This window comes from Orycteropus afer, unplaced genomic scaffold (assembly GCF_000298275.1).
Source record: "Orycteropus afer afer isolate SDZICR_OR568_19922 unplaced genomic scaffold, OryAfe1.0 scaffold00290, whole genome shotgun sequence".
Classification (NCBI taxonomy): domain Eukaryota; kingdom Metazoa; phylum Chordata; class Mammalia; order Tubulidentata; family Orycteropodidae; genus Orycteropus; species Orycteropus afer.
In genome coordinates, this window is record NW_006921877.1 from 2,295,703 (window position 1) to 2,364,582 (window position 68,880).

At 44.4% G+C, this 68,880-nt stretch overlaps 6 protein-coding genes across 6 annotated transcripts in view; 2 read left to right on the plus strand and 4 right to left on the minus strand.

Moving 5' to 3' along the window:
* The window catches only part of CDC42SE1 (CDC42 small effector 1), a 1,647-nt gene extending 934 nt beyond the window's left edge, over positions 1-713 (plus strand). Inside the window, exon 3 of the mRNA XM_007950912.2 lies at positions 639-713. Within this exon, the coding sequence (XP_007949103.1) occupies positions 639-713 (75 nt within the window). The remainder of the gene's footprint in view (positions 1-638) is intronic.
* A 2,976-nt stretch (positions 714-3,689) lies between these two features.
* CUNH1orf56 (chromosome unknown C1orf56 homolog) lies at positions 3,690-5,827 on the minus strand. The gene is made up of 2 exons (XM_007950913.1): positions 5,044-5,827; positions 3,690-3,814 (listed from the first exon to the last, which is right to left on the minus strand). Exons 1-2 carry the CDS (start codon positions 5,825-5,827, stop codon positions 3,690-3,692), a joined length of 909 nt encoding a protein of 302 aa, XP_007949104.1.
* Positions 5,828-6,749: 922 nt separating this feature from the next.
* Positions 6,750-12,734, minus strand: BNIPL (BCL2 interacting protein like). Its single transcript, XM_007950914.2, has 10 exons — positions 12,691-12,734; positions 11,759-11,854; positions 11,505-11,569; positions 11,056-11,280; positions 9,207-9,389; positions 8,908-9,010; positions 8,613-8,744; positions 7,555-7,641; positions 7,279-7,377; positions 6,750-6,786 (listed from the first exon to the last, which is right to left on the minus strand). The coding sequence occupies exons 1-10, from the start codon at positions 12,732-12,734 to the stop codon at positions 6,750-6,752; spliced, it is 1,071 nt and encodes a 356-aa protein (XP_007949105.1).
* Positions 12,735-14,904: 2,170 nt separating this feature from the next.
* PRUNE1 (prune exopolyphosphatase 1) lies at positions 14,905-35,173 on the minus strand. The gene is made up of 8 exons (XM_007950915.2): positions 35,135-35,173; positions 26,476-26,568; positions 25,460-25,662; positions 23,385-23,569; positions 22,731-22,889; positions 18,683-18,777; positions 16,011-16,169; positions 14,905-15,333 (listed from the first exon to the last, which is right to left on the minus strand). The coding sequence occupies exons 1-8, from the start codon at positions 35,171-35,173 to the stop codon at positions 14,905-14,907; spliced, it is 1,362 nt and encodes a 453-aa protein (XP_007949106.1).
* A 6,303-nt stretch (positions 35,174-41,476) lies between these two features.
* On the plus strand, positions 41,477-47,578 carry MINDY1 (MINDY lysine 48 deubiquitinase 1). Its single transcript, XM_007950916.2, has 9 exons — positions 41,477-41,935; positions 42,317-42,374; positions 43,192-43,256; positions 43,773-43,931; positions 44,296-44,398; positions 45,268-45,410; positions 46,530-46,721; positions 47,069-47,215; positions 47,498-47,578. Exons 1-9 carry the CDS (start codon positions 41,483-41,485, stop codon positions 47,576-47,578), a joined length of 1,401 nt encoding a protein of 466 aa, XP_007949107.1. The 5' UTR covers positions 41,477-41,482.
* Positions 47,579-50,828: 3,250 nt separating this feature from the next.
* Positions 50,829-60,118, minus strand: ANXA9 (annexin A9). Its single transcript, XM_007950919.1, has 12 exons — positions 60,044-60,118; positions 59,768-59,864; positions 58,905-58,999; positions 58,577-58,690; positions 58,281-58,371; positions 56,658-56,737; positions 56,438-56,497; positions 55,090-55,174; positions 54,855-54,950; positions 54,700-54,758; positions 51,169-51,291; positions 50,829-50,891 (listed from the first exon to the last, which is right to left on the minus strand). Exons 1-12 carry the CDS (start codon positions 60,116-60,118, stop codon positions 50,829-50,831), a joined length of 1,038 nt encoding a protein of 345 aa, XP_007949110.1.
* Between the last annotated feature and the right edge of the window lie 8,762 nt (positions 60,119-68,880).

Here is a 68,880-nt window from a genome sequence, read left to right on the forward strand (position 1 = left end):
CCTCTCTTCTCGCAATTAAGAACTGCTGTCTCAGTGCCATGGGAGCTCTGGTGGCATAGTGCATTTGACTGCTAACAAGAAGGCTGGCGGTTCAAACCCACCAGCCACTCCTCGGAAGGAAGAATGGGCAATCTACTATCGTAGAGATACCGGCTTGGAAACCCAAGGAGGGGTTGCTATGAGTTGGAACTGACTTGATGGCAGTGAATTTGGTTTTTTGTTTGAGTCTCAGTGCCACAGTAAGTCATGTTGTGATAGGGAATGTTGGGATAGGAAGGGGCTGAGCACTTCTGTCCTAAATAATGGCCAAGATGCATTTCTACTCTCAAGGGAAATCAGAGTGAAGAAGGAATCTTTTTTTTTTTTTTTTAACATTTATGAAGCTCAGGTAAATACACGAGAATCCTTTATGAAGGCTTTTAATAATAGAAGGCCTGTTTTAGCTCATCCTAATAAAGGCCAGTGTGTGAAGGGAGACATTCCTCCCACCTTCCGTGGGAGGAATGGTGATTAGTTTTAATCTTTTCAAGTTGATTTTATTGTAAAAGAGATGGGGGTCAACCCTTTTCCTGGAGGGCAAAAGGAGACCTCTGACTGTGGGATATGGAATATAAAGTCTCACATGTGCTTTTTCACAGACAGGTGCAGTTCAGGAGCAGATGAGATCCAAGGGAAACCGAGACAGGCCGTGGAGCAATTCTAGGGGCTTGTAGCTCCAGTAGAAACGGTGAGTGATTAGAGAGACCCACTCAACACATCCAGCCCCTGGTGCTCTGGTGCAAGAATGGCAGGTGAAGAGGAAAAGAGAATTAGAGTGGAGAATTTAAAAATGTAGGCTCCAGAAAGGCAGAAAGAGGGAGTTGTGCAGATAGAAAAGAGCACACTGTGGAAAGAGTTCAGAGTCTGTACTAGGTGATACCTTCTTTATAAGGCCTCTGTTTTGAGGCTTATCTTTCTTTTTTTTTTTTTCATCCAGGTTCTGCCGTCTCGAAGTCCCCACTCTTGTGTCCAGCCCAGAAGATATGCTGCCCCTTCCAGATCCCTCCTAGAACCAGTGACTCCAGGGTCCCTTTTTTTCCCTATATGTGTAACAGTGCCTCAGAACGCTTGGGGGCTGGACTCCCTCAATTCCCTCTGGCGATAGCCCCTCCTGGAGATGGGGTCAAGGCAGCAGGACTGACCAAGTGACTACTGGTTGGCCAGAGGATCTCAGCTAAAGCCCTGGACACCCTCAGATCTGAGATAGGAGTTCTCTGAGAACCTGGGATGAGTTCTAGTCTCCTGGATGATGGTCTTGGGTGCCAGCTGTTTTTAAACTCTTAACCTGGAACTCCTTAAATGGGGATAGGGGGTTGAGATTAACAAAGCTGAGGGCAGCTTTGCTAAGAAGCCCCTACCTCTCTACACTTCCCTTTTTCCCTCCTGTAGTGAACTGAAGCAGATACCAGGCAGAGACTGAAAGGGTGACTGCTGTTCAGTCTGTTTTTCCTCTTCAGATTTCAGACCTTAAGCTCACAGTCCCTCAATATCTCTCTGCCAATACCAGGGTCTTTCTCTAGTTAGGCCTCTAACCTTGTATTTCTGTAGCATTACTAGCTCCCCAGCAACTCTTTTTAATTAATTAAGAAATTAATTTAAGATGCATTTTCTTAATTACCCCATGCTACTGCTACCTCTGTCGTTAACCCCAGCTCTGTTAGGAGTCTTAGTTTTCCACTGAATAAGAGTTAAGAGATGAGTCTTAGTCTCATGACATTCCTTTCACCTATTTAAGTCCTGGGTATCTGGCAGCCTCCTCTGCCAACCTCCCTGCTGGCCCAGGTGAGGGGAGGAAGAGTGTGGAGAGAAACCCAGAATACAGCAAAACTGGGATTTATATCTCAGGGAGGATTTCCTGGCCATTGAGGATAGGAGGGGTGGTGAGAGAAACAGGTTGAAAACAAGCACCTGTGAATTTAGTTGTCTGAAGATTCTCACAGCATGGGAACAGGGAGAGGCTCTAGAGCAAGGTTTCTCAATCTAGGCACTTTGGACATTGTGGGCAAGATAATTCCTTGTAGTGGGGGCTGTCATCTGTCATGTGCATGGTAACGTTTCTGGTCCACTGTCATTTTGACAAGCAAAAATGTCTCCAGGCATTTCCAAGTTCCCTTGGGGGCAAAAACCGCCCCCAATTGAGAACTGCAGCTCTAGAGTCTTGATGTTTTTCTCTTGGTTTCTACAGTACCACCCCATCCACATCCCCTTACCCATCCTAAGGCTGAGCCATGGATGAGCTAGGACCTCTTGTAAAGCAGGGCCAATAGTGGTGCACATATCTCCAAATAATTTTTTATTCAGTATCTTGTGTGTGCTTGCATGAGTTTGTGTCTCTGTTACAGACATGTTCTCCATCTTGCTTTCTGGAGGAGAAGTTTCTGTAGTGTGGACATGGGAACAGGGTATGGTGGAATTGGAGAAGAAATAAGCAATAGTACTGGAGACATCACAGCTTGTCCTCCCCAAATTTAAGCTCTATTTCTGTACCTTAGTCCTAGAGCCAGACATGGATAAGACTCAGGGAGTTTTGTCTGAAGACCAGGTCCCAGTCCTCACCCGGTTGAAGAGTCTCCTTTAGGTGAGAAAGCAGTGTAGAAGCAGGGTATTTAGGCTGCTGCTTTCAGTTTTATCAAGGGTTACTTGTTCTGGCTCCTTCCTTGCAGAGTGATTAGGAAGGCAGAACAAGACAAATGAGCTGTTTACTAAGACAAGGTGGGTCTCATTAGCTCTGTAATAGGAAACACCTTGTTTTGTAAGTAGGTGGGAGTCAGGAACATAGAAACTGGGGTCCACTTTGCTGATTCCATCATCTATCCAGTTTTCCCTCACACTGGTTGAGGTTTTAATTTTTCCAAATTTCAATGTACTTTTTCAGGGTCTAAAATTGGTAATGCAGATACATCCCCAGTTTACTCCCAGTTCCTGTCAAGAGAGTTGCTCTGAGAGCATCTGACTACTGCCCTAAGTGGCTCAGTAGCTTGAGAGTTATATCTGAAGGATTAACAGGACAGAGTAGGCCTTCTAGGATTCTCTGGTCATTCTGATCTTCCCTCTAATACCTGTTCTTTGGACACAATCTTCTCTTTCCCTTGGTGCGCTCTTGCCTTTAGCTGCCTTCTCTGATGTGTATGCTACCATCACTGCAACAACTTAAGGGTGATGGGAATGGGTTTGAGAGTCATAATTTATATTAAAAATTGTTGGACTTTTAAATACATTTTTCAAATAAAAAATTTTTAAGCAAAGGACTTGCAGAATGATCACTACAGGTGTATAAAGAACAGATACAACTGATAAACATAATTCCTTAAAAGTGGCAGAGATGGAATTTTGTACCAACATTGCCTTTCCTGAGGAGGGTCAAGCACTGCAAAGGCAAGGAGAAGACCACTATCTTTGAAAGACTCCTTGTTTTTCTTATTATCTTTTCTTGGTGTTTTTCTGAGATTTTTTCATCTTTAAAGAAGTACTTGTTTAAAAACAACTTTGGAAATGTGGGAAATGACCAACATCACTTTATCCTAGGGAAGGAAGTAGGGGACCAAGTGAGATATTACTAGCTACCCAGTTCAGTTTTGAAGTTCAAGAGATTTACGGTCTCTTCCCTCTGATACCTCGGTAAAAAGACATGAGACCAAACAATGCATTTTTCAGTTTTGTTTTTCTGTACTGAAAATATCTATGGGTGCTGGGGTTGAAAGGGGAGGAGAAGCTGAAATGCTGACACCTCCTCTTCCTGTGGGTGAAGTAGCGTTTACCTCCGGTTTCTCTCTGTCTACGTGAGGAAGAAAAATAGAGAAAAGGGACAAATTACAACACATCTACATTCTTTCCCTTTCTTGCTTTGTTCCCCTCTCCCACATACCCCTGTTCCCTCAACCCTACTTCCCTTCTTGGGCACAAGGAGAAAGGCGGAAACCAGCAAAATGACCAAGGATGCCACATTTTATTGCTCTTTCCCCTCCCCAAAGATCCTATCATCCCTGTCAATGGAGAATGTTTTATCAGGTCAATCAGAACCTTCAGGAACTCTTGGTAAAGTAGAGGACTGCCCTTCCGAGTCGATGGCACACAACAACAACAAAGCCCTTCACTGAGAATTCTTAAGTTGCTGGGAAGAATCCCAGAATAGTTACTTGGGATGCATAGATTGGTGTTAAAAGCATAGGCTTTAGTATTGAACAAACTTGGGTTTGAATCCCACTTGGGCTCTGTTACTTCCTGGCTTTGTAAATGTATTCCTTTTAACCCTCAGTTTTCATCTATAAAGGGATAATGCCTCATCCAGTTGTTACGTAGGTTGATTCAGGTAAAGTTCACCTAGTAAGACCTCAGATATTGGCTTACTGTTGTTATGTGCCATCGAGTCAGACCTGACTCATAGCGACCCCTCCCTTGGGTTTCCGAGGCAGTATCTCTACGGAAGTAGATTGCTCAACCTTCCTTCAGAGGAGTGGTCAGTGGGTTTGAACTGCCAGCCTTCTGGTTAGCAGTCAAGTGCCTTAATTTACTATTAAGCTATACTAATTAGCTGAAAACGAACTGATTAATGAAATAATCTTTTCATATCCACTAATTACGCATTAAGAAGTCTTTATATATCTACAGTCTTAACTCTTTGGTCAGTTATCATCTAATGACCAATAACACATGTTGACTAATAACCAAGCAGCAGTTAAGAAATAGGATGAAATTAGTCCACAACAATGTGAATAACCAGTGCCAAGTAAGTTAGAATAACCAGGTACTGCAAATAAGTTAGAAATTCATGCAAGCACACTGGCTGGCAACAGGGTGTTAGATACAAACTTCAGATCCATCAATGAATACTTACTGGTTGCATCTCTGTGAACACTGAGGAGAGGCTGTTCCAAATATCCTCCAGCCCAATCCTGACCCGTTTCCAAAAAGCAAGAGCGGGGCTGGGGCTGGGGCTGAAGCTGGGCACGCGGCTGGTGGGCATGCGGCTGGTGCTGGACTGAGAGAGGCAGTTCTCACAGAGACCTGTGTCCAGGGGGCACTCTTCCCGATCCCGATCGCAGGGACATTGCTGGTAGGTGCAAGGTCGGTGCTCCGAGCGGATTTGACTAAGTGCCCCAGCTCGGAGGCGCCCCGACAGGCCCTGTAGTTTCCCCGACCGGGTCCGGCTCATGGTGCCCGACTTGCAGTGGCAGTGCCACGGGCCCCAGGGCATCAGCACTAGCCGCAGATCTTCCGCAGGCGGCATGGCTGTAGGAGAGGGTGGCGGCCACCGGTTCGGGGTGGACCCAGGTGTCGACCACTGGCTCAGGGTGAGCTCCGAGTCCTGTGGCTCTATAGTAGACTTAAAGGTGGAAGGCATCATGTCTGTAGTCAACCTGATTTCCCTCTCCTGGGTATTCGCTGGAAATCTTGTGCTGGGAACCGTATTGTGAGTCTCCAGGTTGATGCCATTCTTTCTGGCATTAATCGAAACTTCCTCTTCCAAAACTCCTTCCTCCTCCCCGGTTCCGCGGGGATGGCTGACGCCTGTGGCCACCGAAGAGGCCAAGAGCTCGGCGGCGGCAGGGCCTGCCAGGTGGTCGGCGGTGGCCACTGCGTCTTCCTCATCCTCCAGAGTTACCGTCATCTTTCGCGGTCTGCCGGTCTGGCTGGTGGTCCGGTAGGTGCTGGTCATAGGGCCCCCAAAGCGGAAACTGACCTTCTGTAGCCCTGTCGGAGTTTGAGTCTGGTCTTGGGCCCCCGCCGCCCGGGACCCCAGACTCAGCAGCAGGGCGCAGAGCAGCGCGCCAGCGGCGGCGGGGACCATGGGGTTAGGCGGTTCAGGTTTGGGAGGGAGACCAGTGAAGGAAGCGCGGGTCCTATCTTTTCTTCCTCCCTTCAGCTCTCGACCCACTGGGTCGTTTGAACCGGAACCGCGGCCCGCGGGAGGGGGGGGGCGTGCCTCAAACGCGCGCGCCACGCTCCTTCCCCCCTCCCACCTCCGCGTGGACGCTCCCGCAGAGGCACGGGTCGAGCTGAAAATCTTAGGTGGCTTCTCCAAGATCTAGGTGGCAGAACTAGGGATGGATTGTGGTATACGGGGTTGGAGAAAGAGTCGTTCACTTCAAATCTCCTATCGCAGTTTATTAAAACATTACACATTTGAATTTACTAAAGGGCAAAAATACACCTTTGAAAGCACTCGTTCCCAGGTTTACAGGCGGCAGACGTGCCTAAGTAAAGCATGGTATACACCAGTTCTTCAAGAATGAGTGAACATTGCTATGGAGGGGCTCAGTACGGTGTTTCTTGCTGCGGACTGCAGGCAGGCTGGCTGGGGTCAGTTAAGCCCTGCTCTTCCTGTCCACCTCTCACCTCACCGGCTTGCTACAATTGCCAAGGTGGAAAGGATCTCAGCCCCTTCATTTACAGGAGGAAAATGAAAGCCAAAGAGGTGAAGTTACTTGCCCAAGTTTCCACAACTAAAGCAGGACCAAAACCGAGAGCTCTACAACTTTCCCAAATGCTTCTGTCACTACACTCACTGTACTACCCTAAAGCCAGCAGATGAGGTTCCAGAACTCAAAGCCCTGTTGTAGGGGGAGGGTCATGGGAGGGATGACACCCCATGGAGATGTGAAGATCCTGTAGCACTTTGGTTGAGGTTGAGACAATTTACAAAAGCTCAGATGTTTCAGGAGTAGGCAGATCACTCTGCTTGGTTCTAAGGTCCTTTATCCAGACCTGTGCTAGGTCCCTCTTGAACCATGGAGGCTTTGGTCCAGCCTAGGACAGAGAGAAAGAGAGAGAAGTGGTACAGGGGTAGGATGGCTTGGATCTACTCACTGGCTTTCCAAGAGAAGCTCGGTGAACTCCAAGACTCTTGGAAGACTGATGCTTGCAGTCATCACTTAGGATCTTTTGCTCCCTAACACCCCTCCCCCACCAAACACACTCCCCTATTCATTGCCAACACGGCCTGTCCTAATTTCTAGGGCTGGTCTGAATCTCCTCTAACCCTTGTGTTGTGATCATTCCTTTATTCCTTGACACTTCAGGACTTATATATATATAAGTTTTTGTATTTGTTCTTGTTAGATACACTAACATCTCATTTCTTCTCTGGGTGTGTGTAGTTTTCCCAGATACACTAAAGCATCTGGAAGCAGGGCTTCCTCCATCTTTTAGTTCTTTTGTTTCTCCCCTAAGGCATTAAGAAAGTGGGGACTGGCTTTACACATCCCACCCCTAACCTTCATCTTTAAGCTCAGGACTCACTGTTTGACAGCTTCGGGGATGTGGACCTGATCCAGGGAAAAGAGTTGGGCCAGTTCTCCCAGGCTGTCCAAAAACCGTATCTTTCGTGTGAATTTGGAACTGAAAAAAGAGGGTAAATTAATTGTGTTCTGTACTGGAGATTCTTTGCAAAGGAAAATGTAGGGAGTAGAGAGTAGTTAAGACTAGAAAGGATCAGGGTGGGGAAACATCTTCTTCATACTGATTTTTAAATTGGAAAAATAGTTGGAAGGAAGTCCTTGTCCCGAGAGCTAGTACCTGATGAAGGGCCGAAGCAGCGCCAGAAATGCCTTCACGTACCACGTAGCGTGGACAACCACCAGAGCTCGCAGATTTTTCCGGAGCCTAAAGAAGAATATCAGATTATCTTATTTCTTCCTCCCCCTCTTGCCTGAAGAACAAGTGAAGCATCTTCTGTACTGTAACTTCCTTTACATTCTCATTTCTAGATTTCTCTGGCAGCTTCCTTTAATCCCTATTCCTTTAGCTGTAATCTCAGCCCTACCCATCTTGTTTAACCCTCCATGCTCCACATTCTTTAAAAAAAACTCTTCTCCCAGGGTCCCTCAGCCGGGGCTTCTGTACCCCATTCACCATCTTGCCCTTCCCTCACATAATCTCCTTATTTCCTCCCCCATTCGTGTGCCTTTCTTTTCTTTTTTACTTTCTTTTGCACACTTTCCCATTCCTCTATGACAGGACTCTTTACAAACTCCAGATGGAAGAAGACCAATGAGGAGGAAAAAAGGAAAAAGGGCAGGAATAAAGAGAAAAGTGAGCGAAAGGAAGATGGGAAAACAAAGAAAAACAATGAATGTTAGTGGGGGGAAAAGGCATTATGGATCAGGGATGAAGGCAGAGAAGAAAAGAAGACAATGGAGATGTAGAAAGAGCAATCAATGGCAAGACTGGGAGAAAAGAAGAGTGCTTTTTGTGTGCAAGCAATGTACCACAGTGGTTTATTTGATTCTGTCAGGTGCTCAATGGCAAAGGTATTATCATGTCCATTATTGTTGTATGCTGTTGAGTTGATTTTGATTCACAGTGACTCTATAGGACAGAGTAGAACTGGACCATTTTACAGCTAAGGAAACTGTACCAGAGAAGTTAAGTGACTTGTCCATATAGTTAGTGGTAAAGGCAAGATTTGAAACCAGATTTCCCTGACTCTGAGAGAGAACAGAAGACAGAAGAGGGTTAGAAAGAGATGTAGAGGGACAGAGAAACAGAAAAAGGGACTAGACAGAAGAAGATAGAATGGAACAGTGGAAAAGAAAAAGGTGGAGAGTTGTGGCTCTCTCCTCTTAGGGTCTCACCGTCGATCCAGGGTATGGTAACACTGGCGTATCCAGCTCAGAGGTGGAACTTGGGCCCTACTAGTGCCTCCAGTTAAGTGAACAAGTAGGTAATTTTCAGCTACCAGTAGCTCCAGAGTTCCCACCATATACCTGGAAGGGATGAAATTGCCAGAGAAGATGTGTGTTTGAAGTTGCACAGAGTGAGAGAGATCGATTATTGTAGACTGATCTTGGAAGGCTTGAAAGGATTTTTTTGTGTGTGCTTTTCCCTCCCTAAAGTACTCCCTGTATCTCTTCAGGCCTTTCACGTCACCTAAATAAGTGTTCCATGATATAGGTGTAGTTGGGAATGCTGCTTCTGGGTAGATAACAGGAAGCAAAGAGAATGACAGCATTGAGGCCATCACCATGGTAACCTGGGGAGGATGAGGGAAAAATTCATTCAGTCAACAAATATATATTGATAGATAGATAGTATATTTGCATAGGTTGAGGGTCTTAAGGTCCCTGGAAGTTACAGGGAGGATTTTGAACTCAATAACTGAGTCTCAAGCTTAGGCATCTTATTTAAGAAGCCATAGTTCCCACTCTTTCATTTATGCCAGTGATTACCTCCATGAGACAGGACTTTCTTATAGGGTTCGATGACAGTCATGTCCACTCGCTGCTCCCACTGGCCTGTTCGGAACACCCTCCAGCGACGACCATCTTCTCCAGCCACATCCCACATGCAACCCCGACCCAGCCTTTCAGCTGCCTCACTGGCCCCTAGACCCTCTGACCGAGGCAGCTCGTCTGAAAAAGAGGGATAGAGAAGGTTCAACAAGGCAGAATTCCCACTTTTTGTATCTTGCATCTTACCCAGACTCCTCAAGTTTATTACTCCAGTCTCTCATTCCTCAATTTCTTCCTTGACCCTTTAGCCCTAGTTTGTCCAATTAACCTAGTGCTTTGCTGGGTTCTCTCACTTGCGTCTCATTATCCCTACTTTTCCACTAGACCATGGCCCTGGCACAACCTTGCACTATGGCTAGTATCAGTTTTTTCAGGATTTTCTATTTCTCTTTTTACACACTTTTCCTTGGGCAAGCTCATCTATTTCCATGTCTTCAGTTACCACCAACCAATAAGGTGATGACTACCAAATTTGCCTCTCTAATCCACACTTCCCTACCCAGACCTATATCCATCCCTAAATGCCCAGAATGGACACCTCTATTTTGTATCTCTCTGTAATCTCCAATTCACCACCAGGTCCAAAATAAAACTCATATTCGTTCTCTTCCTCCTCTCTCCTATAATTCCTGTCTTGATGAATGACCTCATTGTCCATCCAGCTACCACTGAGAGAAACTGTTTGTCACCGGAGATTTCTTCATCTTTGTCAGCCCTGAAATCAACTTGACCTCAGATCCTCTTTCATTTACTTCCACAATATTCACCATCTTCTCCACTACTACTGAGCTGGTTTGAATTCTTACCATTTCTTACCTGGCCTTACTACTCACTTCCTAACTGGTCTCCCTGCCTCTAATCTCCTCCAATTCACAGAGCAAGATTTCTTTTCTCCCTTACTTTTTTTTTTTTTTACTCAAATGATAATATTCTATAACCACTATTCTGCATGATATCTCCATAATAGAAAGAGCTTCTTCATTAAAAAAAAAAGTTCCATAGTATTCCATTGTATGGATACACCATAATAGCATTAATGCTCTAATGATGGGCCTTCAGGTTGTTTTCAGTCTTTACAGAAGCATCAAATTTGATTGTTATTCTTTTGATGAAAATTTTTAGTGACTCCCCATTGCCTACAGGACAAAATCTAAACTCTTTAGCATGGTAACAAGGGCCTCCATGATTTGACCCTGTCTACTTATCTCAATGCTATCTTTTGTCATTCTCTCTTCACCTTCCGCTTCATATCTAGAGTCATGGTTAACACTTTGAATTCCCCAACATGCCATGCTATTAATTGAGTTGCTTCTTCTACCCAGAATGCCCTTTGATAAACATCAGCTTTTAATTTCTCCTCTGTGAAGCTTCTCCTGACACCTCTCAGACAGAACAGACCATTTCCTTCTCCACGGCTACACGTAGATAGTAACTCTTAACTGCACTTATTTGCATATGTGTTTATTATTCACTTCTAAACAGAGAATTCACTGAGGGTAGAGACTATCTTACTCTTTTTTATAACTCCAGTCCTAGATCAATGATAACATGTTAATAGTAATACAATAAAGTTTTCCTCAATAAGCAAAAGATCCACCTTTCTCTACCAACTACTCTCACATTGGATCTATGAGCTCTATCTTTTTATTCTGAGGAAACTGATTTTGCTGGCCTTATCCCTTGGTCCCCACCTTGTTAATTCTAATTTCAGTCCCATTAAATCTATCCTGGGCTTCAACACTGGCCTCTACTTTCTACCAGCTCAATCCTCAGGTTTGTTTCCCACCTTCCCATTCAAACTCATGTCCACTGTCCAGCTGCTCCGAGTCTGAAGGTGTCTCTAATTCATCTATTGCCAGGTCAGAACTGCTAGCAGAAGAAGGTGCAGAATGCGTGGGAGAAGTTCCATTATCTCCAGGCCCTTCAGTCAGATTCAGCCGCAACTCTGGAGCAGAAAGACGCTTACGCATGGGACGCTGGCCGCACAGGGCTAAAGTGCTGGGGTACGCACCTGGGAATGGAGGGGGGGGGGAAACGTGTGGGAGTTAGAGGTGGGTGAGAGTGGACTTGATTAGAATTCCTGTATATGAAAGTAATAATATATGGTGAACTCTGAAAAAGAATTGACATGGGATATTTAGGAAAGAGGAAATAGAACTGCAAAGGAATAGGGTTGGCACATCCCTTCACTGGACCAGGATCAGGAACTTAAGGCTTAGTTTCTACTTTACCCACCTGCCTGTGAGTCACTGTTGGGATCTTCAGGATCTTCAGAAGGGCCAGCCTCCTCAGAAAGCAATCTAGAGGGGAAGCGTATAAAGAGGGTAGAGATATAGGCTGCAGGCATCAAGCCAGATGTTAATTTATCAATTCTTTCTCCTCACCATGACTTTATCATCTTTCTTTTTCCTTCAAGTCCTAATCTACCATCCCTGTTCTCCATTTGCGGCCATCCCTCCCTTTTCCCAGCCTCCCTCACATTTCCTCACCGAGGGAATTCTTCATCTTGCCATTCCTCCTTCAGCTCCAGTTCCCCAAGTCTCAGGGCTGCTCCTACTTCTGCTGTTTCTGCATTCTCCCTGACCCTAAGATAGTCCCCCAGAAGAAAGGATTATCATAAGACAACCCAGGTAGTTGTCTTAATGGAATTGAATAGTAGATAGGGGAATTGGAATGAGGAAAGTAATTAAAGTACAAAGCTGAAAGCAGGCCTTAAAAAAACCCAAACTCAGATCTCATTTTCTAGACAGATAATTCTCTCATCACTTGCTGAAAGCAGATTATCCCTACTGTTGGGTGTAGGAGCAGAGGAAATAAAAGAGTATGAAGCTAATCACATTTACTTCCATGGCAGCTGCTCCACCTACAAAGTAAGGGTGAGAGGTGTTCCACATTACAACTGGCTAGAACCCAGACAGACCCGCCCAGCCGTCACTGGGCAAAGTTGGGGAAGATGGCACCTCGTCAGGCCTGCCTTTCCTCCACCATGCTGGGGAGTGGCTAGGGGAAACCATGGCATAGGTGGAGGGGTGGAAAAAGGAAAATTAGTTGGAAGGGGACCTTAGACTTAAACTCCGTTTTGGGTCAGCTTTCCTGATGGTCATTCTGGAAGGCAGGGAGTGGGAAATGAAAAGTATGGGTAGATTTAGCAGACAAAATATAGAACCTTCCCTTTTTTTGACGAGGGAATTGATCTGAAATCCCCAGTCCCCCAGATCCCATACCAAAAGACACACAGCTCATGGCAGTTAGTATTACATTTCCTACATAAAGCCACCTCCATCCCTTCCTGCATATTAATTCTCTATGGTCTCATCTCCTTCAGGAACCCATAAGATTTGGCTTGGTAAAAGCTGAACAGTAGGAAAGTTCCTCACACTATGTATTAATTTCCTATTTCCAATTAAGTAACAATACTTACCCAAGATCTAGTGCCTTTTCTCCAGCCTCCTGTATAGTTCCCATCTTCACAAGTCTTCCTGTCTCCTTTAAACACTCGGAGTTGTCAGGGAGCTGGCCGTCCCAGCTCCCCAACACTTCTTTACCTCTTTTCTCTGTCTAGGCTGCTGTTTCTCTTGCCTCCAAGGAGGAGGGAGGTGTGGAAGGGAGGTAAACTCATCTTCAAACAGGTTTTGCCACCTCCCCTCCCAAGAAGCAGGCTTGCCCAAAAGAGAAACCCTGCCTCCAGTGTGAGGGCGGGTTTTGGGGAGGAGAGTGCATTTCCTAGGATGGCTAGTCTTGAGTAAGTCTAGGAAGGCAATTTGTTCTCCTTTCCAGATCCCTTACAACCTTCTGGAAGCTGTTTTCTTTAAGAAAAAAAAAAAAAAGGAAAAATAGAAACCATTTTGGTTGTAAGACAATCTTAGGCCTATTTTTCAAGCACAAGCAAAACTAAGGAGAAAGGACCATGTTATAAAGAGAGCTCTGGCAGAAGAAACAAATCAAAGGCTGAGGATGAGAGGACATAGAAGCCTCCTGTTCCTTATTTCCAAAAGGGTTGTCAAAAGGAAGACATGAAGTGTTATCAGGAAGAAAGGGTATGAATCTTTAGGGGGCTGAAACAATTATCAGAGGGAAAGGCCTCATTATAGCTATAGAAAGAGACAATAAGACCTCAAACAGGAAAAGAATATTTAATACTTTAACAAAATACAAAATAAAGTACCCAAGTTACAAAACATAAATTCCTTTGGTTCAGCGGTTACACCGCTATTTTTACCTTCCAAATGACTACAGACATCATCCCCTCAAAGTGAACTCAGACTGTCCCCCTCATAATGGAAGACATCATGCCAAAACCGTCATATATGCCAAGGTTCAGTGAAGTTGTTGGCAACCTACATGGAATAGAGCTGTGAGGTAAGAACAGTGGGAATGACTTGGTCTGAAGAAATGAGGGAGACTTTACACATGCTGAACCAGTCAGTAGGGGGGATCTCTTTGCTGGGTCACTACGGTATGAGTCATAACACTGTACATGCTACATGAGGCCAAGTCCCTTGGTACAATCCAATATAAATACAGACAATCCAGTAACCCTGACCATTCCCAGGGAAGACAGAATTAAAGTACAGAGAAGCAGAAGAGAGAAAGGGTGGCAACAAGAGGCACATCACAGAATACCAGAGACATCTAATCCAAACCCTTCATTTTACAGATGGGAAAAGTGAGATCCAAAGATATGAACAGTCCTGCCAAAAGACACACAGTTCACGGCAGTTAGTATTAGAATCCAGTTACTCCATGCTTTCTTTTAATATGAGCAAGAAGAGAAAAAGATGTGACAAGAAAATCATAGACCTGCTAAGGTAAGAGAGAGAGTCAGGGCTCTCATTCCAGTTCTGTAGTCTTTTGGGAAGAGTGCCTATGAGGTCTAATGGCCTTCTGGGGTGTCTGTTGGACTCTCGAGAACCAGGGGTGTTCAGAGTCTCTTCAGGGTTCCTGTGGCTCTGGGGCAGAGTGATCCAAAGAACCTGAGAGTCAGACCACCTGATCAGGATGGAAAAGAATGGCCTCCAATCTGCTACCAAATAAGACCTGAAACAGTCACAGGAAGCTCGGAAATGGAAACCCAGCCATCTCTGAATCAAACACTGTTACCTAACTGAGGGCACAAAGAGGAGTCATGGAACTGGAAATCCACTAAAGGCTGAAAACCAGAGCGAGAGTCTTCAAAGCTCACTCAACTTTCTATCTAGCTTCAAGTAGGTAGTTAGTAAATATCTGAATGAATAAATGAATAAAACGGAGATAATCAATGATTGTATGGTTCTATGACATTGGTTCCCTTCAATATCCTTGCTGAGGCACATTTAGGGTACACATTCTTTTTGTCCCACTTTGTTAGCACTGTATGTGTATCACATTGTGCTCCTGGCAAATGAAACAGAGAAAAATCAGTGCAGATTTAAAGAATAAAATTAAATAAAACATCTGTCTGATTGGTAGAGATTGGGGGAAAGGTGGAAAGCCATTCTTAAAGCAGCTGCTTTCTTTTATTTCTTCCTCCTCCCGTCTCTATGAGAACAGTACATTCGATCCTGGAGCAATGAAGACACAGAAACCTCCAAATATCTCAACACATGCATTTGAAGTAGGTTAAGCAACCTTTCCCACTCCCCGACTTCCCCAACAGTCACTTCTTTGACAGGGAGGCACTGGTCGACCGTGACAGTGAGATTTGGCTGCATTTCTCAAAGATGGCTTCAGCTGAGAGCTTAGGCAGCCCCTGGTCAAGAGGGCACTCATCCACCAAACTGTTCATGGGTGTGGGGGGCAGTGGAGGATCCTCATCATCTTGACTCATTTCAGAAACCAGGGAGTTATCTGCCCTGTTCATTTCCTTGTCCACCTGCTCCCTCGACACACCCACTATTTCAGGCTGCTCGGCAGGGATATTCATGGAGTCCAAATACGCTGACAGGGCTTCCTGAAGCAGAGGCAGAAGTTTCTTTCGAGAGACCTGGGTATTGCCTTGAAGATAGGCTTGGAGGTTAGGATGGGTGCTTGGGATAGGAGATAACTTCAGGCATGGAGAGTGGGAGTGTTCCAGCACTCCACAAATCTAAAACAGAGGCAAGAACAGGTGAGTGATACATAAATAAGTTGGAGTAACAAAGCGCTGAAGCTTCTAAATTAAAGGCTCCCTTAGGAGCTGTGGTGGTGTAGTGCCTAAGGCATTTGACTGCTAACCAGAAAGTTGGTGGTTTAAACCCCCCAGCCAGCCACTCCACAGAAGGAAAACTGGACAATCTACTTGTGTAAAGATTTACAGCTTAGGAAACCAAAGGGGGTCGCTATGAGTTGGAATTGACTCAATGGCAATGAGTTTTGTTTTTTTTTAAATTGTGATCTGGGTGAGAGTTTACAGAGCAAATTCGTTTTCCATTCAAAACTTCATATATATTTTGTTTCAGGACACTGATTGCAATCCCCATAATGTAAACAAAGGTCAGTGTTTTGAACATACTCTGTGGGAGAAAGATAAAGAAGTCTGCTTCCACAAAGATTTACAGCTTTGAAAACCCTATGGGGCAGTTCCACTCTGTCCTATAGGGTTGTTATGAGTCTGAATTGACTCAACGGCAGTGGGTTTTTGTTTGGTAAAGGGGTGATTCTGGAAATAGGTCAAGAGACCTCTGTATAAATCTAAGCATGAAGGAGAGGTCCTTACAGAAAAAAGCAGTGCTTAGAGGCAGAATTCTACAGGGTCCTCAGGTTGGAGAAGGGACAGAAACTCACTGTCATTCGGAGTGCCACGTGGGGACAGAAAATAGCCAACTGCCGCACTGGCTCGTTGTTCATGTTGAAAAAGATAGTCATGGCGACCAGAACGTCATAGCTGTGAGCTTGGCAGAAAGCATGGAGATCGGTGATGAGGCCAGGCCTCTGCAGAAAGGCCTGAAAGAGAGGAAATGAAGAGAGGGCTGAGGGAGAGCGGTGGCTGGACCCTCCTCGTCACCACCAACAAAAAATCCCTATGATGGATTTCTTCCTATGTTAACCAGCAGGACATACACTTTATTTAAAAAAAAATGTATCTTGTATTTACTTGTTTAAAACTAGCACCATTATCTATTAACTATATGATCAAGGTTTCTATTATTAATCTCCCTGGACCTGTAAAATAAGGATAAAATACTTACTAAACAATGATTGTTTTAAGAATTAAAAATGGTAATTATATAAAGTGGCTGGCACATAGAAGGCTCCCCAACTCTTGCAATCAAACAGGCAAGGTCTTTGTATTGGGGGTATTTTTATTTTGAAACACAACAATAGTGCATACAAGTTAGAAGAGACCTGGGACCAATGCATCCTTGGCTCTTCCTTCTTTGCCAATCTATACTCTTCTTCAAAACCTAAGGCAGTATTTTCTCCAATGAATAATACCACTAACCCTTCCAGATCATGACTTTTCTTTGTCCTTCGCAGTTCTAATGTATCATTTTGTACTGTGGTTATGGTACTTGGCAAGACTTTTATGTTCATATGTTTGTGTTGTTTATGAAACTAGGTAATAAGAGTCTTAAGGGAAGAGGCCATGCTTTTTTTTTTCCTTCTATAGTATTTAGTGGAAAGCTGTGCAAAGTATGACATTACATGCTCAGATCAGGTTTGCTGAATGACATAAACCACTATAACATGAAACCAGGTATTAAAACACCATTATCAGTGGAAAAGGTGAGCTACCAATAAATACCAACTCCCTATAAAGCATCAAGCAGTGTGTCTGGTACACGGTGTTCAATAATAGCAGCAACTACAATAATTATGATTATTTTTACATTGTGCTAGTGTTGTCTCATGATATTCCAAACTTCTACCCTCCAGTTTCTGGTTCAGCAGAAGGCAAATATGCTATTTTTGTTGTTGTTGAAAATTCTAAAAAATAAGCTCTTCTTTTTTTTTTTTTTTGGTGATAAAATATAAATAACAAAACCTTTGCTATTTCAACTGTTTTTATCTGCACAATTCAGTGACATTAATATCTCACCGTTCCCACTGACTTAGCTATTGTACTCTAACTCCTTTGGTTAGAAATAATAACAAAATCAATTTTACAGGGTTGTTGGAAGGACTGAATTAGATAATGCAGTTAAAGCATCTTACACAGTGCCTAGCATATAGAAAATGCTCAATAAATATGAGGTGACATCATCATCGTAAGTACTGATGTGCATGTAATTATGGAATGTGCATGTAGAGTTTATAAGATGTTAATTTCAATATACTTTATAATTAAATGTTGCTCTTGATGGTATTAAACAGGGAAGCACAATTTTCCAAGTTATATTCATACACCCATCCAACAAAACTCTTTAGTATCCACTATGTGGAAGCACTGTCAAAGGTGGAGGAGATAAATACAGTAGAATCAAAAGAGACAGACAGGGTCTCTGCTCTGGTGGAGAAACTAGTGCAAAGAGATAGACAAGACACAAGGTAATTTCCGCGTGTTAAGTGCTACAAAGAAAACAAAACAGAATTAAGTGCCAGAGATTTTTGAGCAAGAGGGACTTTATTCTAGTTAGCATAGTCAGGAAAAACCTCTCAAGAGAAGAGACATCTGAGCTGAGACCTGAATGATAAGAAGGAAGAGCTTTTTTTTTTTTAATTGTGATTTGGGTGAAAGTTTACAGAACAAATTCACTTTCCATACAGCAGTTCACATACACTTTGTCTCATGACATTGACTACAATTTACCAGAATGCAACTGCTCCCCTCCCACATCCTCCCCATAGTTACCTCTTTCCTGTGTCCTTCCCTCCCAAGCACTCCTGTCCCCTGAGCTGTCTCCCTATACGTACACAGCCCTTCTATTTTCCCATGACTGTTCTCTCCAAGGAGTGTATCTACCTAGTGTAAATGAAGAAGGAAAGCTTTGCAAAGGGAAAAAAGAAGTACAAAGGCCCTGAGTTGGGAATGAATTCAGTGGTTCTGAGAACAGAGAGAAGATGAATGTAGCTGCAGTATTGTGAGTCCAGAAGTGGGGCTGAAATGAAATAAGGTCACAAAGACAAGGGCAGGATCAAATAGGACCTGTGAACCACAGTAAGGTATTTAGATTCTATTAGAAGTACAATGAAAAGGCAATGAAGGGAGGGGGCTGATATGATCTGATTTACATCTTAAAAACATCACTCTGGCCACTGTGGGGAATACTGTCTACAGGGGTGCAAGAGGAGGTAGGGAAACCAATATGAAGGCTTCTGCAATAGTGCAGGTGAGAGATGACAAACTATGGTGGTTAAAGTGAAGATGGAGAAAAGTAGATAGGTACAAGATCTATTTTGCAGGTGAGCCAGCAGGATTTGTTACTAGATTGGGTATAATTTGGAATGAGGGGCAAGGTTACCTATATAATTGGATGATTTCTCTATCTAAACACACACCCACTTCTTACTCTTACCTCCAAATCCATGTATATTGCACTAATGGCCATTTTGGTGCCTTGTTTGTGGATGGTCTTCTGGTCCTTTCTCAGCATCTGCTCGGTGGTCAGTCCTAGAGAGTAGATTTGATATAAGACTTAAGAATCAAATAGGAGAGCCCATGGCCCTAAGACTCGAAAGCTGAGGATACCAAGATGGGTCAAAGAAGAGGAAAAACAACAGGGAATGAATAGTACGGAGATAACTGAAAATGTAACTACATAATAAAAAATTACTCTAGATAATTGAGTCATAACAGTTACCTTTGGAGAAAGGAACTTTGGAGAGAAGCGCAGAAGAAGAGAGGTTTTTACTTTTGCCCCTTTCTGTATTATTTTAACGTCTATCTCTATACATGAGGTACTTTTTCTTTCTTCCTATTTTCTTTTTAAACTCTTTATTGTGATTTGCATGAAAGTTTACAGAGCAAATTCATTTACCACTCAATAGTTCACACACATTAAGTTTTCTTTCTCTCTTTTAATGTCAACAGGTAGTAGGTGGGTAGAAATTTATGGAAGATTTTTTGTTCTCTTCTTTTATCCTTTGTAAGTTCATCCTACAGGTTCCTTCTGCCTCCCTGACCACCTAGATCTCACCCTGATGATTTAGTACGCCCTCAATATGTTTTCCCCCACTTGTCTGTCAGTTTGCCATACTGTGGTGGCTTGCATGTTGTGAGGCTAGAGACTATGCCACTGGTGTTTAAATACCAGCAGGGTCACCGTGGTGGACAGGTGTCAGCGAAGCTTCCAGAAAAATACAGACTGGGAAGAAGAAAGGGGCCATCCACTTCTCAAAGAATTGGCCAGTGAAAACCTTATGAATGGCAGTGAAACACTGCCTGATACATTACTGAAAACTTCATGAATAGCCCTGAAACATTGTCTAATCTAGTGCCAGAAGATGAGAGTCCCTCAGGCCGGAAGACATTCAAATTACAACTGGGGAAGAGCTGCCTCCTCAAAGTAGAGTTGACCTTAATGATGTGGATAGAGTAAAGCTTTCGGGATTTCCATTTGCTGATGGGGCATTATTCAAATTGGGAAGAAACAGCTGCAAATATTCATTTAAATCAGAACATGGAATGTACGAAGTATGAATCTAGGAAAATTGGAAGCTGTCAAAAATGAAAATGGAATGCATAAAGATCGATATCCTAGGCATTAGTGAGCTGAGCTGTTCTGGTATTGGCCATTTCAAATCAGACAACCATATGATCTACTATGCCAGGAATGACAAATTGAAGAGGAATGGTGTTCCATTCATCATCACAAAGAATGTTTCAAGATCTATCCTGAAGTACAATACTGTCAGTGATAGGATAATATCCAAATGCCTCCAAGGAAGACCAGTTAATGCAACCATTTTTCAAACTTACACACCAACCACTAAAGCAAAAAATGAGAAAATTGAAGATTTTTACCAACTTCTGCAGTCTGAAATTGACCAAACATAAAATCAAGATGTACTAATTATTACAGGTGATTAAAATGTAAAAATTGGAAACAAAGAAGAATAACCAGTAGTTGAAAAATATGGGCTTGGTGATAGAAATGACGCTGGAGATTGCATGATAGAATTTTGCACCAATGACTTACTCATTGCAAATACCTTTCTTCAACAACACAAATGGTGGGTATACACGTGGACCTTACCAGATGGAATACACAGGAATTAGATTGACTACATCTGTGGCAAGAGGCAATGGAGAAGCTCAATATCTTCAGCCAAAATAAGGCCAGGACTTGACTATGGAACAGACCATCAACTGCTCATATGCCAAGTTCAAGTTGAAGCTGAAGACAATTAAAAGAAGTCCATGAGAGCCAAAATATAACTTTGATTATATCCTTCCTAAATTTAAAGGCCATCTAAAGAGTAGATTTGATGTACTGAACACCAATAACTGAAAATCAGAGGAACTGTGGGATGACATCAAGAACATCATCCATGAAGAAAGCAAAAGGTCATTAAAAAGACAGGAAAGGAAGAAAAGACCAATTTGGATGTCAGAAGAGACTCTGAAACTTGCCTTTGAACAGAGAGTAGCTAAAACAAATGGAAGAAATGACAAGATAAAAGAGTTGAACAGAAGATTTCAAAGAGCAGCTCAAGAAGACAAAGTCAATTATTATAATGAAATGTGCAAAGACCTGGAGTTAGAAAACCAAAAGGGAAGAACACACTTGGCATCTGTTCAACTATTTCAGGAGTTGGCATATGGTCAAGAACCAATATTACTGAAGAAAGAAGTCGAAGTTGCACTGAAGGAATTGGCAAAAAACAAGGCTCCAAAAATTGACGGAATACCCATTGAGATGTTTCAATAAACAGATGCTGCACTGGAGGCACTCCCTTGTCTATGCCAAGAGATCTGGAAGGCAGCCACCTGACCAAATGCCTGGAAGAGATCTGTGTCTGTACCCATTCCAAACACAGGTGATCCCACAGGATGTGGAAATTATCAAACAATATCATTAATATCACATGCAAGTGAAATTCTGATGATAATTAAAAAATGGTTGTAGCAGTATATTGACAGGGAACTTCCAGAAATGCAAGCTAGATTCAGAAGAGGATGTGGAACAAGAAATATCATTACTGATGTCAGATAGATCTTGACTGAAAGCAAAGAATATCACAAAGATGTTTACTTGTGTTTTAGTGATTATACAAAAGCATTTGAATGTGTGGATCATAACAAATTATGGATAACATTGAGAAGATTGGAATTTCAGAACACTTAATTGTGCTCATGAGGAACCTGTACACAGACCAGGAAGCTGTCATTCAAATAAAACAAGGGGATACTGCATGGTTTAAAATAGGAAGGGTATGAGACAGGTTTGTATCCTTTCACTATACTTATTCAATCTGTATGCTGAGCAAATGATCTGAGAAGCTGGACTATATGAAGAAGAATGCAGCATCAGGATTGGAAGAAGATTCATTAACAACTTGCGATATGTAGATGACACGACCTTTCTTGCTGAAAGTGAAGATAACTTGAGGCACTTAATGATAAAGATTAAAGACTACAGTATGCAGTATGGATTACACCTCAACATAAAGAAAACTAAAATCCTCATCACTGAATCAATAAGTGGCATCAGGATAAATGGAGAAAAGATCAAAGTTGTCAAAGATTTTATATTACTTGAATCTACAATCAACACCCAAGGAAGCAGCAGTCAGAAAATCAGATGACAAGTCGCACTGGGCAAATCTGCTGCAAAAGACCTCTTTAAAGTGCTGAAGAGCAAAGATGTGAAGACTTTGAAGACTAAAGTGTGCCTAACCCAAGCCATGGTATTTTCAATTGCTTCATGTGCATATGAAAGCTGGACAATAAGTAAGGAAGACCATAGAAGAGTTGATGCTTTTGAGTTGTGGTGTTGGTGAAGAATACTGAAAGTACCATGGACTGCCAGAAGAACTAATAAATCTGTCCTGGAAGAAGTGCAGCCAGAATGCTCCTTGGAAGTGAGAACGGCCAGATTTCATCTCACCTACTTGTCATGTTGTCAGAAGGGACCATTCCCTGGAGAAGGATATCATGCTTGGTAAAGTGGAGGGTCAGCGAAAGAGGGGAAGACTGTCAATGAGATGGATTGACACAGTGGCTGCAATGATGGGCTCAAGTGTAGCAAGGACTGAGGATGGTGTGTGACCAAGCAGTGTTTTGTTCTGTTGTACAAGAGGTGATAATGAGTCGGAGCCAACTTGATGGCACTTAACAACAACAATATATTTTATTTATATGTCCAGTATTCTCTGATTGACTAGACCCTCTGAGACTCTTAATTCCTTCTTCTTCATCCTTTCCAAGAGCCTGGATAGAACAATCCAGTAAATAATAGATAAGTTTATGATCAGACTCACATGCTACCTACTTTCTCTCTGGCTTATAAAGCACCTCACACACTCTGAAATTGTTTTGATGGTGTTCAAGAATATAAGGAACAAGGCTTGCCCACCTGTTTTCTCATGTGATGGGTAAGGACATCATTTTAACACCCATACCTGATACATCAAACTTTGCCTTCTGTAGGGAATCAAAGATGTCATTTCTACTGGGCAGATCTGGGAAGAGAGCCTCCAGTTTCTCCACGTATTTGCTGTCCTTTAGGGTTGCTTTTCCAATTTTAAGATCCATATTGACACAGTCCAGGATGATGGTTCCTGTAGAGAAGGGAGATGGGAGAACTCAAATCCTGTGGCCCTCCACTCACAACCACCACAACACATACAACCCTCAAAACAAACAGACACAGTGCAAAGGAGACTGTACGGCAAACTCACTGAAAACAAAACAAAAAACTGAGACTGACTGTGTCCTGTATAAAACCTCCCAAATTCAAAGTAGAATGTAGGCAGGAAATGGGGGAAAGGAAGAAAGGAAGTCTGAGCATCTCATTCCTTGGAGATTTTGCAAGCCAGCCAGAGAGATGGCCTCTCTTCAGTAGACCAATTTCCCTCAAAGAACCTTAAGGAGATGGAGGAGATAGTCTGGTCCAACTCTACTCCAATGCCTAATTGCTCTCTGAAGGAATCCCTTCCTTTGGTATAGACTGAATGACTCTGAGAGGGTATGCTCAGGCTGGAAGAGCCTACTGTCCCTTCTCTGAAATAAGAATTAAGGAACTAGTCATGTCCCAACCCCAAAGCCACCCTCACCATGCAGAAGGGCTGCAGTTTGCCTGTCCAAGATCTCTGGTGCCCCCTGCAGGATTCTCTCAGTCACCAGGGTAGTGCAAGACCCCACGAGCTCAACTGAAATATGGCAGGGAGGACAGTGTTTCTGCTCGATGGGCCGATGATCTAGCACCTCTGCTACTGCCTCCTCTAGGGCTGCATCGCTTCTGTTGGGAGGAAAGGGAAGGGTGGGGGAAAAAGAGAAAGAAAGATAGGTCTAGGCTTCTAACCAATCTCCACCTCATACATGAAGGGAAATGCAAATGTCTTAGGGAAACACTTATACCTTTGGTCACTTCTACCTCTCAATTCTTTAATGTTACAACTGAAGTCACTTTTAAGTAGTATATAATTGACTTTGGTAAAATATCTACTGCAAATATTATTCCAAACTGCATTCTCTTGACACCCAACATCCTAAATCTCTTCTGTTCCCTCAATCCACAGAATTCCCAAACTCCATGCAAGTCACCAGGTTCTCTGGCTTCTCTCTCATTATCAATTCCCATAAATCCCCTCCCTTTACAACCTTCTGCTATGACCTTATTCCAACCCTCATTCTACTTTATCTGGACAATCCTAATAGTCTCTTAACAAACCACCTGCTTCCAGTCTTGGGCCCTCTGAAGCTATCCTCCACAAAGCTACCCCAGTTATCATTTGAAAATGCAAATTTGATTCTGTTAGGACCCTGAACAAATAATAATTAATTGTAGCTTCCCAATGTCATAGAATAAAGTACAAACTCCTTAACAGGGCCTGCAATTGAATGTAAAACAAACTTGCTCTGTAAATTTGCACCCAAAGCACAATATTTTAAAACAAAAAAACAGGGCCTGCAAGGCCTCTGTGATCTCCCCTTGGCTACCTCTCTAGTCTTATCTTTTTTCCTATGTTCTACTTCTCTCTCACATTTTATGCTCCAGCCATGCAAAACAAATTCCAGTTCCCCTAAGTCACCAGGCTATTTCATGCCTGCCTGGCTGTACTTATATTAATCACTCTGTCTGCCTGGAATGCCTTTCTTAATTCCCTTCCCCCCACCCAATTCACTGAGCAAATACCTAGATCTCTTGCAGGACTTAGTACAAGGGTCAATTCTGCTAGGAAACCTTTCCTGATACCTTCTCCTTCCCACTGGTATAATTAACCACTCTGTCCTTTGTGCACTTACTACTATCTGTCCCTTAGTGTGACAGTTCTCATTCACTTCAATCATCTAGCTCACTCTTGGGGACAGGGACTCTGTCTCTAAATAAAATAATAAATAAATTCATCCTCTAAATAAAAGTTTATCACTGAATGAATGGATAGATGAGTTAATGTGCTTAGGCGACCCTCTGTTCTGTCAATGTTCTGCTACAACCATAGTTTACTATTTTACAGGAAAAAACATACATTTTAACATTAGCAGGAGCCAGACAGACTTAGGAAGGTATATACTAGTATTGTTTTTTTGCCAGTTTTTTTTAGTCCTCAATTAGGGATGTAATTAATATAAGTGTGCACATATGTTAAACAGACACCGGTGAGATACTTTAGACTCTCCATAACACTTTATACTTAATTCTAAAGTCACCAAAAGTTTATACAGAAAATGCTTGTTAACTTTTTTAAAAGTAACTCTTATGCAAAGTTTCTAATACAATAAATTTGCCACAAAATTTTAAAACAATGATACCAAAGGTAGATTTAAATGATTTCTGAATTCTCCATGTTTCTATTTCTTTTATCATGTACATAATTGGAGAACTGACAATATTTTCTATATGATATGACTCATCAATTATAATCAGCCTGTAAGATCCCTAAAAGCAAAATTTTTCTATCCTCCTGAGTGAGAAGAGTGCTGCTACATTGTAGGGATTGCAACAAGTGCCACAAAACAAAATGTATGTAAATTGTTGAATGGAAAACTATTTTGCTCTGTAAACTTTCACCCACACCACAATAAACAGTTCAAAAAAAAACCGTATCACCCTTCCTCCCTCTGTATCTGACTCATTAGAGCCCAGCATGACATATGACAAATATCAACTTAACTTCCCTCTACTTACTTCGGTAAGACATGATGGTCAACAAGGATGAGGGTGAGCTGGCCAGCCTGGTGCAGCGCATGGAGGTCAATCTCATCCCGGAAAATCAAGATGGACTCTGGAATGTGAACTTTCTGAAGAAATAAGACGTTGTCACCTCGAAGAGGTAGCTCAGAACGTTTTATATTTAAAACTGGTACAAAGACCTCGTCGGCCTCAGTTGTCTGGATAAGAAAAAGAAAGAACAGTGATGTTTTGGAAAAAGTAAACAGACTGTTGGGACCAAGGGAGCCATACATCTTGGGCAATTTACTGCCTTTTTCAAAGTCACAGTTACTTAACTCTAACTCTAACTCACTGGCGTGGAGTCAAACTCGACTCACAGAGACTCCTCCTTGGGTTTCCAAGGCGGTATCACTATGGAAGTAGATTGCCCCATCTTCCTTCCAAGGAGTGGCTAGTGGTTTGAACTGCCAGCCTTCTGGTTAGCAGTCAAATGCCTTAGGCACTACGCCACCAGAGCTCCCATGAAAAATATCACTCTTGCTCTCCATCATGAAGGTCAACAAGATAACAGATGGAAAAGACCTAGTTCTAGATGCTGCAGAGAAAACAAAAAACCAAACTCACTGTGTTGAGTTGGTTCCAACTCATAGCGACCCCTCCTTGGGTGTCTGAGGTGGTATCTCTACAGAAATAGATTGACCAATCTTCCTTCCAAGGAGTGGTTTGAACCTCCAGCCTTCTGGTTAGCAGTCAAATTGCCTTAGGCACTCTGCCACCAGAGCTCCCACAAGGAACTCAACAATAAACTGAATACTGCTTTATGATTTGCAGATCCTTCAAGATACATTTATTCATTTGATCCTCATAGTAATACTATAAAATATTGTCATTTTAGATTTGATAGATGGTGCCATGACACTCAGCAAAGTTAAGGGATTTAACTTACCCAAGGCTAAATGCTGATAAATGGCAGAGTTGGGTTTTGAATCCAAATCTTTTCATTCTAAGAGACTCTCTTCCTAGGTACTCACCTTTGCCAGGTAAAAAGCTAGAGTGAGAGCAGACACCATGGAGTCCAGGTCACAGGCTTCATTTCCCAATACAACATGTAGAGGTCGGGATTCCTGGGGAGAAAGAACAGTGGGAAACAAACAAAAGCATCTCTAATCATTTCATTTCTGTACTCATGCAGGGGCTTCACAAACATCCTCTCATTGATCTTCCCACAGGAGATGGGTCAGAGATTCTCATGGGTCCTCATCTTATGGATGAGGATATTAGTAAAGAGGACACAAGCAGTTTTGCTAAGTCACATACCCAGTTAGTAGAAAAGTATTCTTTCCCCTTTATTACAGTCTCTTTAAATGGTAACTCATAGAAGAACAGTTATAAATAACTCTATGGTTTCTTATGCTTCTTTGGACACTTGAAGAGAAGTCAAAGGTACAGTTGGGGTAGCTGAGTTGTTAAAGCCACAGTCTTGGGCATATGAACTCTGGTTTTTCCCATTTTCAAAACAGAGAAAAGAATACTTATACTTCTAAATCATATGTGTAGGCAAAGAGACTTTTAATGAAAATAAGATCTAGTCAATTATCCAGTTGTCCATGAAAACTCTCCCTACCCTGAGAAGCCCCAGCAATAACCAGAAATAACCAATACCTCCCCATATGCCAAGAAACTTTCCCTAACAGGTTTAGATTAAAGGGTAGAGACAAGACTAGCTGCTGCTGCTGCTGGAACTTTTATTTTGAAATCTTGGAAAAGTCCAGCTGCAGATAACTCAGAGGAGGGAGGGGTACCTACTGTTATTATTAGACTTGTTCCCTTATATCTTTCTGGCTTTCAGAGTATTAAAAAATAAAATACATTAAAACTTTCAGTGTCCACAGTAGCAGATACAGAATTTGTTTTTGTTTTGCTTTTAAACATTTACCGAATGTAAAATTATTAAACATTGCTTTTATACTTTTACATGCCATTAGCTAGTTACTTAATCTCTCAAAACAATTCCATAGGGTAGGCACTTTAAGAATTACTATTTCACTCCAGGTAGAAGCATTCTGCTGGGTAGAAAGAGTTCATAAAGCCTATGACTTGGCTTAGTATACAAGCATTCTCTCTCTCTTTACCATCCTTCATGTGTACAATTCAATGACACCAATTACACCCATCATGTTGTGCAACCATCACCAATATCCATTCCCAAACCTTTCATCACCATAAACAGAAACTCCAGCCTCCCTTCCTCCTGCCCCTGGTAACAATAATAAACTTTGGTCTCTGTATATCTGCCTATTCTAGGTATTCCACATAAGTGGGATCCTTTTGTGATTGGCTTTGCTTTACTCAGCGTAATGTTTTCTAGGTCCATCCATGTTAAAACATGTATCAGGACTTCATTTCTCTTTATGATTGAGCAATATTCCACTGGAAATGTATATCACACTTTATTTATCCAATCATGTGTTGATGACACTGAGGTTGTTCCCACCCTTTGGCTATTGTAGACATTGCTGCAGTGAACACTGGTGTGCATGTATCTGCTTGTATCACTGTCTCTTATTAGTTTACTTTTGAACTTCTATCTCAGCTTGCTTCTGAGAGAAGACGGGTGAGGAGAAACAAAATGACACACTAGTTATAGCAGGGTTCTCAATCTCAGCACTACTGGCTTTTTGGACTGGATAATTCTTTGTTATAAGGGTTGTCCTGTGCATTGCAGGATGTTTAACACCATCTCTGGCCTCTACTCACTAGATGCCAGTAGCACCCCCAACTGTGACAAGCAAAAATATCTCCAGACTTCCCAAATGTCCCCTAGGGGGCTGCCAAAGAGGCAAGGAGGCCGCATCCTCTGACCTCCTCTAACCCTAAGAGGAAGACAGAATCACCATAGCCCAAGGTCTATTCCTGCGAGGCCAGACATGCTGCCTCCCTCCAGCCTTTCACCAACCCTGACACCAACTGTTCCTCTGCAGCAACCACCACCTCTCTGCTGGGTTCAACAATTTGCTGCAGTGGCCACACAGAACTCACAGATTATGTATGGGGTTTATTAGGGAAGCAACAGGCTACAATCAAGTTCAGGAGCACACTCAGTCTCTCAGCCCACTGTCTCTCAGCCAACAGTCTCTCTCACTCTCCTAGCAGTGCATATCTCTCACATTGCTCAGCTGGCAGTGAGATTCCTTCTATCTCTAGGAGGGCTCCTCTTGAGCCTGGCAGAGTGGCCAAACTAACCAATCCCAACATCAGAATTCTATACACCTGAGAGAGAGAAAACTTCCCAGAAGATTGCTTCATGGCACTAGCAACAGAAATCCACCCCAGGTGGATAACATTAACAATCAGGAGCTACTCAGTTGCTCACAGCAAATTCCACCACAGCGTTTACAAAGACTCTGGCTAGAAAAGCCACACTATGTAATTTACTACACCACAGGGACAAAATTGTCCCTGGCTGAGAACTACTGGTTACACAGGAAGGTAAAAACACTGGTTTTTTCAAAAAGGGAAAATTTGCTATCTGAAAGAGTTTAGAAAGTAGAAAGGTAGTTCAGGAGTAAAACACAGCAAGGTGATGTAACTGTGGGGAAAAAAAGAATCTAGAGAAACCCAGAATCTTCTTCCTATGTAGGCTATGCCTCCTTCCCCAAACTGGATAACTACAGCCAGAAAGAAGCAATTTTAGAAGACTTCTAGTGGTATAAATTCCCCTATCTAGTTACTAGGCAGGTTTTTGTTTTTAAACCACCCTTTACCCATCTCCTATTACCACCCATAAAGAGAAGTATAAAAGGCAGAGGTTATCTGTTAGGGTTTTAGGCAAAGGGCCCCTGGGGGAAGTTTGCCCTTCGATTCTCTCCTGTATCTATTTCTCTAAGCCTATTTCAAGAGTGGGGCAGTCAAAATGTTTCTACATGTGTATTTGTATGTGTTGTAAGAATGCCCAGGTGCAGCCAGCTACCCAGAGGGAGCGAATAGTTGGATCTGTGAGCTTGGGACCATAGTCACAGGGGACATCAAGCTCAATTGGCCTAACACACTACACAAAACATTGTTCCACATCCTACTTTGGTGAATAGTGACTGGGATCTTAAAAGCTTGCAAGCGGCCATCTAGATGCAATGATGGACCTCTGCTCATCCAGAGCAAAGAAGAATGAAGAAAACCAAAGACATATGGAAACAATTAGTCCAAGTGATTGGTACACCATGTGATCCTCAGCCTATGTGACTATGAGACCAGAAGAACTAGATGGTGCCTGGTGTCAACCACTTGGAGGGGGATCTCTGTAGGAGATCCTGGATAGAGTGGAAGAACAATGTGGAACAAAAGTCAAAAATCATTAAAAAAAAAAAAAAAAAAAGACCAAGTTTGCTGATAGAGCCTGGTGTAACCCCTCAGACCATGGTCCCTAGCTGCCCTTCAGGTCTGGAATTGAACCCACTCCTGTGACTGCCAGCCAAACAAAAGACAGGCATATGAACTGAACATTTACAATAGGTAGATACACTCCTTGGAGAGATCAATCATGGGAGAATAGAAGGGCTGTGTATGCAAAGGGAGACAGCTCAGGGGGCAGGAGTGCATGGAGGGATGGACACAGGAAGAGGTAACTATTGGGAGGAAGTGGGAGGGAAGCTGTTGCATTGTGGGAAATTGTAGTCAATGTCATGAGACAAAGTGTATGTAAGCTGCTGTATGGAAAGTGAATTTGTTCTGTAAACTTTGACCCAAATCACAATAAAATTAAAAAGAAAATAAAAGAATGCCCAGGTGTATAGTAGAGCTGACATGGGTCAAGGTTGTGGTGGCTCCATGGCCATAGCCAGCTACCCAGAGGGAGTGAGTAGTTGGACCTGTGGGCTCGGGACCATGGTCACAGGGGATATCAAGGTCAACTGGCATAATGTACTACACAAAATAATTGTTCCACATCCTACTTTGGCAAGTAGCAACTGGGGTATTAAAAGCTTCCAAACAGCCATCTAGATGCAACATGGGTCTCTCCTCATCCAATGCAAAGAAGAATGAAGAGCAAAGGTGCATGGAAACAATTAGTCCAAGGGACTGGTATGCCATGCGATCCTCAGCCTATATGACAATGAGACCAGAAGAACTAGATGGTGCCTGGCTACCATTGTCAATCATTCAGAGGGGGATTGGTGCAGGAGATCCTGGATAGAGTGGGAGAACAATGTTGAACAAAACTCAAAATTAAGAAAAAAAAAAAAAAAAAATACTAGGTTTGCTGGCTGATTGAGCCTGGTAGAACCCCTGAGACTATGGCCCCTAGCTACCCTTCGGGTCTGGAACTGAACTTACTCCTGTGGCTTCCAGCCAAACAATAGACAGGCATATGGGGTGGACATTTACATCAGGTAAATATACTCCTTAGAGTGATCAATCATGGGAGAGAATAGGAGGGCAGTGTTTGTACAGGGAGACAGCTTAGGGGTCAGGAGTGCATGGGAGGGAAGGACATCGGGAAGAGGTAACTACTGGGAGGAAGTGGAAGAGAGCTGTTACACTGTGGGGAATTGCAGTCAATGTCATGAGACAAAATGTGTATGAACTGCTGTATGGAAAATGAATTTGCTCTGTAAACTTTCACTAAAACCACAATAAAAATTTAAAAAAAAAAAAAGTCGACTAGTTAAGACTCATTCACACTGAATAGCATAGGCAAGGGGAGATTTGTTTTCAATATTGAACTCTTTTTTTCTAACATAATAAAAGAATTCTGTACCCTAGACCCCAGTCCTACAGTAATCCCTTTCACTTGTAATTCCTCCTCCCTATACCAGAGAGGGCCCCTCTCTTGTTTCCTAGATACCAAGAACTGTCCAGATGGCTGTGGACCAAAGTGACAGCAAAGCACTTGAGATAAGTGGCTGCAGGGATAACTCGCTTGCTGAAGCAGCAAGGGGCGGAGACACTACGTTCTGTAAAGAAGTTAAGTATAGAAACAGGAGAAGCTGTATGGCCCTAACTCTGGAGAAAGAAGGTAAGACGCACAGAGAAAAAGGCACAGCAAGGGGATAAGACGTATTGCTGGCACAAAGAGGCCCCCAGAGAACCTTTCCAAAACTCATTTAGATTAGTGCTGTGCTTCATTCCAAGCGGTAGCTGCATCAGGATCAGCCTGAAGCCCAAAATCAAGAGAAGGCTAAGAAGAAACAAACAGAAGAAAGTAGGCACCAAATACAACTTCATAGCTCTAAGGTGAGGAGAAATGATCTCTAAAGGAAGGCAAACAACTAACTGGCTTTCCCTTTGTGCTCAGCAAAGCCCAGAGAGCAAACCACATGGAAATAATACAAAAGGGAATCCCAGCAAGGCTCGGAACAGGGATGACCAAAGGAGGTAGTGGCATTCCTTTCCCCCGTCAGCACCCACCCTTCACCCAGCCTGACTGGTCTATTCACCACCCCCAAAACATAATGTGCACATTCCCAGCTCTGCTCTTTGGTACTTTTTGTTCTTCCCTTTCTGAAGGCAGCAGAGGCACCATTTGAAAAGATCATAGACTTGGGGGTTGAATTTCAGCTCTGCTTCTTACTTATGGGATGTGGCCTTTCTAAGCCTCATTTTCCTCATATGAAAATGTGGATAATACTGTAACCAATTTCATGGAATAATGTCTTTAAAATGAGATACTTTGGGGAAAAGAAGGTGCTATTAATGATTATGTTGGAGTAAACTAAGACCATCTTGGCCACATTAGATGTATGGTTGCCCAACTTACAAGATACCATTCATTCTCTTCTTCATCTAGGAAAACACATGTAACTGAGTCCCCACTCCATCCGCCCACACCAGCTGAAAGCACAAGACAAACAGCCTCAGTTTTCTGACCATCAGAGGAAGAGTTCAGAGCAAATATAGCTTTACTTAGCTGCGTGAGGAAACCTGAGCTACAGGTAGAAGAAACACAATCTGAAAGCCACAAGTAGATAAAACTTTTTTTTTTTTTTTTAATAGACCCACTAGTTGAAATGACTCTTGTCCTAATGCTTTCTTTATCTGTGGCCTCAATGGGAGATAGAGGTGGTTCCAAAGTAAACCATTTCCTTTCTGAAGCTGAATATGGTCTGAATATAGTGAATGAGAGAGAAGGAAGGAAAAAAAAAAAAGAGATAAGGAACCAGAGACTGAGAAGCCATCCTACCAGAGAAAATGGGAACAATGCTAAGACCTCAAATTTCTAAGATAGTGGGCCACTCCTGATTCCCACCTCATTCATGCTTGAGAAATGCAAAAAACATATTATCCAAAGGCTCCTGGGTGAACATCTAAACTTTTTTTTTTCAGTTTTCTATTGTGATTTGGTCACATATTTACATAGAAGATTTGTTTTCACTCTCAACAGTTCATACACATTTGGTTTCCTGGCACCAATTACAATCCCAACAATAAACAGCTCTCCTATCTCCTTCCAGTGATTACCCTTTCCCTGCAGTCCTTATCTCTGCATTCCTGTCTGTCCAGCTTTTCCCCTAGGCAAACGCTGCCCTTCTGATCTCTCAAATTTGATTGATCTAAGGGGTGCATCTCCCTGGGGTAGGTGTTGTGCTAGGAGGCCTTTCTACTAGTGCTTGGCTGAGAGCTAATCCACAGAAGTGAGTCTAGTTCCAGGCCCGAAGGACAACCCGGGGTCATAGTCTTGGGGGTTCCATCAGTCTCTATCCCACCAGTGATTCTGATAATTTCTGTGTTTCTGAATTTGAATATCTAAACTTGAATACAGTTCCACTATAAAGATTTTTGTAAAGGGGAGCTCTAGTGCCGCAGTGCCTAAGGAATTTGACTGCTAACCAGAAGGCTGGCAGTTCAAACCCACTAGCCACTCCTCAGAAGGGAGGTTAGGCAATCTACTTCCATAGTGATACCACCTTGGAAACCCAAGGAGGGGTCTCTACGAGTCGGAAACAAATCAATGGCAGTGAGTTTGGTTTGGTTTTATAAGTGAAAGATGAGTCCCCACAAATAGGACGTTTAGTTAAACAGAATTAAAAAGAAAAAAAAAAAAAGAACATCCTATAATCACTGTGGCAAAGACTGTAGAAAGTTTTTCTGATATCACATGCTAAAAATATGGTATCAACAGACTTGGCTGGATTATCAGCTGTCTCTACACTGTGCAAAAGTCAAGCATTCATGATTCCCTGAAAACTATTCTATATATAGTGTAACTGAAACCCTCAAATTTAACAACATCTCTATCTAAACCATGTCTTTCTTTACACACAAAACCTAACAGTGGTGGCCTCTAGGGAATTTCATGGGGGAAAAGGAAAAGGATTTTTTTTTTCTTTCTATTTTATACCCTCTTTGCATTTAATTTTTTTCACAATGTGCATTTACTACCTCTATAATCACAAGTGACCAAAATTGTTCATGTTTACCTGTATGTACTGCCACCAGTTCACCCATGAACATTTCCAGGGTCAAGTTTTCTCGTTTCTCCCAGCCCTGGCTAGGCTATATGATGAGAACACCAAGATACAATCTCACCTTCACAAATTCACAAGTTTGGAGAAAGGAAGATTTTGTTTCTTGGGGGATTAATGTAGGGAGAAAAAGGTCAAGAGACCAGCAGCTCAACAGTATTTTTCAGTTCTATGTTGAAGAGCTTGCTTTTGATATATGGTAGAGTTATTGCACATGGAGCCTCTAGACTTACACATGCAAAGAAATGCTATTTGGTGAGGTTTCAGATCCAAGTGCTCTTTACCAAACAGTAGATAAGAGACTACTGATTTGGGTTATTAGGGTAGGGAAGTTCAATCACCTGTCTAGGTTTCTTCTAGGGCAGTGTAACTTCGAGTAAGGGACCTTAGAAACCCTCCCCCTCTCTGGCCAGGTTTTTGTTGCTGAGGATAGCAGCCTAATGCTTTAAGGCCCCTACGCCCGGTGAGTGAGTCCAACTGGCTGAGAGAGTACCAAAAATAAACCACAAAGCATTCAGGAATCATGCTTATGGTTTTGACTCCAAACACAATTTATGCTTACATCTTTCAAGCAGGGGATTTTTATGCAATGTGTGCGCGTTAAGGCCACAAGGAAGAAAGCTGGAGGCAAAGCAATAATGGTTTTGGGTCAAAAGATATGCCTGATGTATTGTGTAGATTTACCTTAAGAACAGAGACTTAACAGTAAAACACTATAACCAACTCTTATCGAAAACGTGTTCAGCCTGTCAGAGAGAAACCTCTGCTCTGGAGAACTAAAGCCGTGGGCATGTAAGTTTTCTCGGTACCCCTGGGGTTCACCTGGAGGCCAGTGGGCCAAGCAGGCTTCGTGAGCGAAGAACTGAGAGGGGCGGGGAGAAATGAATCAACACACCTCCCAGGGCACGGCTGGTGGCGGTGCAGGCTAGTCCTTTAGCTGAACTGACTCAGGACACAGTGAACAGAGGCTTCAAAGCAGGACCCAGACCCGCGGCTCCTCCTCCCTGCCAAAACGCGTGGAGCCAAAAACGTGGAGACTGAGAAGCATTCTTACCCTTCCTGATCCAGGTTCTCATTCCTCAGGCCTCAGCCTGATCACACTCCCAACCAAGACCCCTCCCCACGACTCCGTGTTTCCTTCACACGGACCTCCGGGGTCTCCAGATCCCACAACTCCGTCCTTCCTGGACCCACGTTCTATTCCTTACAGTCTTAGGCAGAGACCCGTTACCTGCAGAGCAGCTCGACAACCCTGCAGGTAGTCCTCCATGGTGAAGCCGAAGTTGCGCCGCCGCCCCTCGCCGAGGAAAGGTTACCCGGGGAATGAGCCCCGCCCCAGACTCTGGGCCAAGAGCCGAGAGTCAGGAGGCGGGACTCGAACCTGCCACACAGACATTCGGCCCCGACCTGGCAGGAAGTGCGTAATGAGGCACTCCCGTAGTCCCACATCGCCCCGCCCCCAGGCGGCCGACAATAAATTCTGCCCCTGAGACTCATGGGACACTTTAGGAGGCGCGAAGTGACTTGTGGCGCAGGGTTTCCTGGGAAACGTAGTCCAAATGTTTCGAAATGCTCCCAAAATTTGAGGAAAGGAGAATTTTTTGAGAGATAACTCATTTGACACAAAGATGTGTATGTGTCACAGTAACCCGTCTTTGTAGCTTCTGAAGCTTCTTTCTCGAGTTAGGCTAGGATAGCATCGTTCTATTATACATGTTATACCGAGCATCTTGTTGACTTCTTAAATTATATATGGCAAAAACACCTCTTCATTTTCCTTCCTCAAATTCTCCCCTTTACCAAACTAACGTATTGCCACCGATTTTGTGGTTGCCCACGCTAGGGGAAAAAAAGAAGAAGAATCTTTGTTCCCGCTTCTTAATACTGACACTCTCTTGCCAATTCCTGACGCCTTTTCCGTTACAAGTTTGTGGCCTGTTTGTTCTATAGCCTACGCAAAAGTCTCATTATTCCCTTCCTAGGCTGTTGTAATCTTGGTTCTTTGCTCCCTGCCTCCCTAATTATCCCAACTGCTCTTCCAGCTTTCGGAGTTGCTTGAAGCTTCATCCTTTGACAGTCCTGTACTCAGAGTTTGGAGGGCCCTTCAGAATGTAGAGCTGGGTTCCAACTCCCTTAACTGCCACCTTTCTGGCCCCAGAGTAGTACAAAGTACTGCATAAAAATGTACTGTCGTATCAACATTTATTTCCCTCATTTATTAATCCATCCTTTGTTTCTGCCAGCCTCACACCAGCTTTTCCATCTCTCCGAGTTGGGGATTAAGAGGAGGTGACTGATGAGAAGCTGATGAGAGTATAGGGGTGTTGGAGCTCATATTTGCTCAGCTCAGGGCTCTTCCAGATCCTGGGGCTTCTTCCACACTTTCTTCTGCGCTACCAGGGTTACAGCCTAACCAGTGTCCTTTCCAGGTGAAGATGGTACAGCAAGAATGTTACAGAAAGGAAGACTTTGAGGGCTCCAAACAGAAAGGAGCAGGAATTTTTCTTTTACATTAAATGAGAAAATAAGCCAATATCATGCTCGTTGATCGTACTTCTGTGGACCCAGAGCAAAACAAGAATGCCACATCCAGGGAGAGAGCTCAGATCCTAAGAGTTGTTGCTGTCCAGCCGGTCTCCTCCCCACTCAGCAAGCGCACTTGCTCTTCCCTATTCTCACCAGAGAGGCACAAGTGCTCCGTCCCCTCCAGCGGCAGGCGAAAGGAAGAGAAAGGGTCTGTTGTTTTTCTCTCCTTGTTTCCCTCTCCCTCTCTGCTGATCACCAAGCGGCTGACCGGGTCAGAAAGCCCTGATGGAAACCTTCCAGGGCTGGGCAGGCCACCTCTGCTCCAGGGAGCTTGTCGTTGACTAATTTTTCTTTGTCTTGATGGGAAAAAAGAAAGGGAAAGAAGAAAAAAAGAAAAACCACAAACTTCCTTTGAAAACCAGCTTGTAATCAGGGCCTGGAGCGCAAACCTAGACTCGGCGACTCAGGAATCCTGAAGACCCTGGGAGCTACCCGGGAGCACCCGGACTGTGCCCGGGCCGGGCCCCCCTCCGCCCCTTCCCAGGTCGGGCAGGCGTGGGCGTGAGTCCGGAAGCAGCCGCAACCCAGCCGGGACGCCGCCTGTAAACCTGTGTAAGCTGTGGCGTTGACAGCTGGAAAGCCGCTGGGGCTGTGGCGGCGCCCCTCCTTGTTGCCCCTCCCCCATCGAGTTGCCAGAACTGAACCTTCTTCTCAGTCCTGGAACAGCACCCACTTCTTTAAGGTAAAACTTTTGTTAACCATTTTCTTCTCTCCTTTCCCACCCCCAGCTCTTCTTCCTCTCCAGCTCTGGGGAGTTGACACTGTCAGTTTTGGTCTGGATTGCCAAAGTAGCTGCAAGACAGGGGAAATATTTAGAAAAGGGTGCTGCCTGGTACCTTCATTTCCTCCTTTTAATGAGACCCTCGCCCTTCCCTTGTGAGCAAGTAGGTAGGGTGGTGTTTGATTTATTCTGAGGAGAAAATCTAAACCATTGATTTCATGAGGATTTGCATGAGGCTGAGAAAGAGATTAGGTGAGACAATACAAGACTTGGGGAGTGAGAAAGAAAGGTTCCTACAGGGTTTTCTTGAAGCTGTATACCCATTTTATATGCTTCTCCCCTTCCCACTTTTGGCTATTTTCTGCCACCAGCTAGGGAGGGGGCAGAACTATTTTAACTCCTTCATCCACTATAGAGGATAATTCCAGCTGGAGAGCAAGTACAGGACTGGGGCTGAGAAAGGAGAGGAAAAGAATGTAATTGTGGTTTGTTTGAGTACCCTCCCTCTCAGCCTTTCCTTCTTTAAAATCCTCAAAGTCCACCCCACCAGAAGTGTATCTTGTGGGGTGGGAACTCTCCATTGTATTTTCTGCCCTTCCTCCTAAGACTCAGCCCACTTAGCTCTGGCCAATCTCTCTGAGAGCCAGCTCCCTTGGGTGTCCAGCTTCTGGTCCCTTTTGGCGCATACCTCTAGCCATCTAGCTGCCCTACCCTCTATTTAATTGTTGACCATTTCTGGTCCTGGATAGAAAAGATAAGAAATGAGCCCTGCTTTTCTCCATGCTTTTTTTTTTTTTTTAAACTTTTTCAGGCCCGGCTTCTGCTTCCAAAGCTCGCCCTAATTACCATTTGGGAGGGGAGGAAGATAGGAGAGAAAGAAAAAAGAAAGGTGTAAAGCCTGCAGTCAATTTTTGGCTACTCTGATTCTGAATTAACAACATGTAAAAGAGGTGAAGCTAGCATAAATTATATTTGAATCAGGAGGGTGATCAATTTGGGTGACTAGACTTATTTCCTAACTTTCTAGTTCCTGAATCTTATATGCCAGGCCTTCCCTTTGCCCTAAATTCCTGCCTGTTTACAAGATAGAAGCATAGTCTCAGGTTAAAAGGGAAGCTAGACTTCTGATGAGTTTAATTTCTCCCCATTTCTCACCCTAAGGAAGGAGGAGGGATCAAGGACATTCAAGGGAAATGTTTTCCAGAGAGCAGGGTTTGTGGCTTTTTATCATTGACCATTCACAGCATTATTTAAATGTCTATCAGTGTTTGACTGGCTGCTTAGTGCTGATAGAGAACAGGTAAACAGGTTCACATCTAAAATGACCTAGATGGGAAAAGACATAAGGGTAGATAAATGTTGAGAAAGTATTTTTCTGCAAATCAAGATCTTTGTTTTCATATTCCATGTAAATTGTAGGGAAGAGAGTGTCTCAGTTGAGGTAGTCTTGGAACAAAGAAGGACTGAGGAGAAGTTGCTGTCTAAATTCCAACTGTTGAGAGGCACTCACTGCAGGAATTTGTGGGGAGTGGCTTTTGCGGCTATTCTAATATTATTTCTCAGAACAAATCTCTTATTCAAGTCCCCATAGCCTGGGTGGTGCAAATGGCTAAGTGCTTGACCACTCGCCAGAAGGTTGGCAGTTCAAACTACCTAGAAGTGCCTCAGGAGAAAGGCCTGGTGATCTCTGTCCAAAAGGTCAAAGCCTTGAAAATCCAATAAGCTGGTTCTACTCTGGTTGCCAGTGTGGTTGGAGCCCCACACTGATTGGACGGCAGACATACCCAGCCTGGAACCAAACTCACCCCAGTGTTTCAACTTCAGCCAAACAATAGACAAGCCTATAAAGTGAACAACACCACCAGGGAGGTACACGCTCCTTAGAACAACCAACCATAGAAGATCAAAAGGGCAGCATTTGCTCAGGGATAAAGCTCAGAAATCAGGAAGGGATAGGAAAGGACATGGAAATAGTAAACACAGGGAGGAAGTGGGAAGGGTGCTGTTACATTGTGAGGATTGTCATGAATGTTGTGAATCAAAATGTGTATGAATTGTTGAATGGGAAACCAATTTGCTCTGTAAACTTTCACCCAAGTCATGATAAAAAGTTAAGAAAAATAAACAAAAACAACACAAAACAAAAACAACATAGCTACATTTCCTCTCTGGAGCCTACAGGAAGCCCCTCCCAAGACCTTTGTGCTGTGGTTTGGGATTGTGTAAGGTTCAGCAGGGTCCTTTGAAGAGAAAGGCTTCTTCCTTACCGGTTTCATCTTTAGAGGCATGATACTGACTCTGCCTCTCCAGCCTTCACCCCAGGCAGTATGTGGCTATTAATCTTTTTGCACCTTGGGTGAAGGCAAAGAGAAGATACTGCTAGGGATAACAGGACTCAGTGTGCTCAAGCTGTTCTGTGAGCAGCCAAGGGGTGAGGTTTGGTGTAGGACAGAGAGATTACCCTTGTCCTGTCTGTGGTGGGAATTCCTGACGTGTTGTCTATTATAACTAAAACCAAACCCATTGCCATTGAGTCAATTCCAACTCATAGTTGACCCTCATTGGGTCTCTAAGGTGGTAAATCTTTATGGAAATAGATTGCCCTGTCTTCCTTCCGCAGAGTGGCTCGTGGGTTTGAACCACCAGCCTTCTGGTTAGCAGTCAAATGCCTTAGGCGCTGCGCCACCAGAGCTCCTTGATGTCTATTACGGGGTGAGCTAAAGATCTCTGTAAAAAATGGCATCAGGGTGTTGGACCACCTCCTCTAACTTCACAAGGGAGAATGGAGAATGGAGATCAAGAGCCCAAGGCTGATTTCTATGAAGCAGAGGTCAAACATACCTTCTCTCTCCTTTTTACCAATTCTGACCAGCCATCCCTCCCACAGCACTGTCTACTTCTCTGCTGGCTTCAATAATTTGTGGCAGGGCCACAAAGAACTCACAGACCATACTCCTGATTATGGGGTTTATTAGGGAAGTAACAGTTTACAGTTCAGGATCAGGAGCAACTCAGGATACAGTTCTTCAGTCAGGACAGCTTTTCGGCCATGTTTGCAGGCAGGCTTTGCCCTTGGCCTCTGCCCTGCTCAGGCAAGTGTTACAAAGCTCTTTAGTTCCACCAGTAGGTACCCGGAGGCACCCTACTCTAGCAGCAAGCCTCTTGCTTGAAGATGCCCAGCTGTCTCTTGCTCCGTGGGTCAGCAAGCCTAGCTCCAATGACAAGAACTAGGAGGTTCTCAGGGCAGGCACCCTACTGTACCAGGAAGCCTCCTGCCCAAATGCGCTCAGCTCTCTTGCTCTGTGGGTTGGCACACACAATGTAGCTACCTTGCTTGATGGGCTAGGAAGCCCAGCATGCTGTCCTGTGTTGGTCTCCTGGTTCTGCTGTTGCCGTTTCTCTGCTGCTGCTGCTTCTTCCACTTTATACCATCCCCAGTGTTACACCTCCCTTTGTCTTTACTGGGTCTAGAGGTTCTCATGGTGGGAACCCCGAGTCCAAAGGATACACTCCACTCCCAGCTCTTCTTTCTTGGTGGTAGTGAAGTCTTCCCTACTCTGGGATTGCCTCTTTTTTTTTAAGCCCAGCAGGATGGTAAAACTGACCAATCCCCTCTTCAGAGTTCCATACATCTTATTTGCATGGCCCCACCCCCACAAGGGAGCCATGCACCTTATTTGTATCATTAGAAGGCTGTTCAATCCCCTTAGTGGGCCATAAACACTTTATTTGCATAGTCTCACCAAATCATTTGGTAGGAGTACCCGGACTGTGGTGAGAAAGGCCCTGTAAAAGCGATCAGTTGTACTGCAATCACCATAATTAATAACCACAAGTATAGTTTTAATATTTCTTTCTCCATCTCTTTCCCTTCTGTCTTATTCCCTGTTATTGTCTGTTTCAGGAAAGCTGACTCCACCCAGTGTCTTCAATCCCACTGGAATTATCCCTCCCAAGCCTGAAAGCCCTGTGCCCTTATTGGTCCTGTCTGGTCACAGCAAGTTAGAGGTGGAAAGAGGTTGTCTAGGGGCCTCCTGTTTATACATGCTGAGAAAGACATGTGCTGCCCCTAGTCAGGAGTGAGAACACGGACACTGTCTAGGCCCCCACACTTCATTCTTTTCGCAAGACTTCCTGGGACCCATTTGCTTTCCATCTCAATGATTTCCTTCTTCCTGTACTGTTCCCTCTTTTGCATACCAAGCCTGATTTAGGCAAGGCTCTGAGGTCAGTGAACTTCTTTAGTTTACCATATTTGACTCCATTCTGATCATGGAGCACCATGAACCTAAGCAGCCAACCTCTGGTGAAGCCAGGACAGTAGAAGCAGTCACCCCTGAAAATCAGGAGGTCCTGTCAGAACCAGAGGAACACCTTCAGGACAAGAATGCTGCAAATATTAATGGGGTGGCAGGAGAACAGGAAACAGTAGTCCAAGCTTTGCTGCCTGCCCAGGGCCAGGAGAACCTCGAGTCCCCTCCACCTGAAGCTAGCTCCAGCCAAGTGGGGCCAGTTCACGGGACTCAGACTGAGGTAGAGACAATAGGGGCATGCCCCAGCCCCCAGGAGCTTCCCCAGTCCCCTAGGGCCCAACAGCCTGAGCTAGATTTCTACTGTGTAAAGTGGATTCCCTGGAAGGAAGAGCGGACACCCATCATCACCCAGAGCACAAATGGCCCTTGCCCCCTCCTTGCTATCATGAACATCCTCTTTCTTCAATGGAAGGTAAGAGAGAATTTGCATGGGGGTTTAGAAAATAACTGGGGACAGTGCTCTTTCCTGATCCTCCTTTTGATCATCCTGATTTTCTCAAACCAGTCAAAACTTTCTAGGTTATTCTCCCTATTTCTTCAGCTTAAATCAATGAGATAAGATGTTCCTAAGAACAAAACAAAAAATTTTCTTTCTTACTCCTGTTTCTCCTACTCTCTAGCAAGATGGCACTGCCTTGCATAGTTTACATTCATTCCTTTTGCACCAGTTGTAAGCCTTTCTCCCCCCATCACCCTCTGCCACTGGCTACCTATTTCTGTGGGTTCTCCCTCCAGTGTTCTGTAAGGGAAAGCACACACATGGCTAACGCTTGATCATCCCTTCTGCTTCCAGGTGAAACTGCCCTCTCAGAAGGAAGTGATCACATCAGATGAGCTCATGGCCCATCTTGGTGAGTGACCAGGCCTTGAAAATCACCCAAGGAATCTCGAGCTATCCACTCAGCTAGAAATCGAGAATATTGAGGGACTCCCCACTTAGGGCTCTGATATGGCATAGAGGGTGAGGGGCTGGGCGATTTCTCTACAAGGCTAAGGAATGAAAAGCAGAGGTCAAGGTGTCAGTTGTCCTGGGTTGTAATGTCAAATCTGCCCTTGGCTTTCACGTGTGACCTTGAGTCTTAGTTATCTAGTGCTGCTATAAAAGAAATACCCCAAGTGGGTATTTTCAACAAATAAAATTTATTTTCTCAGTTTAGGAGGCTAGAAGTCTGAATTCAGGGCAGCAGCTCTAGGGGAAGGCTTTGTCTCTGTTGGCTTTGGGGGCAGGTCCTTATTCCTTGGCTCCTGGTGGTCTTCATCCACATGGCGTCTGTCCTCTGCCCTCTCTGCTCACCTATTTAATCTCTGTTATATCTCAAAAGAGATTGACTCAAGAACACCCTACACTAATCCTGTCTTATAAACACAACAAAGACAACTCATTTCCCAAATGGCATTTAGCCACAGGCATAGAGGTTGGGATTTACAATACATATTTTGGGGGGACACAGTTCAATCCATAACACCTTGAATGGACCTTGAATGGACTCTTCACTTTTATGAGCCTGTTTCTTCCTCTGAGAAATGAGGGTGCTAGATGAGACTCTTAGGCCATATCCAGCTCTGAAAATCTGGGGTTCTGTAACATTGACCCTATTCTCCAGGAGAAAAGGAAACAGATTTTGGAATGATGGGTGGGGTAAGCTGATAAGGGATCCTGTCTTATAGGAGATTGCCTCCTGTCCATCAAGCCCCAGGAGAAGTCAGAGGGACTTCAGCTTAATTTTCAACAGGTGAGGTAAAAGGTCTGCAAACTTAAGGGTTTGTAGCGTTGTAAGGGGACACCTAAGGCTACTGTTGTTGTTATGTGCTGTCGAGTCATAGCGACTCCTCCTTGGGTTTCCAAGGCAGTATCACTAAGGAAGTAGATTGCCCTATCTTCCTTCCGAGGAGTGGCTGGTGGGTTTGAACTGCTAGCCTTCTGGTTAGCAGTCAAGTGCCTTAGGCACTACGCTACCAGAGCTCCTCCTAAGGCTACTAAGAGAAGGCTTTCTGCTGCTTCTCAGGAAGATTCCTTGAACCATGATTGCTTTCTGCAAGAGGGGGAGGGTATATCTCTGTCCTAGAAAATGTGTTCATTTATATTAAGCTAAAGAAGAGTCGAGGCAAGGGAGTACTGGAATGGCTCATAAGAGAACCAAGGAAGAAAAGCAACAGGATTCATTTTTTATTTCTGGAGGTGGGAGTGGAATGGTAGGTGTGGCGTGAGGGGAGGCTAGAACATCTATGAGTTTCTTTTCTATCCCCAGAATGTGGACGATGCTATGACAGTGCTGCCTAAACTGGCTACAGGTCTGGATGTCAATGTGCGATTCACAGGCGTCTCTGATTTTGAGTATACACCTGAGTGCAGTGTCTTTGACTTGCTAGGCATACCTCTGTACCATGGCTGGCTTGTTGATCCACAGGTAAGGACAGGCGCACCCCAGTGAGACTTTTATCCTACTCAAGCTGACAGGAAAACCGAAAAACCAAACTCGCTGCCATTGAGTTGGAGCTGACTCATAGCAACCCCTCCTTGGGTTTCTGAGGTGGTATCACCACAGAAGTAGATTGCCCAAATTTTATGGAGTGATAATAGGGGTTGAGAGAGGACAGGGTTTAGTTGAGTGAAACTCAAATAAAAGGAAAGTATATGCAAATAAGTTCAGTTCTTTAGTCAACAGTTCAGGAACCTTTGGTTATAGGGTTGCAGTCCTGATGGGCTTGGTTCATTTGTTTTCTAAAAAGATCTCAGGTCTTTTGTACTACCCCACCCTGCCATCCCTACAGAGTCCTGAGGCTGTGAACGCGGTTGGGAAACTGAGTTACAATCAACTAGTGGAAAAAATCATCACTTGCAAGCACTCCAGTGACACCAACCTTGTGACAGAAGGTGATGTTCCTCCTTCCCAAGGAACTTACTCCCTTGTTATATGTGGAGGGAGGACCCTGGGTGGTGCAAATAGTTTGCACTTGAGCGCTAAGGATTGGCGGTTCAAACCCACTCAGTGGCACGACAGGAGATAAGCCTGGCCTGGCGACCTACTTCCTTAAAGATTACAGCTGATGATCATTTACGTGAGGTAGATACACTCCTTGGAGAGATCAGTCATGGGAGAATAGAAGGGCTGTGTATGCACAGGGAGACAGCTGGGGGGGGGGCGGTGGGCAGGAGTGCATGGGAGGGAAGAACACAGGGAAGAGGTAACTATGGGGAGGAAGTGGGAGGAGAGCTGTTGCATTGTGGGAGATTACAGTCAATGTCATGAGACAAAGTGTATGTGAGCTGCTATATGGAAGATGAATTTGCTCTGTAAACTTTCACCCAAATCACAATAAAATTAATAATAATAATAATTACAGCTGAGAAAACCCTATGGACTAGTTCTGCTTTGTAACACATGGTGTCACCATGAGTTGGAATCGACTTAACCACCATGGGTTTAGGTTTTTTGGTTTCTTTTCTTTTTTTTTTTTAATATATGGAGGGAATGATGGCTACTAAGGTTTATTACTTATTCTCTGCCTCCTCCCACTTCCTCCCACTCAGCTCAACAAGAGTAGGAAACCTATTTTGTTTACTGATGTATCCCTCCAGTGCCTAGTGCGGTAGCTGGCACGAGGCAGTATTGAATACGTATTTGTTGAATGAATTACTGCATCAGACTGCAAGGAAGGGACTTCAGAAGGTGAGATTGACCCCTTGGTGCTTTTGGACTTGAATTTAAGCCAGTTTTCCCCCATCTTGTGCCCTTATGGCAGGCCTGATTGCGGAGCAGTTCCTGGAGACCACCGCGGCACAGCTGACCTACCACGGACTGTGTGAGCTGACAGCAGCCGCCAAGGAGGGTGAACTTAGTGTATTTTTCCGAAACAACCACTTTAGCACTATGACTAAGCACAAGGTGATGAGGGTTTGGAGGTGAGGGGTTGGAGTGCTGTCAGTTCCTCATGTCTGTTTCTCTTGGCTCAGTGTTTTGATCAGGAGAGGCTAGATAAAGCTGTGGTAATAAATGACCCCTAAAATCTCAGTGGCTTCCCACAACGAAGGTTTATTTCTCACTCGTGCTGCATGTCCATTGTGGTTGGCTGCAGTTCTATTCCATAGCAAATTATTCCATAATTTCTTCACCCTGGGACGCAGGCTGACAGAACAGTCTTTATCTAGAATGTATGCGGGAAAAGAGAGACAGAGGGACACCATGCACTAGTCCTTAATGCTTCTGCCTAGAAGTGACCCTATCATTTCTGCCCAGTGGGGCAAAGCTTACCATCAGTGCAACAGGAAAGTGTAATCCACCCTCAAGAATTTAACAATATTACAGTCTTCCAAAAAAAAAAAAAAGAGGCCGGGTGGTACAGTGGTTAAAGCACCCAGCTGCTAACCAAAAGTTTGGCAATTCAAACACGCTAGCCACTCCATGGGGCAAAGATGTGGCTGTCTGCTTCTATAAAGATTACAAGCTAAATGAATTTGTTCTGTAAACTTTCACCCAAATCACAATAAAAATTTGAAAAAAAAAAAAAAAGATGACAAGCTCTGAAACGTTGTAGGGCAATTCTACTCTGTCCTATAGGGTCACTGTGAGTCAGAGTAGACTTGATGGCAGTGGGTATGGTTTGGTTTGGATAGTCTTCCAAAGTTAGAAATCACCTAAGCTCTCTAGGAATTGAGTAGAAGTCTTTGGTTCTCAAGGAGTTTGTCCTCATAGCCATCAGGCGAGCCTGGAGAGCCGTGGGAAGCAGAGTGGGAAGCAGGATCTCGTGTGGCTCCTCAGTCCCAAGGACTCTACAGTTGACCACAATGGCCGCCATACTCACACCCTACTGGACACACACTCAGACATCACTTCCATTTTCCCACAGCCACACACATTAAGAAAGATCCACAGATGCTCGCAGCGACACATTCCAGTTCATATACCAGTTGATTCAAATGGTCTCTGTGTGTCTCAGATGATTTCTGGTCAGAAATTGGCTCCGTGTCACCCACCCATCAATTAGCTGTGTTCTCTTCTTTGCAGAGTCACCTGTACCTACTGGTCACTGACCAGGGCTTTCTCCAGGAGGAGCAAGTGGTATGGGAAAGCCTGCACAACGTGGATGGAGACAGCTGCTTTTGTGACTCTGACTTCCACCTAAGTCATTCCCTGGTCAAGGGGCCTGGAGCAGAAGGTGGGAGTGACTCCCCAGAAAAGCAGCGGCAGGTAGACCAGGTGTGTGGGGGAGATGCAGAGCTTCCTTTGGCCAAGAACAACACCCCTCTTCTCATAGGCAAGCTGCATACATTTATCATCTAGAGACTATACTATATGACATCCTGCCCCTTTCACTCATCTGTTACCTTCGGGCCATCTCCTTGCTTGTTTTGTATTCTTGGGCACCATAGATAGACCATACAATACACTTGGGTGTGTGTTTTGCTCTGGATGGAGAAGGAGCTGGAGAATTTGAAGAATGAGGAAAGACGACAGATTAGGAAACTTGGCTTGAATATCCCTCTAGGCCTCTGCCTACTTCACAACTCTCATTTTCCCACCTTGCTCCCCCGCCCCTGCCCCAGGACTACCTGATTGCCTTGTCACTGCAGCAGCAGCAGCCACAAGGCACCTTGGCTCTTAGTGACTTGGAGCTGGCCCAGCAACTTCAGCAAGAGGAGTATCAGCAGCAAGCCGTCCAGCCTGTGCAGACACGAGCCTCATCACCACAGGTGAGCCTGCCCTACTGGGCTCGTCCCGTAGCAGTACTCCTCAGGCCTGCTCCTCATTCCCAGTGTTTCATCCCATGTTTCCCTGGTCCCGGACGCCTGTTGCTCCTACAGTTGTCTCATCAAGGTTCCTCAGGGCCCATCTCCTGTGTGTCCCTCTCCCCTGTTGCTCTTTACTGTCTTTCTCTCCCTACCACCACTCCCAATCCTGTTCTCTTCATCCTCCTTAAGGATCTCCATCCTCTTGCAGGGCTGATGGATAACCAATTATTAAATCCGATACAGGGGAGAGGAGCCACATCTGGACGCCCAGCCGGGGAGCGTAGGCAGAGGCCGAAGCAGGAGTCAGACTGTGTTCTCCTATAGCTCAGCCCCAACGCCAGGCTGACCTGCCCCTTCTTTCAGAAGCTTCTCACTGACTATATTGCTTGCTCGCTTACCTCAACCCCTGAAATATGTGGGGTAATTTATTTATGGACTGTTGGGGAGCAGAGCAGGTGGTAAATGGCAAGGTCAGACTTGGTCAAGTCCTTGCCCTCACGTGCTGCTATCTTTTCTTCCTCCCAACCATGCAGGGCAACACTGGGGTTGGTGGGGTGAGGATTTCTGATCCCCAACTCCCTTTCCCCAGAATAGTCACACTACTATGCAGACTCAGGCTCCAGGGTGAGGTCCCTGACTAGAATGCATTTCCCTTCCTTCCCATCCCTGACTAATGGGATCCTCCTGGCTATCCAGCAGGCCTGTCTCCGTTTGTTTCTGAATCTGATTTGGATTTCTATCTCCATTATTTGTAATGCCTTCCTAGGGGTTTGGAAATAAAACTTCTTCTTTCCTGAGATCTGTTTGCTTTTTTTTTTTTTTTTTGCTTTACACTGAGGAATGCAAAAGGAGCCTTGGTGGTGCAGTGGTGAAGTGCTGCTCACCCAAAGGTTTGCAGTTTGAACCCACCAGCTACTCCATGGGAGAAAGATGTGGCAGTCTGCTTCTGTAAAGTTTGTTGTTGTTGTTGTTTGCCGTCGAGTCGGCCCCGACTTATAGCGACCCCTCCTTGGGTTTCCGAGGCAGTATCACTACGGAAGTAGGATTGCCCAACCTTCCTTCTGAGGAGTGGCTGGTGGGTTTGAACCGCCAGCCTTCTGGTGAGCAGTCAAGTGCCTTAGCCACTATGCTACCAGAGCCTTGGAAATCCTATGAGGTAGTTCTACTTTGTTCTACAGGGTCACTGTGAGTCAAAATTGACTCGACCAAAAAAATAAATAAATAAAACAAACTCACTGCGGTCAAGTAGAATCCGACTCATAGAAACCCCTCCTTGGGTTTCCAAGGCAGTATCTCTATGGAAGTAGATTGCCCAATCTTCCTTCCAAGGAGTGGCTGGTGGGTTTGAACCACCAGTCTTATGGTTAGCAGTCAAATGCCTTAGGCAGTATGCCATCAGAGCTCCCTAATTGACTAAAAAGCATTTTTTTTTTTTTTGCTTTTGGAGGAATGTAATAAGGGTAGGTAGAGGTTGCCTGTCATTTCTAATAGAGTCAGCAGAGGGAGCCAAAGCCTGTTCTCCCCGTGGGGTGGGGAGGGGAGGCCAGGTGTTGTGGGTGGTTTTTTTTGTTTTGTTTTTGCTAGGCCATCTCTGGGAGGAAGCAGCTCTGGTGGTATAGTGGGTTAAGACATTTGGCTGCTAATGTGTAAGTCTGTGGTTAAAACCCATCAGCGGCTCTGCGGGAGGAAGATGAGGCAGTCTACTTCTGTAAAGATTTATAGCCTTGGAAACCCAACGGGGGTCACTATGAGTCAGAATCGACTTGATGGCAGTGGGTTTGGTTTTTTTGGTTTCCTATGCAAAAGTTTTCTGCCAATTTATCACACAGCGTTGCACTGCTGTTCATAAGATTGTCATGGCCAGTTTTTTCAGAAATGAACTGCTACGTCCTTCTTCTTAGTCTGGAAGCGCCACTGAAACCTGTCCCCATGGGTGACCCTGCTGTTATTTGAAACTCTGGTGGCACAGCCTCCAGCCTCATGGCAAAATGTAAGCTACCAAGCCACCATAGTATGACAAACTGACAGACAAGTCAAGGGTCAGGGATAAAGGGAAGACTCTCAATGAGATGGGTTGACCTAGTGGCTGCAATGATAGGCTCAAGCAACATTTATGAGGATGGTGCAGGACTGGACAGCATTTTGTTCTGTTGTACATAGTCAGTCGCTATGAGTCAAAACCAACTGGATGGCACCTAACTATGGGAAGGAGCCCCAGTGGTGCAGTGGATAAGTGCTCGAATACTAACTGAAAGGTTGGCAGTTCAAATCCACCAGCCCTGTCTGGGAAAGAAGGATGCAGTCTGCTTCCATAAAGATTTATAGCCTTGGAAACACTATGGGGGCAGTTCTACTCTGTTCTATAAGATTGCTATGAGTTGAAATTGACTCATTGACAATAGGTTTGGGTTTTTTTATTTCTATGGGAAATGTTGTGTGTGGCTGAGTTGATTCAAACTCATAATGACTCCATAGGACAAAGTAGAACTGCCCCATAGGGTTTCTAAGGCTTTACAAATACACATCACCAGGTCTTTTCTCCTGCAGAGCAGCTGGTAGGTTCAAACTGCTGACCTTTTGGTTAGCAGCCCAGCTCTTAACCATTGTGCCACCAGGGCTCCTTCTATGGGAAATATTCGTGCTCTAATTTGGGGGGGTGGGTTTCTAAGTCCCTGCTTTGAATAGATGAATCTGGGATTGTGCTGCCTGCTAACTCAGGTCTTCCCTGGCTGGGGAGGGCAGTCTGACCCTCAGCTTCCCAGTTCATATAGATTGCCCTTTGCTACTTTGGACCTCCCTCTCATTTTAATAGGAGCTCTGGTAGCATAGTGCCTAAGGCACTTGACTGCTAACTAGAAGGCTGGTGGTTCAAACCCACTAGCCACTCCTCAGAAGGAAGTTTGGGTAATCTACTTCCATCATGATACTGCCTTGGAAACCCAAGGAGGGGTCTCTATGAGTCGGGTCTGACTCGACGACACATAACAACAACAACTCGTTTTAATATTTATCCTCATTTCTGACTTGTTCTGCTGCCTGTTTCTCAATTATTTTGCCTGAAATTTCCTGGAGAAGAAATAATGGAGGTGGGGGAGGAGAAGTAAGGGAGGGGTATTGATAACTGCAGCACTGGGCCCAAAACAGGATTTCTTTTGAATACCCAAGTGCACATCAAAGGCACCTCCAACTCCAAGGCTCCCTCCCAGCCTGTGTCCTGCTCCACCCAAACTTCAATCAGGAAACACAAACTACAGTGACATTCACCAAAAGAATTCAAGTACCAATGAGATGTGCTGGCCTAAAAGGGTATGGGAAGGATGAGTAGGGCAGAAACCATCAAAGAGATTCCATTACCCCACACCCAAGACAGAGCCAGGTGCAGACATCACTTTGGGACGAGAGATTAAGGGACTTAAAAGACACTTGGAGTCCCAGCCTCAACAAGAAGCCAGGGGTCATGATGCTCAGGGAAGGGTTGTCCTGTTTGGAGGCCTAGGTGGTAGTCTGCAGGCTCAGCCAAACTCAGGAACCTCAGATTCTTGAGTGTCATGTGAAGGTGGGGGACAGGGAGGTCTCAAATGTCTTCAGCCCTGCATAGGCCTATTAGGGCTGGCTGGCAATCCCCTTTCACTACATCCTGCAGACAGAGGAGACAAGTGTTAGTTAGGAAGACCCATCACCCACCAATGGCCCAGTCACTCAGTCCCCTCCTTTGTCCTTGTTCATAACTTGCCTGGGGTGTGGGGGAAGGATCTTCCCTGATATCAGGAGCTCTGTGCTAAATTAATCAAGGACTTAAGAGTTCTCCAGGGCATAAAAATGCCCAGCACAAAAATGAGCTGCAGGAAGTGGGAGGTGAGGGAGATGGGAGATGAGGCTCTGGGGCTCCAGGACAAGACCTTGCCAAGTCTCACCTGGAGGGAAGAGTAAAGGGATTTCCCAAATTTCTTCTTGAACTCAGCTCGGATGCTTAGGAGGTCAGTCTCACTTCGAGAGATAAGGATGCGTATCAGATCTTGGTAATTGGGCTCAGTTTCCTGGCAAAGGAAGAAACGGAGGAGTGGTAGTTAGAAAGATTTTCACTGAGAGCAGGGATTGGATGGCTTGGTGAATTATTAGAGGAAGTGGAAGGGCTGTAGAAGTCAAAGAGAAGTATACATTATCTAAGGGAAAAGTTATCTCTGCAGTGCTCCTAGAAGATGAAGCAGGAGGCAAGATCTGTTCCCTGTGGGGAAAGCTAGCATGTTTCTCTTCTTCCTCCCACATGTGTCTTCTGACCCTGTCACTAACTTAGAGCCTCTCTCTTGCAGAGCTCAGAGGTGGGCAGTGCCAAAGACAGTTATGCCGAAAAGGCTAGAAAAGATTTGCCAGCATGAAAACCAGGAAGACTCTTTAACTTCCAAGTTAGTGAATATCCAAAGAGGATGCAATCACTCAAACTGAGCTGATGGCACTCTGCTAGGTATTAGAGCCATGTAACTTCTGGCTCTGATCCTGACCCACTAGGGCCATGTCATCTCCTATCTTTACATACCCGTTTCTTGTGGTTAGACCCTTGGGGTTCAACATCACTGCCTTCTTCCTGTACTTCCTGCCTTTTTGTTAAAATCATGGAAGTTTCAGTTTAGAAATAATAGAGGTACAATCAATTATAAACTCATAGTTTATTTTAATGAGTGATGTGTCATTATGAGAGATTTCTAAATAATATTCTACATAATCTATGTTTCCACATATCTCTCATAAAAGAATAGTACAGAAGCATCCTGACTTTTTCCTTTTTTTAAATTTTCAGATACATGGGCCTTTATATAATGGTTGCAGAAATCCCATTTGTGCCATGAAATGAGCACTGGTGCTGTCACCATTTCCTAGTATGGTCACTTGACTTATGAGACCCTTCCCAGCACTTCCTGTAACACACACTTATGGCATGCCCAAGGTCATAAACTCCCATGAAGAAACAAACAAACAAAATGATGAAGTGAAAACAGGATACTATATTTCATTTGCATTTGTTACCTAATTGTCAATAGACCTGATGGTTACTTAATTTTAAGTTTCACATAGCATCAGTTTTGTATTGTTACAGAGATTGCCCATTGGGCCCTAATATTCATTCTTCTCTTCTTCCAACTTGTGTTACATCAAAGTTATATAATTGGGGGATCACTCATTAACTGAATATACTCATTGGGGTATTTCTCATCTATACCAATTACAGGAGATTTATTTTCAAAGAATTTGAATATAATAAAGTACCTTCTACGCTAAAGCTAGGTCCTTGTTGTTGTTCTGTGCCGTCAAGTCAGATCCGACTCATAGTGACCCCTCCTTGGGTTTCCAAGGCAGTATCACTGCAGAAGTAGATTGCCCAACCTTCCTTCCAAAGAGTAGCTGGTGGATTTGAACTGCCAGCCTTCTGGCTAACAGTCAAGTGCCTTAGGCACTATGCTACAGCTAGGTGGTACAAATGGTTTGTGTATATTGCTAACCTAAAAATTGCCAATTCAAACCTACCCAGTGGCACTGAAGAAGAAAGGCCAGGTGATCTGCTTCTGTTAAGATTAAAGCCAGGAAAACTCTATGGAGGAGTTCTACTCTGTAACACAGGGTGTTACCATGAGTCGGATCAACTTAACAGCTAGCCACAACACATCAAAGCTATATTAAACATAATTCTATTTTTTTGATGCTTCAGAATGCCCTGGGCATCTCCTACTGCCCTAGGATCTTCATAATGAACATTCATTATATGGTTCACATCAGTCCAAATTTGTCCTGAGTCAGCCTTTGCTGAAGGTTATTTTTCTGAATAAAAACGCTACATAATCTATACTTTCCCATATCTCTCCTAAAAGAGTAATACAGAAGAATCCTGATTTTTCCCTTTTTAAATTTTCAGATAAATGGGCCTATATTATTATTATGACTCTTACTTCTAAAATAAATCTATGGTTTACATCCAAGAGTGTGGGTCCTATAATCCATATATATTACCACCATTTATTTCTTGGATACAAGTTTGTTTTTATGACAATTTTAGACAGATGACCGTAACTCTTCAAATGAATCTTAGTGTTGTTTCGTTATAATAGCACAGGCTTTATTGGGCAAGGACAATAACCTACTGTCAAGGTAGGAATCTCTGGAACATGTGCTTATATGTACTCCTTTCAATAGCTCTGGCCAAGGCATGATGGTTTCTCAGCCAGTAAACAGAAGGTTATTGCATCTGCCAAGACGAAAACTTTTATCTTCTTCAAATTGTGCATATTATCTAACTTGGTGCATTTTTTATGTTTAGGTTTGGGGGCAGTTCTGTTAGTAGGAGATCTAGTTCATGAACAGAACGACCGTATCCTGTTGGTGAAACTACTTAAACGAAGGTCAGCAATTTAAGTATGGATAATCTGGAACAAAGTCTGATCACAGCATAGAGAAAAGTGGCCCTGGGCATGAAGAGGACTTATGGTATAGCTGACAATGGGTTGACACATGGCAGTTAAATGTCCTATTGGACCATTATGTGTTTTCTAAGAAGACTCTATGAATTACTTGCTGTGTGCCCTTGGGCAAGGCACTTAACCTCTCTGTGCTTCAGTTTTTTCATTTATGAAAATGAGGGTCATATTGTTTACCTGCTGGTGTGTGGTTGTGAAGATTTATTGAAATGTGTGTAACATGCCCAGCACAGGCCCTGGCACACGATGATGAATGAGCACCTAAGAAATGCTGGCTCTTGTCATTTCTTCCTTTTTCTTTAAGGTGTTTTTTTTTTTTTTTTTAACATTTCATTGTGGTTTGTGTGATACTTTATAGAGCAAATTAGTTTTCCATTCAACAATTTTGTTTCATGTCATTAGTTGCAATCCCCTTATGTAACAGCATTCTTCCCACCTTCTCCCTGGGAGACATTTCCTGTTTCCTTCACCCGTCTTTCCTGCCCCTTCTTGCCTTCTGAACTTTGTTTTTGGGCAAATGCTGCCCCGTTGGTTTGATAAGGTTGATTGTTCTGAAGAGCACGTTCTTCATGGGTGTTATTGTTAACTTTATAGTTCTGTCTATTGTGTGACTGAAAGATAATCTCCAGAGTGGATGTCATTTAGTCTTACTACTGTTATTATTCTGGCAACAACTGAAACTAGAGAAGACACTGCTTACAGAGCACCTTCATATCTACATTTGACCACCAGGCCATTAATGGGGCCAAATTAGGTTTAGTGCCTGTATCAGTCCACTCAAATAGCTCTAACATAGCTCCCAGATATGCCAGTTGACAAGGTAGTCTATAAACCCAGGAAAAGAGAACTACTGTATGCTTGCAAACAATACATGAGATGGTTACATTAATAGCAACCTGGAACATCCTCTCTTTTACCCAAGAGTGTCTTTCCCCATCAAGTATTTGTTACAAAGGGAGTAGGAAGGGATGTCCCTCTCACCTGGAGGGCTTGGTGAAGTTTGTCAGCAAAGTACAGTGGTGTGTTCCTGATCACCGAGGCTGGAAGGAAAGAGGGAAAGATGGAGAGAAGTAGCTAGGGCCACAACTTGCCACCCAGGAGAGACTCCTACCCCAATTTCCTGAGCAGGCCCCTACCTAGGCTGAGCAGAGCCACCTGGGCATCTCCATGGAAATGGTTCTGAACAGCTTCCTCCAACTCTTGCCCAGTGTACCGCTGATACTGATCAAACACTTTGTAGTATGTGTAGGAGGTGGAAAGATAAATTACAGGGGAGGGTTAATTATCACACAGAAGGATGAGCCCTCCCCACCTGACTCAGCCAAAACTCATCATTAGAGCAAGCTAGGGGACAAGAAGGCTTATGTGTACCTCGGACCAGGTGTTCACAACTTCTCTGGGTGAGAATTAGGACCCATGTCCCCTCTCTGCTAGGTGCTTCAGCCTGCTGTAATGCCTGAGAGGACAGAGTGAATCAGTAAAGAGGAAGGACAGCTCTCTCAGGGCAGGGTCCCACTCAGTTGATACCTGGGGAAAATCTTGATGAATCCCTGGCTCACAGTGTGGGTTCTTCCAACCAACCTGGCCCTGGCACTTACACAGGAAGAGGGAGCTCTGATGTTGGGTCCTGTGCTGTTAGTCAGGAGCCTCAGAACTCTGTCCCGGTCAGGAACCCTGATTTGCTCCTTAGCCACCTCTTCTGACTTGTGGCGCCATGATGACCAAACCGCTCTGCCCTACTGCCCTTTCCTCCATCAAACCTTGATGTTTCTCTCAGGTTAACTCCTTACATGAAGCAGAGGGATTGGAGTGATAGGACACAGGCAGCCTTCGCTAGAGATGAGGATGACACTGAAGTTAATATCATGTAGACTTGGGGATTTGGGGGTGGGAGGGTCCTGTCCTAACCCCCAAAAAACAAACTCACTGCCACCCAGTCAATTCCAATTCCAACTCATAGCAACCCCCCACTGGGTTTCCAAGGCTGTAAATTTTTATGGGAGCAGATTGCCTCATTTCTTTTCCAGAGAGCAGCTGGTGGGTTCAATCCACTGACCTTTAGTTAACAGCCAAATACCTTAACCACTACACCACCAGAGCTCCTTAACCCAGTAGGCATGAAAGACAATGGTTTATTTTTTTCTCCAAATTCCTAGTTCTGCCAAATTCCTCCCCAAACCATAGCTGGGGGATGTTTGATTCACAAGCATCATTTGGTCAGATCATCGGTTGGGAGCTGAGGAGCCATGGTTATGTTCTCAGAATCCATCATTACAACAATGACATGGAATTAAAAAGTAGAGAAAGTTTTTTGAATTTGTAAATTAGTTGTTTTCATTTATAGTTTTTTTTTAAAAAAAACAAGGAAAGGGGCTGAAAGAGGGTTTTTGCCCTAACAGATCTATTCCCCAATTTGGAAAAGTCCTTACACCCAAGGAGTTGGATAATCTTCTAAGGAAGGCCTGGAGATGGCTTCTCCACCCAATTGCCATGAGAGGAGAATTTGTCAGTTGATGAATTCACTTCCTGTGAATTCAGGAATCAGAGGCTAGATGAGTGAAAAAGCTTCAGGTATGTCATTACCTGACACCCCCATCCCTATCACTGAGGACTCCTTCCACAGACAGGTTAGCAGGACAAACAGGTACATAGCCTCTGAGATATGACAGGGGAGGGTGTCTTATGCATGGTTGTGCAAACTCCCTAACCCTCTGCTCACCTGAACATCCTGTTCCTCCAGGTTGTAATCAATGATCCCAGAATAGCTCTCACGACCCCCCTAAGAGGAGAAACTGTTCTCAGGACTCTTTGAGGGACAGCTTTTGATAAATATCCAGGCCAACAAAAAAAACCCTAAGCCCTCCCTTGTCCATTATACCACAGCAATTGTCTCTACTGGTGAGTGTAGCTCCCTTCCCTTAGAGGCCCATCCTCCTTACCTTGGCTAACGCTAGGAGCAGGTCCCGCAAGATGCCACTGGTCTTAGATTTGATGTCCTCCTCAGCCTCCACCTGGAAATCTGGGGTGGGGTCAAGAGTTCTCTGAATCTTCCTGATTTTTCCCAAGGTGGATACCTCAACTGCCTGATCTACTATGCCCTGCTATCTCTGCCATCTCCTGCTTAGAGTAGCTTGGTGGCTGCTTCTTCCCAGGTGTAGGGTAGAAGCACCATCATGGCCACCCCTGAAAACATCTCTAAGTTGAGAGTAACCCATGCACCATGAGGATCAGGGTGGTTGGCCTCATCTCAAAGTAACTTGCTACAGGCAGGAGGTATCTCCTATTGAAGTGGAGGCCAGGAAGTAAAGAGAGGATGTTGTTGTTGTTATGTGCCGTGGAGTTGGATCCGACTCATAGCGACCCCTCCTTGGGTTTCCAAAGCGACATCACTATGGAAGTAGATTGCTCAACCTTCCTTCCGAGGAGTGGCTGGTGGGTTTGAACCACCAGCCGTCTGGTTAGCTGTCAAGTGCCTTAGGCAGTACACTACCAGAGCTCCCTCCCAAAGAGAGGATGGGGAAGCCCATATTATGAAGCAAGATGGCTAGAGCCAAGCCCCTCATTGGAGGAGAGGAAAAATGATGTGAGAGGTAGGACATGAAGGGAAAGAGCAGGAAAGTAAGGGAAAAGAGAAAAACAGAAGCAAGAAGAGAGAAGTAGGAGTGAGATTAAGAAAACAGGCCAAATAGGAGTTGAACATTTATGTGAAGTAGATACACTCCTTGGAGAGAACAATCATGGGAGAAAGAAGGGCTGCTTATGCACAGGGGGACAGCTCAGGGGGCAGGAGTGCATGGAGGGATGGACACAGGGAAGAGACAACTATCAGGAGGACGTGGGAGGGGAGCTATTGCATTGTGGTAAATTGTGGTCAATGTCATGAGACAAAGCGTATGTGACTGCTGTAGGGAAAGGGAATTTGCTCTGTAAATTTTCACCCAAATCACAATTAAAAAAAAAAATGAAATAAAATACACTGGAACAGAGAAAAACAAAAAAAGAAAAGAAAACAGGACAAGATTAGACACCAAAGGAAAATTGGGGAAGGAAGAAAAGGGGTGATGGTGCTAAAATGTGAATGAGGAAAATCTAGTTATAAATGGGTGAGTGAGGCATTTGGCAGCTAGGCAGGGCCAGCAGGCAGAGGTCTGAGAGGTGACACCTATGACTTAGACAGCAGGTCCCCACCTTTTCCCCAGGCTGCAGTGAGGCTCCTTTCAGCCTGGTTTATGGTGTGATGGCAGGAAGAGCAAGGGGCTGGGAGGGAGACATAAGTACCCTTGGGACTGTCACAGAGCCCTACATTGTCATTACTTTGGAATCTGCCCTGGAGCCCCAGACTACACTGGTTAATCATTGCCTCTCTTTCCTTAATAATCACATCTGTTGTCTCCCCTGGGGAGACTGAGGCACTAGTTGGGGAGAAGGGAGAGACCCCAAGGGAACAAAATTTGGGCAGATAGGTTCCCAGGTGGCTTGTCTTATAGGGAGTGTGGCAAAGGAGTAGGACTGTCTGATGGGTTCCATTTCAGCTCTTGGAGGTCCTTGCCTACATGCTTTACCATGTTTGTAGACTGCCAGGCACTCCTGCAGCCGGGGTGGAGCTCGGGTGGCGAGAATCTCCACAGCCACATCCTCAGGAGTACCTGAGCCCTGCAAGAAATTGGAAGGCTCTGTGTCATTAGGATGGCAGATGTAGGGGCAGAGAGCAGATGCTGACCACTTCTCAGGGGCACGGGCCAGACCCTTTGAGCCAATATGGGATGAGTTAGCAGAGTGGACAAAGGGAAGCAGTCAGCCCTCTCTCCTTTCCTCAGTGGTATCCTCAGACATCCCAGAAAGTATCTTCTCCTGGTACCTTCAGAGCTGTCCTTAGTTCTTGGGCGTCGAATTGGGCTGCTGGCTGCATCAGAGCCACCACAATCCTCTCAAGGTTGCCAGACAGTGCTGCCTGCAGGGACTTCAGTAGGTCCTACAATAAACGGTCTCCATAGCAGAGATGTAGGTGAGGGGGAAGTATGTGGTTTCAGAAGATTTAGGTGCTTCTTGTTATCTTTGGCCAGTTTTCACCTCAGGCCTAAAGCACCAGCCCTGTTCAGCCAGGGGATAAGGGCTGGCCTCAGCTGTGGTTGCTATAATCCAAGTCCTCTAGGGAGCTTCTCATCCCTGAGAAATCAAAGCCTCACCTGCTGGGTACGCTCCTGGAAGGCTCTGGAGACCAGTTGCCTTTGCTCTCTGCTCCGACTGGTCAGCACATCCACAATGGTGGTGCGGTCCACGCCTGAACCAAGATTGGGGCTGGGCTATAAGCTGATCATAGCCCAACAAGGGTCCTTACAGGGCTGGAATCCCCTACTCCACTGACTGGGAGCCTCCAGAGAAGGAGGGAACAAGGTCTGGGAAAGGGCCAAGAAAGGAAGGATCAGGGGCTACCTCAACCCCCTCTTCCATTTGATCTCAAAAACAAAACAATCTCACTGCCATCAAGTCGATTCTGACTCACAATGACCCCCTTTGGTTTTCTGAGGCGGAAAATCTTTACGGAAGTAGATCGCCCAGTCTTCCTTCTGCAGAACGGCTTGTGGGTTTGAACTGCCAACCTTCTGGTTAGCACTCAAATGCTTTAGGCACTACATCACCAGAGCTCCAAAGAAGATGCAAATAAGAAGCCAAAATAATAGGTAAATTGGACCCAAATTTAAGCAAAGATGGCCTGGTGTGGTAGGAACATGTGGCTTGCAGGGATTGGCAGACTTGGATTAGAATCCCAGCACAGCCATTATGAGCTGTGTGACCATGAGCAAGCCTCTTAACCTCACTGAGCCCTAGTTTCCTCACCTGTAAGATGGAAATAAGTGTTATTGACTCACCTCACTAGGGTATTGTGAGAATTCTAAGACACACCTACCATAATACTTGACATACAGGAATTAAGACATTCAACAAACATTTGTTGAGCATTGGTTAGTTCTTCCTCCCTGACTCCTTCTTGGCCTATAGATCTGTTTCTAATAGGTAATCCCCAAGGGAAACAGGGGGAGGGACTCACCTTGTCCTGCAATGGCCCTCAGCAGCCTCTGTACATCCTTGTCCACACTGAAACTCAGGAAGGTCCTGAGAGTACCCAGAGTGCCCCAAGCTGCAGTCTGTAATAGTATAGAGTGATTGGGAGGAAGTGAGGGCACCACTACTCTCCCCACGCCCCTCCCCTGTGCTTCAGTGTAGCCTCTGGGCCTGCCCTCCCCCCCTCCTTATTTCCCCACCCTCTCACAGCCCTTGAGTTGATTAAAAAATATATATTCCTAAAATCCCAATAGCTCCTTACCTTATTGGCAAGACCCAGGTAGCCAAGGATTTCCTGGGTCAGGGATGGCCCTGTCTTCCCTGTGGTCACAGACATGGTACAACTGGCTGCCCTGGGAAAGGAAACAGAAGCTGGCTGAGGTGAATTTCCCAGCCCTGTGGGGCTTCTTTATGACCCCCCAGACCCTGGAGCCTGGGCCACCTTTTCGTGCTCATTTCCCCTATTGTAGGGATGAGGGGTGAGAGGCAGAATCAACCTGCTTGGCAAGTTTGGGAAACAGAGCTGGGGCTAACGTGGAAGGGTAAGAGGAAAGCCCCCACATTCCTCATCTCTCACCCTCTCCTTCAGTTGCCCAGGATGCTGCTAGAACTAACACCCACCAAACCCTCCCCAACTCCAGGGTTGGTCCCAAGGCTCCCCACCCTTCGCCTGAGATGGATGCCCTCCTTCTGTGGTCTGAGTCATCCCTTCCTTCCATGGCCTGCCTGAGATCTCAGCTGAAGGGATCCTGGAGCAGAGTAGAGGAGTTGTGAAGCGGGAAGGTTAGTGGGGCAGGAGGTGGATAATAATTCCTAACACTACTTTTCCCCGCCTGCAACCCCAGCCTACAACGAAACCCCCAGAACTTTCCCACAAAAATTCTTACCTGCTGTCTGCCTTTCGCCTTTGGAGTCTCAGGCTAGAATCTTTAGGTTAGTAGGTACAGTCTCTGAGCTGATGTATGTGTTCTTCTAAGTACATGAGTACCTGGTTGAGGGAGTAGTAGGCACTCGTGTTGGAAAAAGAAAACTCACTCTTCCCTCCCCCAAGCTATCAACAAGTCTGTCCCTCCCCTCTACACACATATAAGAGCCCAGGTCCAGCACTTACCCAGAGGTGCTGGGACAAGGTGGCCGCTGTCACACCTGGTGGTGTAGCTATGTGGGCACCAGCTCCTGTGTGGCCTGGTGGAGAAGAAGGGGTGTGTGCAGCCCAGGCGGAGCAGCCAGTCAGATGACCTCTCTTGCAGACCAGCCCAGCTGTAGTCTCCAGCTCTGGCCCCTCCCAGACGTGGGAGAGGACCAGGCTGTACTGGGGCCCACATACAAACACCTCCCGTCCAGCATCTCTCCTCCTAGGAACTGGGCTTCAACCCACTCCAGTGAACTTGGCTTGACCTCACATCAGCTCAGCCCTGGACACAGAAGGCTTTGTGCATTGCTTCCCCTGTGGGGCCAGGTGGGACCACAGAGGCCCAGTCTCTTAAGTTCAGCTTCTGACCTGGCTCTGCCTCAGGCTCCAGCTCCCTGGGGGGCAGGTCAGACAGGCTCCCAGCTGACTTCCAGGCTGATAGAGAAAAACCTGTCAGGGCACATACCAGCAGGGCACCCCAGCCTGCACCCCAGAGGGGGTCCCAGCCCAGAAACTCCCTTGAAGACTACCTTATTAGAATCAGCCAGCATGGGTGGGGAAGGCTCGGGAACTGTTTACATGAGTTGAGTAGGTTAGGAAGAGCACAGGCGTTTGAGGGTGACAGCAGATCAGCAGAGTCAAGAGAGAAAAATGCAAAGATATTTCCTGAGGAGGGAAGCACCTGCTTCCAAAAGGTGACAAGAAGATGGGGGAGACTCCTTGAGCCCTGGTTTCTTAGATTCCTTCTGTTTTCTTTTGGCTGCCAGGGCTGTTTAAGTGACAAGTGATGCAACTCCAGCAGCTGGGCTTTAGGCTATCAGTACAGAGAGCAGCAGGTGAACAGTCCCAGGGAGCTTCATGGGTCTCTGAGGAGTTGCTCAAACCTCACAGCTGGCTCCGTTGGGTCTGAGACAGTCTTTTTTTCTGCTTCCTTGGAGGGCTCAGGTAGAGGCTGGGCACAGAAGCTAGAAAACTGTCTTCGCTTTTGGCCACTCTCCAAACCCAGTGTTCTGGTTACCTAGTGCTGCTCTGACAAGAATATACCACAAATGGTAAGGCCTTAACAAACAAGAGTTTATTCTCTTACAGTTCTGGAGGCTAAAAGTTCGGAGTGCCAGCTCTAGGGGCTGTGTGAAAGTCCCTTGACCTTGGGCTTCAGCTCTGCCTCTTGCTGCTGTTCCCCTGAAGCTAGAGGCATCTCTTCACTCAGGCAGCTACTGGCTGCTGAAGCTAACAAGCCCAAGGTCGACAAATAAAATGGCACAGTCTCGATGTTACCAAACCACACAGCAGGCTATAAATTCAAGTCCATTGTAAGTACCAAGGTCCACAGAGCATGGCAGGCTGCTGAACAATGGCTACATGCAGTGTTCAAGGTGCCATAAGCTAGAGACCATTCCCAAAGCTGTTTCTTATATACAGGAAGCAGACCACATACCCAAAGCAGCTACTCAGCTGCTTGTGGTAGATCCCACCATGGAATTGATTGCCAGTTTCATCATGGGGAATACTACATCCAGGTGCCCAGCCACTCAACCAGGCGCAGCCAAGTTGACATACAAACATAACCACCACACCCAGGAAGCCCTCACCAGTTTTCTTATATTCCGAGAGGAAGAGACTGCAATGTTTCCACAGAGCAGATCAGGCCTGGGGAGAAGGCCATGAAGGGAGAGTAACGTGGTGTCAATCACTGTGCCTCACTGCTCTTTCCCATTAAAGTGGAAAATGTGTACGGATTTTAGAATCAGAGAACTTGGGTTCAATCCTCAGCTCTGCCACTTGTTATATTCTGTGACCTTGGAAAGTCACTTCCTCTCTTTGTATCTCAGTTTCTTCACCTGAAAAAATGGGAGTATTGGCAGAATACTGAGGTGGGGGCAGAGACATGGGCATGTGGGTTTCCTGGGAGGATTAAATGAGTTAACATGTGTGATGTCGCTTAGCTAAGAAAAGTGTCTTGTAAATTAAGACTGCCAGATTTAGTAAATCGAAATATAAGACCCCAAGTTAAAGTAGAATTTCTAATAAATACCAATTTGTTGGTGTAAGTATAGCATAAATATTGTATGGGACATACTTATGCTAACAAATTATTTGTTGTTTATCTGAAATTCTAATTTAACTGGGGTCCTATATTTTACGGGGCAACTGGAAAATGAGGTTCATTTTCATCATGGTGGTTAAAAGCAAAGATTCTGCTGTGTTAAAATGTTGGTCTGTTGTGTGACTTTGGGGCATTAGCTTAACCTCTCTGTGCTCAGTTCCTCATTGTCAAAAAGGAGGTTTGTTGTGAGAATTAAATAAATCAGTAAGTATGAAACACTTAGAAGAGTGCTGAATATATAGAGTAAGTACACATGGTCAAAATGTTAGCTAATCCATCATAATAAATATTGTTATAGTAATCTTTTACAATGGTAATTGTTATTATTACTGTTCCTTATGGCTAAATCCAACCTTGGCTCCCTTCCAAAGCTTCTTTCTTGCCAATCCCCAAACTAGCCACAAGAGGGCATGGGCAGCCTCTGAGTGGCTCCAGTCCCTAGCAGCCACTTGAGGTCTCTGAGCTTCTGGCTCCACCCCCAGATATCCAGGGGCCAGTCTTTTCCCCCACTTGTTCGGAGATGCATTCTCCTCAGGACGGAAGGCTCCTTCCTGGGTGGACTTGGTGGGCTGATAGGGTCTGGAAAGAGCCTCAGGTAAACATCTATTCAAGGAATCCAGTTGATACAGATCTCAGGACACATGTAGGAGACTTCCTAAGCTGGGTTACTGTAGGACAGCAGCTCCACAGCCCAGGGTTCTGTGCCCTTCAGAGTCTCTTCTTGCCACATGTGCCAAGCAGGTTTAGCCAGGGGTGTGGGGGTGGGGAGAAGGAAGGGCAAGGGCCCTTGTTTCCCTAGTCCCAACTTCTCCAAAGGACTCCTGGCAGACCTACAAGATTAACTCTGAATTCAAAGAAGGTAGACAGAACCCCAGTCATAAGATAGAAGCATGTTGTTGTTATGTGCTATCGAGAAGCATAGCATTTATAATTGCTTCACTGGAATTTAGTGGAGTTTTACTCCTTTTATTATTATTATTATTGTTTTTTCAGCTCCAGGGCCAGAATGAGGTTATTTTCAGATTTGCTAACACCTCCCAGGCTCTAAATGAGAAGATCTAGTAGTTGGAGATCTTAGAGACAGCCTGTTTACTAGTGTGCCCTCTCTTTACTGACTCAAGGAGACTAAGTGACTTCCCAAGACCAGAATCCAGGTTTCCTAACTCCTCAGGGTTTTGTTCATTCAGATAAGGCATGGCTGATTTGGGATCCCTCTGGGTGGCATACAGTGGCGTTTTGTTAGGTGTCATTGAGTTGGTTCTGATTTTACATGCAACAGAACAAAACACTGCCCAGGCCTGCACCATCTCACAGTTGTTGCTGTGTTTGAGCACATTGTTGCAGCCACCATGTCAGTTCATCTCCTTGAGGGTCTTCCTCTTTTTCATTGACCCTCTGCTTTTCCAAGCATGGTATCCTTCTCCAGGGACTGGTCCCTCCTGATAACATGTCCAAACTACGTAAGATGAAGTCTCACCATCCTCCGGTCTGAGGAGCATTCTGGTTGTACTTCTTCCAAGACAGATTTGTTTGTTCTTCTGGACAAAAAATCCAAACCTATGCCATGGAGTCAATTCCAACTCATAGCCATGGTGTAGAACTGCCTCATAGGGTTTTCAAGCCTGTAAATCTTCACAGTAGCAGACTGCCTCATCTTTCTTCCCTGCAGCAGCTGGTAGTTTCAAATTGCCAATCTTTTGATTAGCAGCAGAATGCTTTAACCATTGTGCCACCAGAGCTCCTTGTTCTTCTGGCAGTCCATGATATATTCAATATTCTTTGCCAACACCATAATTCAAATGCATCAGTTCTGTCTTCTTTATTCATTGTCTAGCTTTTGCATGCATATGAGGCAATTGAAAATACCATGGCTTGGGTCAGGTGTACCTTAGACTTCAAAAGGACATCTTTGCTTTTTAACACTTGAAAGAGGTCTTCTGCAATGGATTTGCCCAACGCAATACATCATTTGATTCCTTGACTGCTGCTTCCACGGGTGTTGATTGTGGATCCAGGTAAAAGGAAATCCTTGACAACTTCAGTCTTTTTTTTTTTCCCCCATTTATTATGATGTTGCTTATTAGTCCAGGTGTGAAAATTTTTGTTTCTTTATGTTGAAGTGTAATCCATACTGAAGGCCATACTGAAGTCTTTGATCTTCATCAGCAAGTGCTTCAAATCATCTTCACTTTCAGCAGGTTGTGTTATCTTCATATCATAGGTTGTTAACGAGTCTTCCTCTAATCCTGATGCTGTGTTCTTCTTCATATAGTCCATCTTTTCAGATTATTTGTTCAACATACATATTGAATAACTATGGTGAAACAATACAACCCTGACATACACCTTTCCTGATTTTAAACCATGCAGTATCCCCTTGTTTGTTTGAACTACTGTCTTTTGGTCTATGTATAGGGTCCTCATGAGCACAATTAAGTGTTCTGGAATTCCCATTCTTTGCAATGTTATCCATAATTTTTTATGATCCACATAGTCTAATCCCTTTGTATAGTCAATAAAACATGGGTAAACATCTTTTTGTTATTCTCTGCTTTCAGCCAAGATCTACTTGACATCAGCAATGATATACTTTGATCCACATCCTTTTCTGAATCCAGCTTGAATTTCTATCAGTTCCTTGTTCTGCACTGCTGCAACTATTTTTGAATTATCTGCAGCAAAATTTATTTACCTGTGATATGAATGGTATTGTTCAATAATTTCCACATTCTCTTGGATCACCTTTCTTTGGAATGGGCACAAATTCCAAAGCACTGGAATCTTAGCATTGGTTGGCTCAGTAGCTCTCTTCCAAATTCCTCAGCATAGACAAGTGAGTGCTTCAAGTGTTGTATCTGTTGGCTGAAACATCTCAATTGGTATTCTGTCAATTTCTGGAGCCGTGTTTTTCATCAATGCCTTCAGTGCAGTGTGGACTTCTTCCTTCAGTAACATTGGTTCTTTTTTTTTTTTTGTAGTAACATTGATTCTTGATCAAATGCTACCTCCTGAAATGGTTGAATGTCGATCAGTTATTTTTGATACAGTGAGTATGTGTATCCCTTCCATCTTCTTTTGATGCTTCCTGCAGCATGACTCAAAATGAGAAGACTGCTGCAAACATTCACTAACAACTGGAGTGTAGAATGTATGAAGTATAAATCTAGGAAAATTGGAAGTTGTCAAAAATGAAAAAGAATGAATGAAGATTGATGTCCTAGGCATTGGTGAGTTGAAATGAACTAGCATTAGCCATTTTGAATCAGGCAAACATGTGGTCTACTATGCCAGGAATGATAAATTGAAAAGGAATGGCATCACATTCATCGTCAAAAAGAACATTTCAAGATTTATCCTGAATTACAATGCTGTCAATGATAGCATAATATTGATACATCTATAAGAAAGGCCAGTTAATATGACTATTATTCTAATTTAGGCACCAACCTCTAATGTCAAAGATGAAGAAGCTGAAGATTTTGTTACCAACTTCTGCAGTGTGAAATTGACCAAACATGCAATCAGGATGCATTAATAATTACTGGTGATTGGAATGGGAAAGTTGGAAACAAGAAAGATCAGTAGGTGGAAAATAATGGTGTTGATGATAGAACCAATGCCAGAGATCACATGATAGAATTTTGCAAGACCAATGACTTATTTATTGCAAATACCTATTTCAACACCATAAATGGTGACTATACATGTGGACCTCACTAGATGGAATACACAGGAATCAAACTGATTACATCTGTGGAAAGAGATGATGGTGAAACTCTGTATTATCAGACTGAACAAGGCCAGGGGCTGACTGTGGAACAGACCATCAATTGCTCATATGCAAATTCAAATTGAGGCTGAAGAAAATGAAAAGAAGTCCAGGAGAGTAAAACCACAACCTTGAGAATATCCCTCCTGAATTTAGAGACCATCTCAAGAATAGATTTGACACATTGAACATTAATGACTGAAGACCAGATGAGTTGTGGGATGACATCAAGTACATCATACATGAAGAAAGTAAAGGTCATTAGAAAGACAGGAAAATACGAAAAGACCAAAGTGGATGTCAGAAGAGTCTCTGAAACTTGCTCTTGAACACAGAGTACTCAAAGCGAATGGAAGAAAGGATGAAGTAAAAGAGCTGAACAGAAAATTTCCAAGGGTGGCTTGAGAGGACAAAATATTTATAAGGAAATGTGCAAAGATCTGGAGTTAGAAAATCTAGAGAAGAACACCCTTGGCATTTCTCAAGCTGAAAGTACTGAAGAAAAAAACTCAAGCCTCAAGTTGCAATATTGGATTTTATGGGCAAAATATTGAAAAATGGGGTAAGCAGTATTACAAAGTGCCCAGCTGTTGGCTCATGAATGCTTCTTCAATCCCACACACCATATGGCTTTTCTGCCCATAATTTGCACTGCATGATTTCAGAATACATAGAGATTCCTTGTCAGTAAGTTTTTTTTCTTCCCTGAACTCCTGGCACCTGAATCCCTTCTGCTCAGGTAACTAGCCAGACTCTACTCCTTTACCCAAATAGGCTTCTGTGTTGCACAGGCCAGTTTGATCTGCGAAGACCCACCTTCCACAACTCGGGCTCTGTGTCTGCTGTCCCAGAAGCCTGCTCAGATCCCTAAACCCAGGGCCGAAGGCCTGGTGGTGCCCTATTCTCTGTCTCAGGACACTGCAGCAGCCAATACAGAGGAAGTGAGTCATGCAGGGCGGGCAGTTGTTGGGGCATTGTGGGTGTGGCTATGCCAGCCCTGAGGGAAGGGGGAGGAGCTGGAAGTGTGGTGATCACAATCTTTTGGTCCAGCAGTGTGTGTGTGTGTGTGTGTCCAAAATATGTTGACAGAATTGGTAGCATCCTCTTAACGCTGGCTGAGACCTAGTTTCCCCTTCTCCATTCACCTTCTGCTTGTCTCCTGGGGGAGGAGTACATTCTCTTATCTGTATTTCTCAGGCCCTAGCTGTCTAACTTCTGCCCCAAAGCTTTCCCTCCTTTTGCTATCGTTAAAAAAAAAAAAAAAAAAAGTTAGTCTTCAGTCTTCCTGAGGAAGCACTTAAAAGGTTTGATGGAGGCAGAGTACAGCTATAAGAAAGCCTGCTATTTAGGAAAGCTATCTGGAAGTTAAAGGAGGGGAGCCAAGTAGGACAGAGGTGAGGAGGAGGGGTTAGAGAAGGACCGAAAAGTTAGCTGGGTCCCAAAGAGGAGTCACTGGGAGATTGTGTGGGTGTGCAGCAGATGTGGAATCTGGGGAGGGCACTGAGGAAAGGTGGAGGGAACTGTGGAACGGGAAGGCTGCTGGAGGGCAAGTTACAAAGAGAAAGAAAGATTTAAGATATGCTAATAAGGGAGGAGTTCAGAAGAGACCAAGGAAGGCAGGGCTGGAGGGGTTGTTGGGGACTGGAAAACCGGGCAGATCTGGGGCTAGAAAAGGCTGGAGAGGCTCCTGGGGTGAGGGCCAGGCTCACAAACTGGGTTAGTGGGAGGTCACACTCCCTCCTAGGACCATGGTCCTGAATTTAGCTAGCTAGACCATGAAACAAGATACCTTTAGAGGTTCCAACTATGACACCTTGAAAACGCCAAAATTTCATCAAGGTAGAAAACAGACAGCAGTACCTCTACCTTCAGGAAAAGACTGTGGCTCTCTCCCCATACAAACCCTCAAACACATCTTAGTTATGCTTTGTTCATGCCAGGAGCCAAGGCTAGTTAGTTTTCTAGAAAAACACATTTTGTTTTCCTGAGACGTCAGTTTTACCAGGCCGTTAAGGATAAAACACTTATTAATATGAAAACAAACAGCAATAAACGTAGTGAGATTGAAAACTCAAATACATTTACGTAACA

What these genes read in the sequence shown, in the direction of transcription:
- CUNH1orf56 (XM_007950913.1), bottom strand. Translation starts at nt 5,827, where the DNA reads ATGGTCCCCGCCGCCGCTGGCGCGCTGCTCTGCGCCCTGCTGCTGAGT. An exon ending in AGAGTGCCCCCTGGACACAG is followed by an intron (nt 3,815 to 5,043) that starts GTCTCTGTGAGA and finishes TTCCTCACGTAG; the next exon opens with ACAGAGAGAAACCGGAGGTA.
- BNIPL (XM_007950914.2), bottom strand. Translation starts at nt 12,734, where the DNA reads ATGGGAACTATACAGGAGGCTGGAGAAAAGGCACTAGATCTTGG. An exon ending in ATCATGGAACACTTATTTAG is followed by an intron (nt 8,745 to 8,907) that starts GTGACGTGAAAG and finishes CATCCCTTCCAG; the next exon opens with GTATATGGTGGGAACTCTGG. An exon ending in ATCCCCGAAGCTGTCAAACA is followed by an intron (nt 6,787 to 7,278) that starts GTGAGTCCTGAG and finishes TCTCTGTCCTAG; the next exon opens with GCTGGACCAAAGCCTCCATG.
- PRUNE1 (XM_007950915.2), bottom strand. Translation starts at nt 35,173, where the DNA reads ATGGAGGACTACCTGCAGGGTTGTCGAGCTGCTCTGCAG. An exon ending in GACCATCATGTCTTACCGAA is followed by an intron (nt 23,570 to 25,459) that starts GTAAGTAGAGGG and finishes TCCTCCCAACAG; the next exon opens with AAGCGATGCAGCCCTAGAGG. An exon ending in ACGTGGCACTCCGAATGACA is followed by an intron (nt 15,334 to 16,010) that starts GTGAGTTTCTGT and finishes CCTCTGTTTTAG; the next exon opens with ATTTGTGGAGTGCTGGAACA.
- MINDY1 (XM_007950916.2), top strand. Translation starts at nt 41,483, where the DNA reads ATGGAGCACCATGAACCTAAGCAGCCAACCTCTGGTGAAGCCAGGACA. An exon ending in GCACTATGACTAAGCACAAG is followed by an intron (nt 45,411 to 46,529) that starts GTGATGAGGGTT and finishes TCTTCTTTGCAG; the next exon opens with AGTCACCTGTACCTACTGGT. An exon ending in AGCAGCGGCAGGTAGACCAG is followed by an intron (nt 46,722 to 47,068) that starts GTGTGTGGGGGA and finishes CCCCTGCCCCAG; the next exon opens with GACTACCTGATTGCCTTGTC.
- ANXA9 (XM_007950919.1), bottom strand. Translation starts at nt 60,118, where the DNA reads ATGTCTGTGACCACAGGGAAGACAGGGCCATCCCTGACCCAGGAAATC. An exon ending in TCCAGGAGCGTACCCAGCAG is followed by an intron (nt 58,691 to 58,904) that starts GTGAGGCTTTGA and finishes CGTTTATTGTAG; the next exon opens with GACCTACTGAAGTCCCTGCA. An exon ending in AACTAAGGACAGCTCTGAAG is followed by an intron (nt 58,372 to 58,576) that starts GTACCAGGAGAA and finishes AATTTCTTGCAG; the next exon opens with GGCTCAGGTACTCCTGAGGA.